This window comes from Octopus bimaculoides, chromosome 6, assembly GCF_046866305.1.
Source record: "Octopus bimaculoides isolate indiv1 chromosome 6, ASM4686630v1, whole genome shotgun sequence".
Classification (NCBI taxonomy): domain Eukaryota; kingdom Metazoa; phylum Mollusca; class Cephalopoda; order Octopoda; family Octopodidae; genus Octopus; species Octopus bimaculoides.
This window is the reverse complement of record NC_142933.1, coordinates 54,481,355-54,553,443: the sequence shown is the minus strand read 5'-3', so window position 1 is coordinate 54,553,443 and position 72,089 is coordinate 54,481,355. Positions and strand designations below refer to the sequence as shown.

The following is a 72,089-nucleotide window of genomic DNA, read 5'->3' as shown; positions in this document are numbered from 1 at the left end:
TCACAGAGTAAAAGATCTGTTCCTAAGAGCTAGCTTATGAACCAGTTAGAAATACCCGTCAGATCACACTATCTCAAACAGAAAAAGGAAGGATATATTAGATAATGTGATCATTGGTCTGGGAGAAATAATGGTATCGTCAGGAATGGAAGTGCTTAATCCAGTCAAACAATAATATTTTGCTCTGTAGGTGTAGTGAAAATAGCTTCAGCCGAGAGATCGAAACTGGGTCACTGCGTCATTATGTCAGTGGGTCACCGTGAAGCGTATTCACAATTGGCCTTGACACCTACCTGAAAAACTCTGATGACTGGATGTTAAAACTTGTTTCAAAGCATGAAAACGAGAAGACATCATACTCAGTAACATAAGTAGCAAAGGAATATCTAAGTGAATTCCAAATACTACAAATTCCAGAATTAGACGTACTGGAAACAAGCACAGAAAAAGCTAAGCGTACGAAAACCCGTGCTAAAACTGCTGCCTTAGATATTCTTACTGATAAATGGCAAGAAAAACCTCTCAATGGCAAATACTCAAAGCGAGCTAATAGTACCGATGTTGATAAAGCCCTTGTCCATCAATGGTTAGTGTCTTCTGGCTTAGAATCAAAAACAGAAGGGTTTATCATAGCAGCCCAAGATCTATGAGCCCAAGATCTACCAACAAGGAGCTACCAAGCCAACACATTTATGACTCGCAGTAGCCCAACATGTCGTGTATGCAAACAACAAAATGAACCCATTGATCATATTGTCTCCATGTGCAGTCTTCTTGTGCCTACAGAGTAACTCAACAGGCATGACAGAGCAACGCAATAAGTTCACTGGGTAATTTGCAAAAACCTGAACCTGCCTCATGATAAAAACTGGTGGAAACACAAACCACCTCCGGTGCTTGAAAATGATCACATCTCCCTCCTCTGGAACTTCAGCATTCAAACTGACAGAAATAGAGATGCAAATAGTCCAGACATTATACTGAAAGACTTCAGGCAAAAATCATGCCTCCTCATTGATATGACTGTCCCAATCGACATAAATATATCTGTCAAGACCTATTAAAAACTGAGCAAGTGTAAAGATCTTGAAATAGAAATTGGAAAAATGTGGAACCTGAAGATTAAAACAATACCTGTTGTCATAGGTGCCCTAGGAATGATAGCAAAAAGTGCTGATTGCTACCTAGCTCAGATACTAGGAAACCCCAAAATGGCGGAAATTCAAAAGATAATGCTCATGGGAACTGCCCATATCCTACGTAGAATACCAAACGAGATCCTGAGCAATTTAAATAGTCCGTCAGTCTAGCGTCCGACGACGCCGTCCGGCAGTATCGATCTGCCATTCCAGGTGCCCAGTCGCAATCCTACCGACTTGTCGGCATTGATTTTAGCCCCTGCAACCGACTCATATTCCTTAACAATGGAGACGACCGTCTCCCCTTCGGAGGCCTCCGACACCATGACAGTGACGTCGTCCGCCTATGCAGACCCTGCCCTTCCGAATCCAGTTTCGAAAGGGAGGCTTCTTAACTGTTCCAACTTCCACAGCAGTGGCTCGAGAGCCAGCACGTACTAAAGATGTGACAGCAGGCAGACCTGACGGACCGAACGTGCGATTCTAAATGGTTCCGATAGGTGGCCATTTACTTTGACCACCGAGCAGGTGCCGCTGTACATTACAGCAATCCAGCCTCTGAAAACGGGTCAGAAACCGGCCGCTTTAAGGACGGCTTCCAAGTAGCGATGGTCTACCCTATCAAAAGCTTTCGAGTGATTTAAATTGATTAGGGCTCCACCGAATCCAGCTTTAGTCCAGCCCTCTCTACGATGTATCGCATAAGGTGGAGGTTGTTGTAGATAGACCTGCTCGAGATTGCGCACGTTGGTGCCTCCCCAATCAGACTACCAACGACGAACGCCAACCTTTTCGCTAACACCATGGCCAAAATCTTAAACTCTGTGTTTACAAAGTTATGGGCCGAAAATTTCCTAGCACGTCCCCATTGTCGGCGTCCTTTCTCAGCAGTGTTACCACACCCCGGGTTAGGAATTCTCCCGTTCTGTTGCCAGTTACTAATTTGGCATTAGGGCAGACCATCCAAATGTAGCGTATTTCAGAATCTCGCGCCCGTCACCAAGAGCCGTAGTAGGCTGTCTAGGTACGAAGTAAAGTTCGCTAACGTCATCGCCCCATCACCCTCTCCAAACAGCCGCGCAAAGTGCTGCTGGAAAGCTGCACATATCTGCTCAGAATCGAGTAGCACGTGTCCGTCTTGATCTATCAAAACCTTGATCGTGGTTTTGTTTCCAGGTCGCCTCTCTACCGTTCGAGCCCATCGGACGGCTTTAGTTCCTTCGTGTTTTAGCGCACGGGCCTTAGGACAATGCACACTTCGTGTTTCGCCTCAAAGAAATAGTCAAAGGGCATTCTCGGCGCTAACACGTCGATCGCGATGCCTTTGCTAATAGCCTCTTCTAGTTTGCTAACTAGTTCTCCCTCTAATCTATTTCTTTCTATTGCTAAATATTTGCTAAATGCTATGGATTCTACTCTAATCTCTCTCTTCAGAGCGATCCACCACCGGTTGTTAACGACAGACCCGTCAATTGCCGCTTAACTAGTTCGTTAATCCGGTCCCTGTAGTCTTTGAGAGCCAGTAAGGACGCATTCAACTTCCAGTAGCCGGGTCCCTGTCTACGGGTCTTATCTAAATTGTCTGAGCATATCACAAATTTGTTATCTGTGTTGTCGACTAATTGAAATTGCGGACAACCTATGTTATCCCTATCTTCTAACCTAACAAGTACTCTAAGTACGATCTGGATGACCCGCTGTAGTTACTCCATATCCAAACTGGCACATCAGGGAAATCCAGTCGGTACCTGTCAGAAAGCTGGAAAGTTCTGAGTAGGGTTTCGAGGCTTTTATACCCCTTTCTACTATGTACTAAACCCACATAGTCCTTCTGTGCGTCTAAAATACTATTTCAGTCCCCCACTAGTACTAATGTGCGTGACGTTCCCAAGAATGTTTCTAGACGCCCGGAAAAATCTGGCCTTCCAGCCCCAGTTGGGGAATAAACTACCATCAGTCTAAAGGCGTCACCTTCGCTGCCGTTCACGTCCAGGACCACCACCCTACCATCCGGGTCCAGGAAGATAGCCCGTACTTGGATAGCAAAGGATTTCCAAAGTATCACTGCAATATCTTTACCCACTCCCGATAGACCACAAGATGAGAATACCTCGTAGTCCTCGAAAATGGATGCTAGGGCGTGTTTTCCGGAGATCCTTGTTTCACTAATGGCAACCACATTCAAATCAAGTGACCTGAGATCATTGAGCAGGTGACCTTTCTTCCAAGCTGATCCCAGGCCATTCACATTCACGCACCCATTCTCAGCACAGCCATGCTAGTCAGAGAAAAAGAAAATGAGGAGGTTACTCACCTTGATTTTCAAGAAGCCCGGAAGTTCCGAGCTTCCCTAGTGGCGAACATTTTTTAAAAGGCCCTTCCAACTGCCTTTTATCAAGAGATTTTTTTTTAATCCCCACACTACCAGGGAATATTTCTATTATAGTTTTATAAACGTCTGACAACATTTTAATTAAGAGTCTGTCCTTGGGGGTTTTGAGGATGAAATCCTCAAATTCCTTTCCCACTGTCCCTATTTTGTTTTTATTTTGACTTACAAAATCCATCAATTCACTGTTACATTTGTTCACAACAGTAAAATTGATGGATACAGTTTAATTTTTGAAGTTCTGTAATTAGTTGTTTCTGTGTTTCTGTGATTTCAAGCTGTTGTTGATGATGTTGCTGCTTTTGAAGTTGTTGACCTTGTTCTTGTTGTTTTTGTTGGAGTGGTTGTGAATTGTGTTGCAGTTGTGGCTTCAGAATAAGTTTTTGTTGATTTCTTGGAGTAGGACTATGCATTCTCCTCTTTCGCCTACCCTTTTTTGTCACTGTGATCCATCGATCGTTCAACTATTCCTTTTCCATGTCATTGCAGTTGATGCTGGTTTGGGAGGAAGAGCATTCAGGAGAGACTTGTTTTTCCGTGGCAACCGGGGGTAGACTCCATCTTTGTCTTGGTTTGGGAGTGGGTGTGGGTATAGGTGTAAGAGTCTTGAGCAGTTTTATTATGATTTTGTATTTGTGGTATTTGTAATGTCGGAAGCTGTGGGACTTCATTTTCCTTGTTTCAAGGCAGAAAGCCTTTAAGTGATTTACAGATCTACATTTGTGGCATCTTGGCTTCCTATCCTCCACGAACAGTGACCGGTGAGTACCATTCGGGAGATCGATTAGATCGGACAACTGGTCGATATGGTTCTGCTTGCATTGTTAAGTCAGCTCCATACCTATACTTAACCAGTTTTGCTTAGATAGTTTCTTGACCTTCAATATTGTGACTTCATCTTCTCCTAAACCTGCCAAGACTGCCGCCACTAACCAGGTAATTAATATTTCTGGTGGTACATTCAGCATCCTAATCTTGGCAAGGAAAAAGTTGGCAAGGAAAAAGTTGTCATTCCTCAAAGTGGTCGCGAAATTACATCTAGCTTCTTCTTCTGTCCCAAATCTCACCTCAATGGTTCCAAACTCCTTTCCTCGGGTGATGTGGATCCTTTGTTCCTACACACGCCCAAGGCATTCTTGTACTTCGCTCTCAAGAGCATTCCCCCCCCCCCCACCACCACCACCGAAACTCGACTCCGATGCAAGGATATGTGGCCGTGCATCTTGCGATATCTTCTGTCACGTTGGATGGGGGGAGGGTTTAGAAATACCCTTCTCCGACCTCTTTTTATAATTTTTCTTGCCAATTTTAATTCTTGTTAGAAGTGTAATAGTAACAATACAAATGAAAAGACAGGGCCTTAGAAGGCCGAAAAGATTACAAAACACTTTTTCAACTTACGCCGCACCAAATTTCCGTGACTCGACGGTGGATTTCAGTTCATCATTATCCACCTTTGTTTCTGGTCAATAAAGAAATAGATGTGTCAGCTTTCTAACAAAAAAAAAGTAAAGATTGTCAGAATATAATAATGGTGCAAAATGAGCAGCTGTCAAAGTTTACTATATACCTTACTACAAATTTCATACTTGACATCAGCGTGTGGGATAAGTACAATTATCCAGTCGTTTGAAAGTAGTTATTACCATGATATAGGTTCTAAGCCTTAACGGAGTCTGTGACCAAAGTTCCTTTTCGCGTTATTGATATATCACTTCTTTTACAAATACTTATAGTGATGGTATGAACGTCCAAAATTCCATTCCCCTAATCTCTTAATAAAGATAATAAACCACTGATGGATAACTCTGTTGTATTTCCCTCGGAAGACTCGCAGAGATAACACAACGAGTTGTACAATTTAATTATTACATTTATTATTCAATTACATACAAAGAACGCACTCACCCAATGTTCGTTATGAATAAACAAGAATCATGTCCGCCATATCTATCAATGACATTTTACTCCGACAGTCACACAAGACAACAACAATGAAACAATGAACTCAGACGAACCACATTGACACAGGACTTCAGACGAACACAAATCCAACAATCCATATAACACCTCCCCACTGAAATTGATGCTACACAAGAAGTATCAACAGCAAAGTCTCTCTTGGGTTTTACGGGTTCTCTTGGACCGTCTTGGGTTGTCTGGTCCATACTCTGGAACGGGTAACATGGTCTTGGGTTTGGTTTGTCTTTGAGTTAGTGGCACAGTTTCCGAGATCTCCATCGGGTGATCTGTTGCAAATTGAAATACAGTATTTTCTGCATCACCAGGTTCATTGTCTTCCTCAGTTGTGTACCGCGGTCGCAGCTGTTCCCAGTGTCGTCTCCACATCGGGCCATGAGGTATGACCTTCACGTTAAAGCAGCGAGTACCCAATTACTTCTTAATGATTGCTGGTACCCATCGAGGATCATTGTCTCGGCGAGGTCCATAGTATGGTGCATACACAGGATCTCCGACCTTGTACTGCCTGGTAACTTTAGCGACATCAGCCGAGCCAGGAGTCACCTGAGACTTATGTGCTTCCTTAGACTGTTTGCCTTGAGCAATGTGTGCTGGCGATGGCAGCAGAGAATCAATCCTTGTTCGTATCTGCCGGTGATTCAAAAGTTCACTTGGAGAGAATCCACAGGATATCGGTGTTCTCCGGTACTGCATCAAGAATTCTTGAAGTGCTCGTGTCGGCGGAAGAGAAGACTTCCTCAGAGCTTGTTTGAAGGTTTGCACCAAACGTTCCGCTGCTCCGTTGGTAGCTGGGTGGTAAGGTGCCCCTGTCAGGTGTGTGATCCCACGTTCTTTGCACCAGCTCTGGAACTCCTCAGACGTAAAAGTTGGTGCGTTATCGGTGACCAGTGTGTGCGCAAAGTCTTCCTCAAGCAGATTTAAAGTGGCTTTGGAAGACGTGGAGGAAGTAGGATGAATGCATGGGTACTTGGAATAAGCATCTGTGATCACCAGCCAATCTCTACCCATAAAATTTATTGCGTGGTCTAGGTGTAAGCGGCTCCACGGCTTTTCTGGTAACATCCATGGGTGAACTGGAGGCTTAGATAGCTGCCTTTGATGTTCGTTACACGAATCACATCGTCGACTGGCTATCTCTATAGCAGCATCAATACCAGGCCAATAAACAGCAGTTCTTGCTAGTTGTTTCATGCGTTCCATGCCAAAGTGTCCAAGATGCAGAAGATTGAGGATCTTTGACTGCAAGCTATGTGGAATCACAACTCTAGATCCATGTATAAGGCATCCATGGCAGATACTGAGTGAGTTTGATAACTTACGGAACTTGTTGACTTCGTCATTGATCTCCATGTTCTTTGGTGGCCAGCCTTCACGGACGTAGCGCATCACTGTTGATATCACTGGATCTTTCCCTGACTCTTGACGGAGGAGATTAGCATCCACAGGTTGGACTTGAATACTAAGAGCTTTGATGTCACACACCATGTCTATGTCTTCACCATTTTCCTTTCTGTCAAAGTCGCTATCATCACCGAATGGCAAGCGACTGAGGGCATCTGCATTGGCATGATCTGCTGATTTTCGATATTCAATGGTGTAGTCAAACTGGTTCAGCCACAGGGCCCATCGTGCTAGTCTGTTAGCAGCGAGAAATGGCGTCCCTTTCCTCGGACTGAATAGTGATGTCAGTGGCTTGTGGTCAGTCACGAGTACGAATTTACGACCGTACAAATACTGGTAAAACTTCTGCAAGCCAAATATGATAGCTAGGGCTTCCTTTTGAATTTGACTGTAGTTACGCTGTGCAGAAGTGAGAGTCTTGGACATACTAGATATTGTGCGCTCGCTTCCATCAGGATAGCGGTGAAACAGGACTGCTCCAATACCAACGTTTGATGCGTCGCAAGCCAGTCCCAAAGTTTTGTTTGGATCGAAGTGTATCAGAACTTGACTCGATGAAAGTACATTTTTCAAGTGATCAAAAACTGACTGTTCCTCATCTCCCCACTTCCAAATAGTTGACTTTTTTCGTAAGGCAATAGAGTGGCTCTGCTATACTGGCTAGGTTCGTTCGTTGGAGATGGCATCTTTAAGACTACTTCGACCTTGGATCCCTTCGTGATCCCTTCAGCCGACAAAATGTGTCTAAGGTATTCTACACTGGGTAGTGCAAACTGGCACTTTTCACGGCGACATCTGAGTCCATTGTCGCTTAGACGTGTGAGCAGACACTTTAGGTTGTTTAGGTGACTGTTTGCATCTTTCCCACTGACGAGCATGTCATCCTGGAAGACGGCCACTCCAGGTAGATCGTGGGTCAGGTTTTCCATGATCTCCTGAAAGTAACCAGGTGCTGACTTGATTCCGAAAGGGAGTCGTTGTTGCAGGAGTACTCCACGGTGAGTGCTGAGTGCGAGTCTGCGTTGACTCTCTGGAGCCAGCTTGATCTGATTATAGGCATCAGCAAGGTCTATCTTTGTATATCCGAATCCACCTCCGAGTTTCTGCATCAGTTCAGCAGGGAGTGGCATTGGATGACGGTGATCAGCAAGTTGGTCATTAATTCCCATAGAGTAGTCACCACAAATCCATAGTTTGGGCTTCAGGTTGCTTGAAGCGTGTGCTTTACGAATTGGTACCACCGGCGTTCCGTATTCGTTGAACTGAACTGGCTTCCAGATTCCCTTGGCGATGCCTTCTTCGTAACCTTTGGCTAGGTCATCACGAAGAGCAAACGGGACCGGACGTGCCTTGTGAAAGACTGGTGTTGCGTCCGATTTGAACTTCACTTCCAGTTCAAAGTTCTTGAGACATCCCAATTCTTGCTTGAAAGGATCTGGAAATTCATCACACATGTTGTGACAATCTTGCTGCAGGGAAACATAGGGCTCACTTGAGGTCTTTGGATATATTCCTTCTGCACCTTCCCTCTTGGCTTGGCTGTCTATGCTTTTCAAACCTAGAGCAGTGTCTACGGAAATTCCCAGAGTCTGGATAGTATTCCGACCCAGCAAATTAAGATCAGAGATCTTGGTGACTATGTAAGGTATAAGATCCTGCTTACCAGTTGTTGGATCCTTGGTTTGGCCTATGAAAGTTCCTAGAACAGGCAAGTTGTGCTTGCTGGCAGATTCATAGCGATGCTTGACATCTTGCAGCTTTGGTTTTCCAAGTTGTTTCCAGACTGACAAGGAAACAAAATTGCCTGTAGTAGCAGAGTCCAATTCCATTGTGAACAGTCTGTTCTGGATTGTTACTGGCACAATTAAACTGTGAGTATCTCGGGAAACTTCACCTAGGATCGCCTTGACTATCTCAACTTTTGTGATTCTTTTCACGGGAGTTTGTGAGTGACCATTGCGTTGCTGATGTTGTTTTTTCCTACACACCGCTTGCAAATGTCCCTTTTTGTCACAAAAATGACATTTGGTTTCCTTGAAAGGACAGTCTGTCGCTTTGTGGGCCTTTCCACATCGGTAGCATTTCTCCTGGTTTGTGGAATAAGACTGCTGATGGTTCTTCTGAGGACTCTTATTCTTGTTCTGTTGGACCTTGTAGACCTGCTTGGTTTTGGAACCGTATACAGTTTCTTTTGCAACCTTTGCTGCGTCTTCCATCTCGATGGCAACTTGGACAGCACGGGCAAAATCTAGTTCTGTGTTTTTTATCTTAAAAAGCGCCTTCAGAACCGCTTCATTGTTGACTGAACGTATGAATCTTTGTCTCAGAGCTTCATCCTGTGGGTTGGTGATCGCTGGAAAATCACAGGTAGCCGCATCCTGACGTATACATGCTGCCAGCTCCTGGAGAGTTTCACCTGGCTTCCGCTGCATATCACTCCAAAACTTGAAACGCTCTCTCACAATGAAAAGTTTAGGGTCGAACTGTTCTTTCATGAAGTCAACGATTTCGTCCATTGTCAAGTTGTTGATATCTTTAGGCGGATTTTGTTGTGTAACCAGATTAGCAAGTTGCTTGTAAACAGTAGCGGTCTGATTGGTCAGGAACACCTGTGCCATGCGTTGTTCAGGTACAGCATTAGCAGCCACAAACGTACGGAATCTTGACCAGTAATCAGGCCATAGTTCTGTCGCTGAATCAAATGCAGCAAATGGTGGAATCGACACCGTTGTCGAAGCAGCTGAAAAATAGCCACTAGGATCGCCTTCAACTTGTCGAGCACCAAACAGTTTTAACAGAGTATCCATATCTCTCTTATGTTGTTGCATTTGCTTGTCCATTTGTTCCCTAAACAATTCAATAAGTTCTACTGTCTGTTTTTCAGCCATTGTTATTACGATGAATAATTTTACGGTAAAGTAAGCATGTATCCTATCGGCGACGCCAATAAACTCTGTTGTATTTCCCTCGGAAGACTCGCAGAGATAACACAATGAGTTGTACAATTTAATTATTACATTTATTATTCAATTACATACAAAGAACGCACTCACCCAATGTTCGTTATGAATAAACAAGAATCATGTCCGCCATATCTATCAATGACATTTTACTCCGACAGTCACACAAGACAACAACGATGAAACAATGAACTCAGACGAACCACATTGACACAGGACTTCAGACGAACACAAATCCAACAGTCCATATAACAATTTCTCATTCTAAGTGTCTAACAATTAGTTCTATCGTTCATGTACATACTGTGTGCACTACACACACGCGTCCCTCACTTCACATTATCAAGTATGGTGACCGAAGATTTTAATTAGAACCTCAGTTTCCAGCATTTCATTTTCTGTACATATGAAATCCTTCAGTGGTATACAACCAGAACCACGCTAATAACTTAGGAGTGAAATTTAGGATTTCTCGGTTTTCTGCGAATCGATTTTGATAAAAGTTTTCCCTTCTGGTTTGCACTCTATGGCAACACCGTTGTTATGTTTTCATTGTTCTTTTTTTATTTCAGATTTTTCAGTTTTTGGGTGAACCACGCTAATAGAGTCTCTTCTCTCTAAGAACAATGGGACGTGGAAAAGGTCTGAACGGTGAAGAAACGTCTGACATAATGAAGGAAAGTGCTAAATACACCTCTCTTCATGTCATTGCGGAGACGTTAGGCCGTCATGTGGACACGGTTAGACGATTCCTGAAGGACCCTTCGTCAAGGAAGAAATGATCCGCTTGTAGGACCTCCAAGACTGTGACAGCTAGGGATTTAAGGAATATTGACCGCAAGTTACGTGGAAAACCTAGACAAACAAGCAGAGCCATTTTCACCGCTTCCGAACCAGAAATTGCATCCTCGGGACCATGGCTTCCGCGCGAGAACCCCTGAAACTGTCTCCTTTAACGCTCCCTCACAGGAGTTTGAGGCTTCAATGGGCCAAAAAGTTCATGACGTTAGACATGAGTTGTGTTCTGTTCACTGACGAAACCAGGGCGACTCTTGACGGACCTGATGGTTGGGCAAATGGTTGGGTCTATTTTGAAGATGAGCGTCACCAACGTTTATGATGTCGACAACAAGGTGGAGGAGTCATGTTGTGGGCTGGTATCATTGGGGACAGACTTACTGGCCCAGTCAGGATGCCTGAGGGGGTTAAAGTGACCGCAGCCGCCTACTGCAATCTCCTGATCCCTGGCTAGATGACATACTGCTGCCACTTCTAAGGAATCACGTATTCATGCATGACAACGCTCCCTTCTAGGACCACCCAAACATTACTAGGGTCTTACCGCACACAAGGTGAACAGTTGATAGTGTGGCCGCCTGCATCACCGGATTTCTATCGAAAATCTTTGGTCCATTATTTAGTAAGATGTTTATGCTGATGGATGCCAATTTATATTGAAAGATGTCTTATGGGCAACCATCAAAACTGCAGCAGAGGCAGTCCAACCTGCTACTATTAAGAAATTGATAGATTCCATGACTAATAGGGTTTTTGAAGTTATCTGTCGAAATGGTGCTTACGTGGCTAAATAATTCATTATGTCAATAAAGTTATAATGTTATTATGGTTTTCTGTTAAATATATACTCAAAGTATGCTTAATAAGTATCATTATCCTTCATTTTCTAAAAAAAAAAAAAAGTCTATATGGGCTGCTTTCATCCAAAAGCTATTAGCGTGATTCACCCCCAAATTGAAAAATCTGAAATAAAAAAGAAAGGACGTTACACAGAATAATGAAAACATAGCAGAAAACCGAGAAATCCTAAATTTCACTTCTAAATTATTAGCGTGGATCTGGGTATAGATGTTTTGCACCGATAAATACAGTTCATGGCTGTTTAACATCAAGTCAGTCGTCTATGACCAGACCTATAATCAAAGGTGTTACACCTGTGACAATTTCGCTAAGGTGTAATGTGAGGGGAATCGTAGCAGCTCCCTCAGTTCGTATTTGAATGAATCTGACTATGGATTAAAATCTCCAGTTACCATATATACAAATATTTTAGTTATACAGGTGATACACAAGCCTTTATAGTATTGACGCAAACCGGATAATAATAATAAGTCATTTGAACTTCTTAGTATACATATTATTTCGTCCTCTCACACCTCTCTACTACATATTTCATCCACCTCCCAATTATATTAATTGTACCTACGACTGAAGTTATCACGTTAACTGTTACGGTTCAGAGATTCCAGGATAGCTGGTCAGCTGCCATACACTCCTAACAACCCAAGTTAGTTGAACTAGAAGGACCCGAGCAAGTGAATAAGATTACCATATTTTGTTATGATTAGAACAATGAATATATCTGATTCATTATCCCTCTCAATTCCACAGGTGTCGACGGTCCTGTACAGAGCCATGGTGTACCTGAGGAAAACAAAACTGTTTTGCTCAGGCCGAGGTAAACGACTGTCTATCAGCATTCCAGACTAATTCGGAGCTTCCATTTCTTGAGATAATTCGATTTCAGGATTGAAAACCACATATCTACATCCTAGAGTAAGTGACTAAATTAAATTAACCAATCTGAGCAGCAAAATTGAACATCCAACACACATATTTCACAAGTAACGAAATTTGACAACGTAGGGGCAATAACTCTGGATGAGACATTTTAGAGTTATTTCCCTTGAATCGTTTAAATATTCCTTGTGAACCCGAAATATTTTCTTAGAGCCAAATGTATTTTCATTTCAACAAATATATATTTCCTTTCCTTTCTTCTATTTTTAGGAGTAATAGAGGAATTGTATGATGTGACGTATATGACGTTTCTAAGAGTATTAATTTTCTAAATGAACTAAAATGAAAATAGAAACTTGCGCAAGATCTCTGCTAGATAGAAGCTTACAACTTATATTTGTTAGTTTGTTATCTTGAAAATACAAACATCCTCTTATCTTCATAGCTTATTTGTTGGATGTACTCTAATAAAAAATAATCCTGTGCACCAACCACATATATATTTAGCAATAAAGAAACTACTGCAAAGCTATGTCATTACAACCAGTATTGGCTTTAATAATGGTTCTCAATCTTCTGTATATTTTTAGTCTTTTCAATACTAAATTGCCCACACGCAAGTTATCCAATCAAAATGAAGCTAAAATGGTACCATTGTTAGAATATGTCTTATTCCAATAGTCCACTGGTTCTCAACCACTTTTAATCTATGGACCCCTTTGATTACTGTTTTGTTCTGGAGTCCCCCACTAGCCATTCAATGTTTAAAAACTAGTTTCATAGATACATCTTGTAAAATTCCTGTTTTGTTTTTCACCCATTCACGTGTGTTGGTTTGCAGTAGAACTCTCCGAGAGAACATGTTTCAGTGGCTGGAAACCTGTTGAACTCTGTAAAGCATTAGAGAAAGAAACCTAGTTGTTTCTTACAATAAGTACATTTAAAACAAACTTTTTTCATGGATCCTTAAAATACTACTGTGGATCCACAATTTACCATTTTGATTGCTTGGATACCCAAAAATCTTATATGGATCCCAGTTGAGAATCACTGCTATAGTTCAATGAAGGTATCTTGATCTGTCAGAACAGTTAAAACACCACCTACAGTCTTAAAAACAGGACACAATTGTTCATGTAGTCTAAGATGTACAGAGAGATAAGAGAGTTATATCTGGAGTGTTTTTGGTCATAGCTCTACTTGATCAGAGCTGACCAGTAAGAATGTTGTTCCCACCTCGAAGTATTTTGATATGGTTCTTTTTAGAAAATCCTCACAAAATTTACGGAAAAGTAATGTATTAATGGTGGTCATGAAGATGATGATGACACAATGTATCCACCCTTACATTGTTTATGCCTTTCAGTTATGCAGCTTATGAAAATAATAATAAGAGTTCTTCTGATTTGTTTTTTTGCCAATGTTAACTTGGTTGGGATTTTAAACTATACATAAACTAAATTTAATTCATTTAATTATCCCCTAGGGGAGGAGGGTCAAAGGGTTATTAGGTATTATCCCTGCTCTTCTTCAGATGAATAGCATAAAAACAAAAGTAATGAATAAAACACTAAACATCAACCTTAGAATACTTTAAAGTTTCATATAACCAATTCTGATTTGCAGATCTTACCAAGGTTGAACTCACAGCTGTTGGCAAAACAAGAGCAAGGAGGGAATTCCAAAGGGATGATGCTCATGGGGCAAGGATTGGGGGTGGGATGGGGGAATGGTTAATGCAGGGTTCGAAATGACATGGGTGATGATAGGAAGAGAGATGAGAGTGCAGTGTTTCACAAACACCTAACTCTGACAGTTAGAGTTCATTTAAGATGGATTGAGGTAATTCTGTGGGATCATTTGAGTTTATTTGATCATTCTTACCCTATCTTCTAAATGTAAATAGCCATGTAGCTTCACTACAACAAGACCCTACTTTGCACCCCATCCTCCCATTTTTTAACCCCTCATCTCCCAGCATAAAGCTGCCCCTACCCAGGTGTTCATAGTTTTACAAGCTGTGTAGCAAATTTACTAGTGCTGGCGAGACAAAAAAGGACCCAGTACATGTTGTGAAGTGGCTGGCATTAAGAAGGACAGAAGCCATGCTAAAGCAGTTATTGAAGCACGATAGTCGTTGATCCTGTCACACCATCCAACCCATGCCAGCAAGGAACATGGACATTAAATGATGATGATGATGATGGCTTATTAATGCTTTAATTGTAAGTAATCATAACTATCAAGCAATAAGGAATCAACAGAGTTGATATCTAGACAATTACTTAATCAAGGGATAACATATGTGTAATTAGCAAACAATTAACACGTAGGAATATGTCAAGGTAAACAGACATAAATAAGATGAAATAAAACATAGATAGGAAAAATTAGGTTACTGGAGGAATTCAGCATTTACTACGGCAATTGTTCTCAACCAGGAAATATAAAGTTTGTCACAGATTTCCAAAGTAACAATAGTTATATTTCTAGTTGTGTAGTGTACAGGTTAACAGCAGGAAGGGCATTTACTAACAGAAACATTGTTTTGACACTACAAATTTGCAAAAAGCAATAAATGTAAAATATAAAATACAGCTAGAAACAATGTGCTTACAAAGTTCCTTAGAAGCCTCTAAACATGCCATTACTGCTCCTTAACTAATTTTGGAAATTAATGACTGTGTGGTTATGAAGCTTGCTTTGCAACCAGGTGATATACTTTAGCCTCAAACTGACCAATGCCTTGCAAATGAATTTGGTAGATGGAAACTGTGAGAAAGTCTGTTGTGTATGTGTGTGTGTTTCATGGTAGGACATTTTGACTTCTGTTTTTAGCATACAAGGAATCCACTTAGTGGTCTCTCCTCCTATTTATATATATATATATATATGGCAAATAAGAAAATGGAGAGGATACAAAACGACAAACTAGAATGTCTACCGGCTGATATATGTCATTTTTGTATCCTCACCATTTTCTTATTTGCCATATAAATTAAGGGTAAACCACTTTTTACCCCAGCCCATATATAATACTCAATTGCAAGATTGCCACACAATAACCAGCACTTAGGTATGAATAATTGGGCACGCTACCAGCGATATATTGGATAGATACTATCCCTTAGTTGGTTGGTTTCCCAACCTCTAACTCACACAGATACACACACACACGTGTCTCTTTATCCTCCCCCACCACTTGACAACTGTTAGTTCATTTCCGTCTCCATATGTAAAAGAGATAAAAGAAGAAAATGATTACTTTGATTTGACTAAACAGAAAGAAGGGGAGAAGAGCAGAAGGAAGAGTAGATTAGATGATAAAGCTTCTCTTTTGGTGTCCAACTGAGATGCATAGAAATAACTGCATGGAATTAAAAGAGCTGGTGCCTAATTTGAATTGATATCGATTCAAGTTCAAATCAACTGTTAATTTGGAACAATTAATTTCAAACTACAAATATATGAGAAGGAAAACAAGCGAGAAAGGAATCCCCAAATAAGTTATATTGAAGGAGGAAGAGTTGACACAAGGTATGACTATGAAGATGTTACAGATCAGCATCGTTTCAGTTTACAATTAAGTAGTATTAGGAACATCATCTATTTATAAGATCCTTTGTGGTTATTTTTCAGCCTCAGGTGAATGTAGCATGAACTACATTATCAAATATATCACTTAAGGTAAATGTAGCTGTTATTTCCAGCTGATTGAGTGACCATGTAGAAGCCCCTTCTTTGATCCAAAAGGAATTTCCCTTAACTGTAAAAAAAAAAAATTTGAAGATGCTGGAGCCATTCTAGCATAGAAATGAATCAGAATGAAGAATAAGATAATTGAGTTCAAATTTAAATAAATCCAAGATACAAACTCTATCAATAACCAGAATTTACATTTCCACAGATAAAAGCAAAAATAAAAATGTGGGGAGAATAAAACATGTAGACTTAAATGTTAGCTTAACAAAAGATTAACGCCATTACTTATGATAGCCATTATATCTTTTATTTTTTACTTGTTTCAGTCATTAGACTGTGGCCATGCAGGAGCATCACCTTGAAGAATTTTTAGTTGAATGAATCAACTCCAGTACTTATTTTTTGTTAAGGCTGGTATTTATTCTTCTGTTGAGCTGCTAAGTTATGGGGACATAAACATACCAACACTGGTTGTCAAGTGGTAATGGGGGACATACACACACACACCTATATATTGATATGTAATTATAAGATCCAAGGATCTAAGTGTAGGAAGTTTGTAAGCTTTGAGCAGTCTGTGGTAGGTATAAAAAACAACATTCAGGAACAATAATAATTTATTGGCATTGAAGGTTGTAGGCTTTTCCAATATTGAGGCTTGATAAGCTGAAAAATATTTTTCATAACTCATGATTAGCAACCTGAGCTACTATGAATGCAAATAAAAATCCAAAATAAGGGAGTGTAGCAGGTGAAATTCAGGCTACATGTTTCCTAGCAAGCAGATCCTTTGATGTAATTATTACTTATCCCTTCAGGTAGATGGCCATGCTCAATATGTAGAAAAGGCATAGGAAGAAACTCCATAAGATGTCCCTGCTGCAAGCCAATGGCACATAAGAGGTGCAGTAATATCAGAGGAACGTTAACAGGGAAAATAGTCTTTGTGTGTGACATATCTACAGAGATACAATAAACACTAGAAATGTACAGAAAATAGATTTTGTCAAATGCCAGAAGGGATATCTAGAAGTAGTTGATAGCTTCCGTTATCTAGGTGACCAAGTCAGCAGTGGAGGTGGATACTCCGAGAGTGTAGCTGCAAGAATAAGAATAGGCTGGGCAAAGTTCAGAGAGCTTCTACCTCTGTTGGTAACAAATGGTCTCTCTCTCTTAGAATGAAAGACAGACTGTATGATGCCTGTGTGTGAATAGCCATGCTCTATGGCAGTAAAACATGGGCTGTGACTGCAGAGGGCATGCAAAGGCTTGAAAGAAATGAAACCAGTATGCTTCACTGGATGTGCAATGTCAGTGTGCATGCATGACAGAATGTAAGTGTTTTGAGAGAAAAACTGGACATAAGAGGCATCAAATGTAGTGTGCAAGAGAGATGAAGAGATTAATGTGCTGGTGTGGTCATGTGATGTATATGGATGAGGACAGTTGTGTAAAGAAGTGCTGATCTCTGTGGATGGAGCCTGTAGAAGAGGTAGACATTGTCAGTAGCATAATCTTTGAATGTTGGGCCTCACAGAGGTGAGGGATGGGCCTCATAGAGGTGACAGCAAGTGACTGAGACCTTTGGCAATATGCTGTGCTTGACTTCTGAAATCATAGTCATGACTGTTACCGACACCCATGAAATTGTAGTCATGGCCACTGCTGGTGTCATGTAAAAACCACCCATGACACTCTTGGAGTAGTTGGCTTTAGGAAGGGCATCCAGCCATAGAAATCATGCCAAATGGTGCAGCTCTCTGGCTTACTAGTTCCAGTAAAACCATCTAACCCATGCCAGCATGGAAAGCAAACATTAAATGATGATGAAGGGGTACTCAGCTAGTTACTCAACAGGTTGAAAGTACTTTAATTATATGAAGGTTACAGTGTCCTTAAGGAATCCTAAGTTAACTCACCAAAAGGGATCTTTCGCCTGACAACCTGCTAGCTGAGTATGCCTCATATAATTATTACATCAGAGGATTTGCTAGCTAGGAAACATATGTAGCCTGGGTTTTACCTGCTCCACTCTCTCAATTTGTGTGTATATATATATATGTATGTATATATATGTGTGTATGTAATGGGATTCTTTCAGTTTCCACCTACTAAATCCACTCGCAAGGCTTTGGTTGGCCCAAGGTTATTGTAGAAGACGCTTGCCTAAGGTGCCATGGAGTGGGACTGAACCTGAACCATGTGGTTGGGAAGCAAGCTTCTTACCACACAGTCATGTCTGTGCCTGTGGTAAACTTTCTTCCCATTGTCTCTGAAATTTTATCTCTAGCCAGCAGCCTTTGACTTGCACACTATTCAAGAGAATACTAACCATGTCAATCTCACTAATCTTGGAGAGTCCTTCCTTCAGACCAACCCAATAAAAGATTAAAAAGAAGGGCCCATAGCCTTTGGATGCTTTCTCAGGCTGATGACAGTGATGAATTTGATGTTTAACTTGAACTTCAGTAGGTTGATGCCCTTATGGAAAGTATGGAGGAAGGCAGGAAGTTCCATAGATTTTGGGTCTGAAAAAGAAAGACTAAGCAAAAAGTATTTAATACTGAAGTTTCTGGAGTGAGATAAAGGAGTTGGAGGTAGGGGTGGGCTTAGGCAGGAGTGTCAGATTGCTAATTGAGAAGGGGAAGAACCATTGAAGAGTAAGCAAGTGAGTGGGAGAGAAAGAGAGAGAAAGAGAGAGAGAGAGAGAGAGAGAGAGAGAGAGAGAGAGAGAGAGAGTGAAGTTTTGCCAACAGTTCGATGGCTTTTTCTTTATATTTGATTCAGGCCTGCCCAAACTGAACTGCATTCATGATGCCTCATTTTTGTTTCAGATATGTCAATATTACATAATACTTGAAAGAAAGGTATTTAAGATGGTCGGGTATTATTTGAATTTAGCTGCTATTTTTGCTGTCACTTTAGCTTGTAGTCAAGAATTTTGTATCGTAGCTACTCTCTCTCAGATATGTGAAGAGTACTCAAATGTGGAACTCCTTTTAATCATCATCATCATCATTTAATGTCTGTTGTCCATGCTGGCATAGGTCACGTGGCTCGACCAGAGCTGCACCAGACTCCAGTCTGCCAACCACTTTACAAAGAGTACTGGGCGCTTTTAGGTGGCACTGCATGGGTGCTTTTACTCAACAAAATATTAACAAGCTATCAAGATGCAGATCTGGTTTTGCTATAAGTATGTATTCACAGATCATCTAGACTGTGAGGCTTTAGTATTTGCAAAGTTTGTTATGTTTTAGTTATGTGCTGCTAATTGCAGGACCTGCAAAGGCCCTGACACAGCCCCTTCCTCCAAACCAAACCATTAAGAACAATGTGATGGTACACGAGGGAAGTATTTCCTTGATATGTGTAGTGTATTTAGGTGGGCCTTCTGAGACAAATGAGATCAATGTTAATATTTACCCATAACAGTTGTTGGTTAACAACTGCAGGAATATATATATATGTTACACGTTCATATCTATGTGTATGCGTAGGTATACGTATATATGAATACATCCCCACTAGTAGTACTATTTTGTTAAGCGCATCTACTAAGCAGTATGAACTGTGTCTAAGGCAGATACGCACAGTGTGTATCACTCCGCTATATATATATATATATATATATATATATATATATATATACTGTTTGTAAACTTGCCAAGTAAATAAACATGTAGAATCATAATAATGCCTTCAGTGAGTTGTTTATTATCCCAACACGAACCAAAAGAATACATAACATGGTGGCAGTGATAAATACTTAATCGAAAACCATGCCTTTACAACAAAACAGGAACACAACAAACCTGAAATTTAATAAACTGAATATCGCTTCGTCTTCGGACACACACACAAAGATCCGAAATGGTGGCCCCTGTCGCCGTACTGATGAATCTACATCCGACCATGAACTGTGACGGAGATGATATCATGGAAGCGTTCAAGAAATTCAAACAGGAAACTCAACTGGCTTTCAAAAGCTTCCTGAAAGGAACAACTACCGATGAAATGGTAAGCTACATCCTTTTATGGACAGGAGAGAAGGGCCTAGACCTATTCAATAGTTGGGATACGTCAGAATCAGATTGCAATAATTCAGACACACTTTTAGAGAAATTTGAAAGGCACCTAGAGCCCAGATCAAACCATAGAATTCATAGGTATGAATTCCAGGGCCTGAAACAAGACCCACAAAAAACGATTGACAACTTCCTGTCCAGACAAAAGAATGTTGCCGAGAAATGCAGATTCAAAGACAAGGACGAAAGGATTGTTGATCAACTTATATGGAGGTGTGCTCATAAAGAAATCCAAAAATCCCTCATCGGTAAGGATGCTCTCCAATTGATAGAAGCAGTAGACACTGGAAGAGCATTCGAAGCCACTACCAAACAAATGGCCTCACTTTACAAACAAACACAATAGGCAGCAGTGTAGATATTTTATCTAGACATAGGACGAAACATACCCACAAATAGAGAACATGCCAGTACTGTGGTACAGAGTATGAGTTCAATGACCGGAACAAATGTCCTGCATTCGGTACACACTGCAAAGCATGTGGAAAGCCCAACCATTGGGAAAAAATGTGTAGACTAACAAAATCTCACAAATACAAGCCTCAATTTTCAAAGAGGAGCTGTAAGAGAAGACAAAGAGATATACATGCCAAACATCAGGAAGAAAACACCTCAGAGAAGGAATTCTTGGCAGTCGGCACAATAAATGTACATGAGATGGGAAATGACAACCAGAAAAAAAAAAGAGGCGTATACAACAATACAAATTCAAAAGAAGTCAGGCAAAAAACGAATAAACATTGACTTAAAGCTAAAGATTGACACTGGAGCCCAGAGTGATATCTTACCTGTCAACCTCTACAAAAAGATGTTCCCAGAACATGATACAAGAGGATAATGTCAAAGAAGGAATCCTCACACCAAGTGATGTAATCCTCACTGCATACGGAGGTACCAGGATTCCACAACTGGGCAAAACAACCATCACAGGGACACACAAAGGAAAAATAATCAAGTGTTCTTTTTATGTCACAAGAACAGAAGGACCTGCAATTCTTGGACTTGATACCTGTCAAAAGCTTAATATTGTGTCAATCAACGGTGAAGTGAAGGCAGCTCCAAGCAGGATTGACAGAGATATGCCTATCAAAAACACCAGCCAGACTACAAAGGCTACTGTTGAGGCTCCAAAAATACGACTACAATATCAGATACAAGCCAGGAAAGGACCTGATATTGGCAGATGCTCCTTCCAGACTATCCTCACATGATAAACAGGAGATGGAAGGACTAAGTGTTAAGGTCCACCACATTGTAAATGTGACAAACACAAAGCTGGAACAAATCAAAGAAGAGACCAGCAAAGATGAAGAACTCCAGCTTCTTACTCAGATGGTGATTCAGGGGTGGCCAGAGAAGAGGCATCAGGTGCAAACCCTCATTCATGAATATTGGGCCATCCATGATGACATATCAGTGGAGAATGGAATCCTGGTGGCTGGATAAATAGAAATTCTTGACAAGATCCACCAAGGGCATCTGAGAATGGAAAAATGCAAACTCCGAGTCAGCTGTATATTGGGTAGGTATGTACAAAGACATAGAAAAGATGGTTTTTACATGTCACATCTGTCAAAAGTACAGAAACTCACAACAAAATGAGGAAATGATATCCAGTGACATTCCAAGAAGGCCATGGCAAACTATTGGAATAGATCTGTTCACAGAGAACCAAGAATGATACTTGATTATGGTCTGTTACTACTCCAAATTCCCATTTGTGAGAAAAGTAAAAGATCTGAGAGCTAAAACAATAACTACAGTGGCTCGAGGACTTCTAGCAGAGCAAGGAATACCAGAGCAGATCATATGAGACAATGGAACCCAGTTCACATCTCAGGAATTCAAAAAGCTAGCTGATGAATATGGGTTCAACATTGTAACCTTAGCTCCACACTACCCCAAAGGTCATGGATCCATAGAAAGACAGGTGCAGACAGTCAAGAGAACACAAGTCAAATGCCGAGAAACTAAGGAAGACCCACACCTGACATTTTTGTCCCTACAAGCAACACTACTGAGAGCTGACATGAAATCTCCTGCAGAAATGCTGAATGGCAAGAAATACAAAACCATCTTGCCAACTAAGAACCAACCTCCTATTCACCAGGAAGAGACAAGAGCGAAGCTAGCAGCCACTCAAGAACAAGCACAGAAATATTACAACAAACATACACAATATTTACCTGAGATACTTGGAGGACTTCATGTGCATACTCAAGATCCTATAACTAAAACATGGATCCCAGCACAAGTTGTCAGTAGAGCTGAAACTCCAAGATCATACATTATAGAAACTGAATCTGGTAGGCAGCTGAGACGTAACAGGGCCCACATCCGCCCAAGGCTATCGAGGATAACATGCGCAACACCTGCAGCATCAGTGACAACACCAACAAGAACCACAACACCCACAGCAGATGACAGCACAAACAGAATCCGTGTTTCCACAGAATCATCACCCCAACGGGCACCAACCACCCATCAACAGCCCAACGACACACCTCAGACACCAGTGCAGAGCACAAGATCCACCAGATGGAGACTGAACATTTTACCACCGATTCGATACCGTTAAAAGAAGAAAAAAAAACCAAAAAACTATTTCTTCTAGATCAGGAAGCAGAAAACTATGTGTGTGGGCAGAATAATCTCACGGTTTCTGCTGCAGGATTGCCACCCTTGCGCTGACAAGCCATTAGTGTAAGGGAGATTACTTCTATTTTTTCATTGCCAAAATATCCTTTTTGTTTTTATCAAGAAGGGATGTTACACGTTCATATTTATGTGTATGCGTAGGTATACGTATATAGGAATACACCCCCACTAGAAGTACTATTTTGTTAAGCGCATCTACTAGGCAGTATGAACTGTGTCTAAGGCAGATACGCACAGTGTGTATCACTCCGCTATATATATACTGTTTGTAAACATGCCAAATAAATAAACAGGAAGAATCATAATGGTGCCTTCAGTGAGTTGTTTTATTATCCCAACACGAACCAAAAGAATACATAACAAATATATATAATATTGTTACAATATATATAAAAGAATACATAATATATATATATATATATATATATATATATATAAGCTTATGTATATATTTATATTATCTCAGTTTTAAAAAAACCATGACAATGTAAATATGTTAATAGTTACCATGGGTAGCAAAAATTACACAAAAAAAACAGGATATCACACCCGTTTTATAGGTAGAGATACCAAGTTAAAGTGATGCATTTTGAGTAGATATGAATAATAACAATAAATGGAGCAAAACGCATATAAATAAAAATTCCTTTAACTTTTATTTATATGCGTTCTGCTCCATTCATTGTTATTATTCCTGAGGTGAATAGTGTAAGGTTTACCAAATTCAGCTTTACTTCCAGGGTTGATAAAATAAAATATGTCCTATATCGGACTGAAATAGCCAGCTATACCCTCATCCAAATTTGAGGTAATGTGAAGAATCCACTGAAGTGGATATATAGCCAAACATATCCAACGCTATAAAAATTAAAATAAAAACGGTGGAATTTTGGTTTAAGCACTCCAAATAACCACTCATAACTTTATTTTTTGGAACTTTCAGAAAAAAAATATTTGCGAAATTGTGTTCTACACACGGGAATTCATATAAATATGCAAAAAAAAAAAAAAAATCGTGATTTAAGGGCGATTTAGCTGTTATTTTTAGCACATCTCACGACCACAAAATAAACACTATTGCTGCTGAATTATGTTCCTATAAAGGAAACATTAAGAATATTCCGTAAAATAGAGAACGATAAAATTTTTATTTTCAAAGGGAGATTAAGAAAAACAAAGCGATAGTAACTTTTACATAAAGAAAAAAAATTAAAATCACACAAAATTAAATCTTTAATATAAAGTTTGTGGAAATATCGCAATAATTTTGTTGAGAAATTTCAAATTAACAAAAAACATTTGAGATGAAAATGAATTAAAATAGGAATTGAAATTAAGTAGAAAACTAAAAACAAATGAGAAACGGACGGAAGTGTTTCCGAAAAAAGTTAATAAAACAGCTCTTTTTGTTTATTTGAAATAAAATTTTAAATAGCAGATTTTTTTCGATTCTAAAAAAATATTTTATTAGATTTAAATTTGAATGCAATATTGAAAAATAAAATCGATAATACCCAACAGGTTAATGCTCGCTTTATATAACGCAAACATCAACAAACCGTGGATTGTCTTGTCTTTCATCATGCACCGTGAAGCCTTGACCATTCCCTCCAGTTGTGTCTTTTTCTAACTGAGGGACACTAAGACACATTGGGCACAAATGATTCCTGATAGATGATGATCTCATCCACATAACCAAATTATGTCGGGTTCCAGATTCAATGGGAAGTGCTTCGTGCATCTGGCGACCTCGATGAAGGATTCCATATCTTGGTGTGTTAGGATAGTGAAAAGTTGACGTTTCATACATTTCTGTGTTAAGTCCGCGGAAGTTCAAGCCACCCGCACTAAATTCTTTACCAAGGCAAACATTCAGTGTTATTTCAGCATTGTCATAATGAGCACCAAGATTTCTATCTTGCCCGCAAGCATACTTCACAGTAAAAACTCTATGAGAATCAAGACTACCACCTCCAAAATCGGGAAACAAGTAGCGTGTAATCCATGATAAATAATTAATTCTTAAAGGCTCCAGCAACTCCTTATCGAAACCTAATTCATCGAGCAGGCAACCGTTATTGTTCATTGTATTTGGTCGGCCTTTCGGTAAATCACTTCTTTCAAAATTTTCCAGTTCTCGGATGAACATGTCGCAAAACTCTTGCGTAAAAACAGGAAATGCATAGAGACGAAACGATTTATGTATAGTGATAGATTTTTTAACATCATCATTCATTCCTGCGTTCTTGCATAAGTAAACCAAATGCAAGAATTTTGGATCCAAATATGATTCTTTCAGAAAATAAATGCTTGGATGCAATGGTCTGTATCTGGATGAGATCAGTTGACGTCGATGTAAAGCATTTTTACATATATCACGCCTTCTTTGTATTTCATCTTTTATCTCTTTAAATATTGATTCAAATTGTTCTTTAGAATTGCAACCCTTTTGTCGAAGTGTTTCACCGTAAAGAGTTTTAAACGAAGATTCATCTTTGAAAGTAACGTGCATCCCATATTTTCTTAGAAATATGTTACGGCTGTAGAAGCATGCACAATTGTAAAACATGATTAAATTCGAAATAACTGATCAATAGTTTTGTTTGGTATACATCATAAAAATAAAAACTGATTAAAGAAAAAAATATATACGCCTATAAAGCGCCAGGTTTGCAGGAATAATAAATAACAGATAACAAATCAGTGACGTCACTGTAGCATATTTATGACGTATGACAATAATAGTTGCGTGTGAAAAGTAAGGAATAAAACAATGTCAACTTGGAAGAGTATCAGAAAGTTCTAGGCATAAAATGTAGAGATAACTAAGGATTGAGTAGTAAGGTAGAAATTAAATTAAAAATGACTGATCTCCCCATAACACACCACGTGTTGCATGAGATTGGAAACTGTTAGTATTTTCAACTTTGTCAACAGTAACAAATAACGATATTACAGTGGTAGTAAAGTATAGGTTTACAGAGAAAAAACATATCGCTTTTATCCCATCCCCACCCGACAGGCTCAACTTGTCAATATTTCAAATGGAACAGAAGCTTCCAAAATAAAACAAAAAAACAAATATTGATTAAACTTGAAAAATACAATTTTATTATTGTGTATGAGTTAAAACATAAATAACCCATTTATAACTAACAATAATCGGTTGACTAAGAAACTAAAAGTACCTTAGTTAAAAACTATGAAATAAACAAACAAACGCCATCAATACATTCAAACGAGTTAAATGCCGAAGTATTAGCCAACTGTCATTTCTAACGCATGTTTCGATTTGTCAATTTGAATGCTAAGCTAGATTGAAAATTTCTCTTCGTAAATATTGTAGGAGGCAATTAAAACTATTACGATGATAAATATTATGCATTTATGCATTCTAATATTGTTAGAAGAATAAATTGTTTAGAGTGTGAGAGCTATGCTTTATTCAATTTAACTATAAATTATAAAAGATTTGACAAATAAGCCAGCAACAGCCATAAGAATATTGACCAATCAGTGCGCTGCTTTCTAAAAACAAAAATTAGCGCGAATTAAATAAGTCGTGTGTGAGTGAGAACTTGTTGTTGAATATCTTCACCAACAAGTTGAAATATACATATATAAATATATATCTTTCTCTTCGTTTATTTTGATTAACTACAGTTACTTAAATGGCATTTTCAAGTCCTAGACCGACACCAAAGTTCTTCACAGAAACTGCAACATTTAGTACAAAGAAAGTAAGTAAATTTTGTGTTAACAGTTGCCATGTGTATTTAAAGTTGGCTCCTTTCATTCTGTTTTTGCTTTATATTGTATTCGTTAGTTGTTCATACTTGTATTTTATTTTCACATGACGCGGGTCGGAGTGAGGTAATATTTCTGTTTCGTTATCTAAATTTATTGTAAATATTTTAAACGTGTTAATTGTTTTCGCCCCGTTGAAAGTCCTTAACAAACTCCGCCTTCATTTTAGTCAAGTCTGTCAGGCCCACCTTATTTATCATTTTTTGTTTATTTCTACTCAACGCTGTCAGTTTATATTAATTGCTTTTCTTAGTTCTTTTGATCTTAACGTTTGCTAACGGCATCCACCCACAAAAATGTTTATTCTACTTTATTCTCCTCATTCTCATCCTGTCTTATTTATTACAAAAAAAAAATGAACATTTTCAAATTCTATGTTATATAACAAAACTTATTTGGATGAAGATAAGAGTCTACACAATTAACTTTCCTCCAATTAGTTTTATCCATCGTGTATGTATTGGTTTGTGGCCCTTCTATAGTTGATAAACTGGGATTTCCGTATCTAATATTTGATTTTGATAATGTGCATATTGCAACTGTTGCTTTGTATATCCACATCAGCTTATATTTCTTCAGTTAAGTTGACATCCAGTTTGAGCTTTAATGAGGAGGCTGGTCATAATATATTTGTAGAAAAGAAAGGAGATTGATTAAATGCTTAAGAAACTCTTACTATTTACTATAGAGAAAAAGTGTTTTGATTAATGAAATTTCATGTCTAATTGTAAAGGAATGTTTCCGCCTTTTTTTTTTTTTTAAACCTTTAGAATAAATATTATGATGTTAGGTTCCTACATATTCTGTCATTCTCCGAACTCAGGCTCTTGGAAAGTAGTGTCTGCTAACGCTTAATTAGTCTCCACAAGTTTACGATTTAAATTTTTTGAATTTTGTTAAAAAGTTCTATAAAGTTATAAACAAACTTTAAAAGAGGTTATTTCTCCAAAATCTAACCAATATTGACCTTGGCCTTGCTCAGATATTAATTTCAGTTTCTGAAAGATTGACTGAATCGGATTAATGGGAAAGAAGGAAAAAAACTGCATTTGAGAATTAATCTTGGATTCTTGAAAAGTGTAGAGAAACTTTTTGACACTTCAAAGTAGGTGTGGTTCCCGCCTTCATAGAGTTGTACTGCTGGTGGAGTAACTTTTTTTTTTTTTTTTTTTTTTAGCTTTGTTAAATCTTAATTTGTGACACCCACAATTCTTCTTGCCACCATTTACCCCTTGTTTCATGACACCGATGAGTTTACATTAACTGCTTGTAACCAACGAGGGAACGTCTAGGCGGTCACTTGACCTGGTAGAAATAGCAACCAAATCTGCTTTGAATCGCATCAAAATATGAAAGTGTAGATTGTAAAAATGTGTGAATAGTGCATATGAAAAAGATGGGACAGTCGTGGTTGGAATGCCTCAGTAGTTTACTCGATTAGAGTTGAGCATTAAGTCTGCAGACGACATTTGGAAGATGCGGATTACCAGTCATTGTATTACAGTTAAAGAGGATCAAAAGAAATATTTCTGTAAACTATAAAAATTAAGTTGCGTATCTTTTTCCATTTACCTCAATAGTGAGGTGGAAATTTTCTTCAGCGTCCACAACAATGCTAATTTCGTTGTGAATACAACGCAACAGCGTTTAACCTTCCTCCTTAAGATGCTGAATTCCCTTCCGATACTAGTTGAAACATTTGAGTTTCATTTTCCTAATTCCTACAAGAAAAACAAAACCCCCGACTCTTGATTAGTGATTAATGACATGATTTGTTTACCCAAGTACATCATGTTCGTGGTTTCTACAGTACTACTCTTGATTTTTACAATGGCACAAGACAAAATTTGTAAAGAAGAGTAAAGTCGATCCAGCCTGTCTTTATCGTCCACAAAGGAAAAGACGAATTCGGAGGGTTAATATATAGATCCGCACCCGGTAGAAAAATTGAAAAAAAAATAGTGTAGTAGTTGAAGTGCACCGTATATTGAACAAATATGAAGGAAAAAATGCGCGCTGCGAAAGGGGGTGGGGTGGGGAGAGGGCTCGGAAAATTCACACAACCCGAGCACTAAATCTCAACGTCCGGTCACAGGAGTGAAACAAAAATCATGTAATACTTCTAATGCAATGTATATTGAACAAATATGAAGGAAAAAATGCGCGCTGGCAAACGGTGGGTGGGTGGGGAGAGGGCTCGGAAAATTCACACGGTCAGCCCTGCACAACCCGAGCGCTGAATCTCAACGTCCGGTCACAGGAGTGAAACAAAAATCATGTAATCTGTTATTTGATCTGATTATTGGCACAAGCATCAATTCCTTTTAATTAGCACTAAATCAGGATGGTATCTTGCACTGGCTGTACTTTAACTTTATTTGGTTGCGTGGAGTTCGTTGGAACATATCATTTTTGGTTTTGTTTGTGATAGAAAATATACAAGAGATGTCATCATGACAAACGTTAGCCAATTCAATGCAAGCTGTTTTCTTAATCCTATTTGGATTCAGATTCGCACTTGTTTTCGTACATTTGTTACTGTAACGCTGTTTACTCGACTTCAAATGAGCTCTGGCCGAGTGGACCTATTCTTTTTTATATTTTGTCTCATTCCAAGTACAGTTTACACTCATACCACATTTTTCATAGTGTTCCACTTATCTAAGATGGTAAGATGTGATTTGAAAGAAACCCAGCTGGCACTTCTAGCAGGTAGTAAAATTGCTATGTGAAGGCAGTCAGCGATGAAGCTTTTATATTGTCCCTTGATTTGCTTGAAACAATAGCTAAATCTCAATAGCTCAATCTCTCTAAAAATAGATTGCTGTTTTTAGATTTTCATTTTGGTTAAGATCCAAATTTATTGATGAAAATATTTTTGGATAAAAATCTAAAACAAAATTAAACATGAAACCCTGACCGTGATTCACTTATTTACATGCGTTAAAGATCAAAATAATTATTTCTCGTTTATTTGACGGGCGTGGCTGTATGGTAAGAAGTTTGCTTCCCAGCCACTTCGTTCAAGGTTCTGTTTCACTGCTTGGCGCTTTGGCAAGTGTCTTCTATGGGGCCGAGCCGACCAAAACCTTGTGAGTGAATTTAGTAGATAGAAACTGAAAGAAGCCTGGTGTGTGTGTTCATGTCTCCTTGCCTTGACTTCAAGTGGTAACTGTAAACAAGTGTCACCATCAAGCAACTGGTGTCCTTTGTTTCCAATCTTCTGTGAAAACACGTCTGGTCAGGAGCAGATGTTACCTTACTTGGAAACAAGGTGAGGGTTGGCAATGAGAAGGCCATCTGACTGTAGAAAATCTTCACTATAAATTCTGTCCAACCAAGCATGGAAAAGTGGACGTTGAACTTATTATGATGGCATAAATCTGAAAATGTTATTACTTGTTGAAAACTCTTTGGATACTCTATATTTTCCCCCTCTGTATTGTACAATTAGATACCATCATGATGTTTTTCAGTTTTAATATTGTAGTATGTTTACATTAAGTGGTCTAGAGCAGTGGTGGTCCGCAGACAGGTGCCAGTCCACGAGCCATCAGCTACTGGTATGCGGCGAATTTCCAGAAAAGACAAACCTTATAAAATACTTATGTAATATTGTATTATTTGTTTACAAAATAAATATAAGATTAAAAAATTGTCAGCTTTTATGTTCATTATATATATTTGTTTCCAGTATAAATTAATATTACTAAGAAATATTAGCAGTCCCTGGAACATTGGGAAAAAAAAAAATTGCTGGTATGCCACATCAGATAGTTTGAGAAGCACTGGTCTAGAGGATATTTTGAATTAGTTTTCTATAAATGTAATTTTTTTTTTTTTTTAAGGACAGTTGATTCAAAATCTTTTAGAATTCATTGTCATTAATACGAATTTTTTTCATGATTATGTGTAATTATTTTACTGACTTTGGTGTGGTTAAATGGAAAGTTAATTCTTATGGGATGCTGAGAAAATTCTAACTAACAGTATTAATTTCCCATTTGGTTCTAAATGAGAGCTAGTTCATTAGATTTTTTGGTTAGCCTGTTAGCAGAAGATAATTAACTCTCAAAAGCTCAATCACTTGTGTTAGCAGTGTGGACACTAATTGTTTACCATTTAAATTACCTTATCCAAAGAAGTCCATATCAATTTGTTTAACTTCCTTTAATATAAACAATTCTATAGAAATCGAGCCAATGGAGGAACCTCTGTGCAGTTGTTTGACTGGCTAGAAATAAAAACCACTTCTTCAAATCACTCTCTCCCTTAACGGTTACATTCAACAATAATATGCAATAAGATTGGCTGGTTGCAGCTAAAATTCTTTTTAGCATGAGGATGATGAGACGAAGCAACAACAATCTTTATGAATTTTTTTGTGTCAGAATTAACATTTAAGTAAACCTACAATTAATTCAAGTTTCTGCTGTTAGTATCTCTGTGTAACTATTTATTGCAATGCTTGTTGCAGGCTAGGGGTACACCTCGTGATTCATTGCCACCAAAACCTCCTGTGAAGAGTGCACCTCCATTCAGCCGAATATTTGCCCTTCGTTTGCAACAGAAAGCATTACCTGTATCATTCCATAAAACAAACAACAGTATCCTTTTGATGTTTGCAGAAATTGTAGTTTTGTATGTGAGAACGTTTCAAAAGTCATTTTTCAACATCTGTAATACTAATGTAATAATATTACATACAATGTTTAGTTGTGCAAAGCTGTTTAGCATCTATAATCTAGAAATGTATATTGTGGCTAGTTGTACACATGTTAACTGTTTAGTAGCTATAATACTGTTATTTCATATATTTTAGTTGTATGAATATTATATTTCTTTCGTATGTTCTGCTCTGTTTTTTATAAACTTTATCCTTTAAATTGAATACCTACAATTCTAACTTCAATTGTCATGTGTCAAATTAATCCTTGCATGAAGAACTAGTTTCTGTCTACAAATAAACAGTGACCAGTTCTATTATTAGCATACATGTGAAATTCGTCAGTGGATATTAAGACTATATACTAATAGGTCATGAGTTTGAATCTGTATCTATGGATAGAACAGCTTGTTCCAATTCTCAGCCAAAGGGACTGGATCATCTGGCAGTGTTGCTTGTAAATGATAGATTTGTAAACTTTCCGGGGGGAAGTGTTTTTCATCTGCTTCATGCTGTGAAATTGGAGTTAAGCACTTGATCCATAAAAACCCCTTTGGTCTCTCGAGATATTTTTGTTTTAGGAGAGCAGTGCAGTTGTAGTGTACAAGTAGAAGACTGAGCTGATGCACATGATCCAAGTAGGAGAAACCTGCAAAAGAAATAGGAAGTAGTAGTGAAAAGGGATCTCAGGAGGCCAATGCAGCTTGTAGGGATACTGTGTTGGAGAAGAGCCATGTACACATAGAAAAACATGTGAAACATGGATAATAACAATAAATATTACGACACAGACAATCATGATTCCTGGGATACAGCATCGTCATTTTTATTCCTTTCTCCCCTTTTTTTTTGGTACTTACAGGCACTCAAGCAGTCCCTGAAAATATACCAATTCATTTTCGTTTATTTTTTGCTTATTTACTAGTTTGTTGAGAAAAATGCAGCTCTTACTACATATGGCTGTTTGTATCTTTCACATAATGTTTCAAGAACTGATTCCTTATCTTGTCTATCTTTACTAAATCCAAACTATGATGAACATAACAAGGAACCTTACTTCAATCAGTGCTTTGAGGTGGTCTCAAAGATTGGAGCTGGTTCATTTGGAGAGGTTAGTATTTTTACTTTACAGTAAAGCAAGAAAATTTGGGCATAAGAGGCATCAGATGTAGTGTGCACAAGAGAAGCCTGCCTTCGTATGGTCATGTGTATGGATGAAAACAGGTGCATATCATCATCATCATCCATCATTTTGAATTTGGGTTTTGTCCCTGTTAATGGGGGTGGCTGGATCTACCTCAATGCCATAGCAACCGCCCTTACACCACCTTGTCTGGTTTTGGGTGTCTTCCCTTCTTAAGCCAGTCCTCCCAATCTCCTCCTCCACCTGTTCCCTCCACATTTTCCTCGGTCTATCTTGCTTTTGCTGTCCATTTACCTCATACTCTAGCATCCTCTTCAGAACATGCTCCTCATCCCTCCTCAACACATACCCATACCACTGCACTCCGTTCCACTGATTCCTCCAACCCCAGCATCCCCATCAAGTCCTCAGTCCTCCTCTTATCAAACAGCCTCATGCCACACATTTCTCTCACCATTGCTCTGTCCTCAAAATTGCCATCTCTCTCTCTCTCTCTCTCTCTCCCTCAAACACCATGTCTCACTCCCATACAACATTACAGCTCTCACACCACTCCTACAGACCTTTCCTTTCGTCTTCAATGAGAACCAGTTCCCATATGACTATGCTCAACATTCCCTGAACTTCATCCAGCCAAGTCTTGCTCTTGCTGTCACAGCTGCTTTATATCCACCACTTAAATCCACCCTATTTCCCAAATAACAAAACCCTCTCACCATCTCCACCTCATTGCATAGTGTTTCCCGCTCCTTTCTCACGTCTTCCACAAATAAACTCTCTTGCCAGTCTTGGGGTCACCGTCTTCATTTTCGTACATCTACCATGAATCCATTTCTCATCTCGTACACAACGCATTTACCATTACCCTTCTCCCACATACACCACAATGATCCACCTTACTTACACTTCTCCTTCCAATCCACTCACCATCACCTTTGTCTTCCTGGGGTTTACCTTCAAACCCTTGCTTTCAAACACCTCCTTTCATTTCCAAAACTTCTTCCTCAATCCCTCCATCATCTCACTCATCAAAACAAGGTCATCTGCATACAGTATTTCCATTAGCAATCCCTCTCTTGCACTCTCTGTCACCATGTCAACCACTATTGCAAACAATAATGGTTACAACACAGATCCCTGATGCACACCAACTTTCACCACCAACTCTTCCAACAGCTCTGATCCAATTCTCACTCTTGTCTTTACCTCCTCAAACAAACTCGTCACTGCTCTCACTGTTACCTCTAGTACACCTCTCTTCCTCAGTGCCCACTCAGTTGCCTTCCTTGGAACCCTAATCTGTACAATGAATACTGCATCTATTGTCCCCCTTCCTAGCATAAAACCAAATTGCATCTCATCCACATCCACCCCTTTCCGAATTTTCCTCTCCAACACCCTTTCCAATTACCTTCATTGCATGATCCAATAACTTCAGTCCTCTATACACCTCACAACTCATCGCATCCCCCTTCCCCTTGAAGATCAGTACCACCACACTTAGTGCCTTATCATCTGGCATTCTTCTTCCATCCAGCATCCCCTGGCAGAGCTCCATCATCACAATAATCCCTGTCAGTTATCATTTCCACACTTACTTCTGATGGACCAGCTGCCTTTCCTATTTTCATTTCCTTCATTGCTTCCACTACTTCTTCCCAACTAACCCTCTTCACTGGCCCCTTCACCACAGTAACTTCTACCCTCTGATCCCATTCATTCTCCTCATTCATAATTCCCTCCATATGCTCCTTCCAAACTCTTTCCCTGTCCTTCTCACTAAAATTCAACCTTCCATCACCCCACCTCATGCATCTTCCTCCCTCAACATCTCTTCCATCATTTTTCATTGATTTAATAAACCTAAACGCTATCTGTGTTCTCATCCAGCCTGCTCAACCTCTCCTCAGCCTACTTCCTCATAGATATCACAACCACCCTCTTTGCATGATTCTTTATGTCATTATACCTGGCTTTCATTTGCTCAGTCCTATTATTACATAAAGCTTTGTGCACCTCCTCCTTCCTCACTATCGCATCCTTCACCTCCTTGTTCTACCACCATGTATCTCTTCGATCTCTCCTACCCTTCGTCCATCCACACACTTTGTCACATGCCTTTAGTACCCTTTCTTTAAAAGACTTCCACAAATCCAGTGCATCAGTGCTTACCAACTCCCCAACTCTCTCCTCAAACCTTGCTCTTGTTTCTTCCTTCAATTTCCACACCTTTCTCATCTCAATCGTACCCTTTCTTTTAACGCTTTTTAACTTTCCTTTTATCTGAGTCAGCAACGACCAACCTGTACTGCAACTCTCCTGGTATTGCCTTCACATTTCTTAGATATTTTCTGTTTTTCCTACCAACCAACACGAAATCACTCTCTATCTTATCTCCTTCACAGAAAGCCACCTTTTCTCTGTGTTCATAAACTGCGTATTGGCCACACACAACTCTTTCTCATTACAAAACTCCAACAGCATTCTCCCTTCCAAACTTCTCTCCTCAATTCCATTTCCCAACATGTCCATTTTTTTTTGGGGGGGGGGGCAGTTGATTAGATCGACCCAGTACACAACTGATACTTAATTTATTGACCCTAAAAGGACAAAAGGCAGAGTCGACCTCGGCAGAATTTGAACTCAGAATGTAAAAACAGACGGTCATAATATACAAACATTTCTCATGGCACCAGTACACTGTTTACAGATGCTTACAATTTTTTATGTTTTCCGTGAATTTTTCACAGGTCCAGCTACTGTAAATGATGATGATGATGATGAAATTCTCTTACTGCTCTACTTCTCAGGTGTACAAAGTTCGGAGCAAAGCAGATGGTCAATACTATGCTGTTAAAAAGTCTAGAGAAGCATTTCGTGGAGAATCAGATCGGTAAGTTGCTCTTCATTACTGGAAGAACTTGCTCACCATTGTTTCTTCTCTCCATCTCTCTCAGTTGTTACTAACAACAGTCTCTGTTTCTCTGAATTTGCTTCTTATAAAATACACATGTAATTAATCGTATTTGATGAATCTTCATTCTCCTGCCATTACATTGTCTCACTGCTTAGATTCCTATAGTAAATGAATGTTGCAGTCTTTTTTTTACCCCAAACACCTTCATCTGGAACTGCTTTTAGTTCATATTCTCCACCCCATTCAGCTTATTCTCTCTACAAATAATAAGTTATGGTTATCACCCCAATGTCCTGAAACTGATCAGTAATAACATCTAGGTTTCAGAGGGATAACTTACATCTTAAGGCTTGGAGATTAAAACCTAGCTGTAGATTTTATTACACTATGTATTGTTAGGATAATAAATTTCATTGTTGTTGTGCTTCCGAATGCCAACTAATTTAATATGATGTAGAACTAGTTATTGTTCAATCAGGCAATTCAAGCATATGTGACCCAGGATCACATTCTAGTGGAAGTAGTAAAATTTGGACATGGTCACACGTCAAAAACATTAATCATACATGAATAATGTTTAATGCTTACTTTCTAAATGTTTTACAACATAGAGGTTGGCCTTAACAGTTTCTGCTTGGTTAATGTTATTGTTTGATACTATCTAGCTTTAATTATCTTAATTTATAATACAGACTGGTTTATCCAAATCTTTCGATTAATCTTATCCATAATACAATTCAAGAATGGTTTTTTTAAAAAGTTTTCTATGTTCCCTCCCTTCAGGAAAAGAAAACTAGAAGAAGTGGCCAAACATGAGAAGCTACGCCACCATCCAAACTGTGTGAAGTTTTGTCAAGCCTGGGAAGAAATGGGCAGGCTGTACATGCAGATCGAACTATGCAAAACAAGGTATGCTTGCATCATATTTCTTTTTTCTAATTCTGCTATTCTATATTGAAAGAGTTCTAATAAATGTAGAACAAGTGACTAACCACCTATGCTGTTTAAACTCCTGGAAAAGGCATGAAAACCACCACATTCTAGTTGATTCTTTTCCAAAAAATATAAGGCCTTTGTACTTAATCAGGAAGGAAGCAGCATGTCAATAAAATTAATGCTAGAGTTAAAAAGCTATATCGGGTTACATAGTCAGTATCTTCTAAGTTTATGTCTGGCTATGATTGGATTCAGCTGTGACCATCAGTCATGCTATATGCATGTTTAGGTGTTTTGGGAATATGGAATAAAATGCACTGAAGCTGCTTAGATTGTCATAATAACTGAACAGTACTAAATAGTGTATGCTGTATATTATCTCAGGAAGTGTTAATTGTTGTTTAACTGCAAGTAATTTCAGTTCTGATCAAGTACATTGATAGTCAAAGGCATTCCAACCATAACCATCCTCTTTGTTTACAATGTCCAGTGTATCTTATTTAAGACAGTAGGGTTTGATTTGAGGTGAATTTGACTAATTTCAGCATGTTGATTGTCTCCCGTATTAGGTTGAGTAACTGGATTTATGTGTTGTGCCTAACTACTTGGTTATTTACTTCCATAACTATGTATGAAGAGCAACTGGTAGCACTGTGTTACTATGATAAAGAATCAAATTTAATATTCTTTGAAATACATATTAACATAGAAAAGTAGATATAAAATGACATTAATTGGGTTTCATTGATCATTGTGTAATTATTATCTGTGATTTCTGATAATTCTTAGTGTATGCAGACAAAAGAATATGGATTTCTTACCTTGGCACAAAGCCATAAAATGAGTCAACTGATCTGATCTCAATACATCACTGGTACTTATCAACTCTAAAATGAATCAATGGAGATGACTTGTGGTGACTCAACCTACTAGAAATAACAGCCAGATATCTCTCAAATCACTGATTCCTGAGAAAGAGCATGTTTGATATGGATGTATAGAAAATAGACAGGATTGACAAATCTGGAGCACCTTTAATTATAAGTTTGCTTGTTTGGGGCCAACTTGGGATTGAACAGTATCAACTGCCTCAAAGTGATAAAACACAAAATTGACCATGTCAAGATTTGAACTTGGAATGCAGAGCTTGTAAAATGTTGCTTAAATTTAGGTGAAATTAAAGTTGTTGATTGTAATAACATTTTATTTCTTTGTAGCCTCTATGATTTTGCTGAGAAAAATCACAATATTTCTGAAACATTGATATGGAAATTCCTTGTAGATTTATTAATGGTAAGGGACAAGTTGCTTTTTAACTGCTTTTGATTTTAAATCCTCTCTATCTACCTCTATCTCACTAACCTTTCATCATCTGCTACTGGATCATATCCTCCAATGTCCCCTCCGATATAACAAGACACCTGTTTCTGCCTCCCTGTCCCTTTGTCACACTCTAGCCTTTCATCCTCTGACACAAGTTCCCCTCCTCAAATACCCCTGCCCCTCTCATAATTCCATGTCTTGTGAGTCACTTGGTGGTCCTGCCTGTACTGGAGCCATGTTAAAAGCATCCACTTCATACTGTAAAGTTGTTGGCATTTGGAAGGGCATACATCTGTAAAAATCATGTCAAAATTAACCTTGCCTGTGCTAGTGCCATATAAAAAGCACTGAGTCCACTATGCAGAGTGGTTGGTGTTAGGAAGAGTATCCAGCCATAAAAACCCTGCCAAAACAGACAGTAGCCTAGGGTAGTTTTTTTACCTGGTCACTTCCTGTCAACTGTCCTACCCATGCATGCATGGAAGATGGATGTTAAATGATGTGTGTAAAAAACACATACTTCGATTTTTACATGCCAAAACCTTCCATTATCCTTTGAACCTTTCTGTTTATTTAGGCTTTGAAGCATCTTCATGTTCATAACTTGGTCCACATGGATATAAAATCAGAAAACATTTTCTTATCGTTTGATGACATCTGTAAACTTGGTGATTTTGGTCTTGTTCTTGACGTTAGCAAGGTAGGTCTTCTTTTTAGTAAACATTTCTATTGCCTCCCTTCTTTCAATGATGATTTAAATTTACTTGTTTGACCTAATTGATGCTCACCCTCTTTTCATTCTCAGATTCTCACTTTTTCTGGTATCACTAAAAGGTAGAAAAGGTGGCTGGGTGACATCAGAAGTTGGGGGAATGTATGATGATGATGATAATCCCATGTTGTGTTCTATTTGAATAGGGTTATGACATATCTGATGCTCAAGAAGGTGACCCTCAATATTTAGCCCCTGAGTTGCTTGAAGGAAAGTTTGGTAAGCCTGCAGATATATTTAGGTGAATATTTTTTAGTGTCTTATTTTTCTTTTTTGTTTGTATTTCTGTTAATATTATTCTGTGGATGACTTTGAGTCTGTGATTGGAAAGGGAGAACTTTAAGGAATGTAAATAGAATTTTTGTGAGAATAAAAATGGTCTTGTGATTGAATTTTTTTCTTCCACTCAGGAATGGATCAAGTCCATGGGACCCTTCACTTTGTTTTCCTAGCTAATGAAATAATCATCAGTTTTGTATTACTGCTGCATATTTTAGCTGTGAACCATTCCAACTTTTGTAACTCTTATGTTGATGTAGCATGAATTTGCTAGAAGTAGTTCTAGCAAATATCTCTTAAGTGACAGCCTGCTCTCCTAAAAAGGAATGGGCACATTAGATAATGTATTCCTAGATGTTCAGGAAAAAGCCCCCCAAAAAGCAGTGTGGTTATGGCTATAATGCCATTGATTATAAGGCTGACTAAACAGCTTATGATTTGGTAACCATGTATTTCCTTCACAGCAACACACCTGTTTCTGTCCTCATTCTTCTCTCTCTCTCTCTCTCTCTCTAGCTGGGTAACCCTGTACCTCTCCTACATCAAAACACCTGTTTCTGTCTCTGTCTCACTATAACCTTTCATCATCTGACACAAGATCACCTCCACCAATGCCCCTCCCCTCCCCAAAATTCTTTGTCTTGCTTGCAAGTTACTTGGTAACCCTTCAGTACTGGTGTCACATAAAATGCATCTAGTCCACACTGTAAAGTGGTTGGCATTTGGAAGGGTATCCAGCTGTAAAAACCATGTCAAAACTGACCACATGAAAGGCACTCAGTCCACTCTACAGGGTGCTTGATGTTAGGAACGGCATCCAGCTGTAAAAACCCTGCAGGCTCCTGCTTGGCTGGCTACTGGCATTTAACATGGATGTTAGTCAAATACACATGCCACTAATATTCAAAGGAAAAGCATTGTTGTCACAGCTTCTCAATTCCTTTTCCTTGAAGTAGACACTAGGATCTTGTGTTTGATTGAAACATTATTGCATAAAATTTACTCTAAAGGTCCTGTTAAGTGAGCCACATAATGGTTCATTCTCCCATTGAAACAGTTTCTTTACATTGCTAAAACCTTTGGTCAGGTCTTGAATATCACACAATGCTCTTTCCTCTACATATGTAAGAAATCCAGATTCTACCAAACTGTGTGCAAGCACTACAGCTGACTAACTGAATGTGTTTTAACTTTCTTTTAGAAATCACATAACTGTTACAGAAGCTTTTCTTATTCAATCTGAAGCCAGCTATCTCTTTCAGGGGTAAGAAATGTAATATGGTATAGATAGATAAATAGATTGTTGTTGTTTAGCCATGGTTGAGTATTTTTCTTTTTTTTGTCAGCAAACTGTGCATGCAAGGTTACATTATTAGATAACTTAATCTTGCTCACTACATCTTTTTTTAAAAACAGTGGCATGTATTATGAAAATTTCACTACTATTTCTAGGTAGTCAGTCACCCACCAAGGCTCCTTTATAGCTACTGATGTGGATATTTTATTGCATTAAGTTTGGCACCTTCTTGTTTTTAGTTCTAATGTTGTAGGTATCACTGAAATATATACCAGTAATATATTGAATTTAATCAAATTGTTCTCAGTTTAGTTTAAAAAAAAAAAAAAAAAACAACAACAACCCAGTTGATTGAAAGTGTTTATGTTTACTTGTTTTATTTTTTTCGAAGTCTTGGTATGACCATTCTAGAACTATCTAGTGATCTAGATCTACCCAGAGGTGGTGAGGGTTGGCACATGCTGAGACATGGTCAAATTCCTGAAGAATTTCTTCAAGGTAAGCTCTGTGTGTGTGTGTGTGTGTGTGTGTGTGTACTGATATTGTATATGGAGGAAATTTAGGTTAGAAAGTGCTCTCCTTCATTAAATTCCTTAACAGTTAAGGGACAACCATGAAAATGGCATTTATGGATGATTTAAGAGATGGTATTTATCTTTGGTAGCTGGAAGTGATCTTGGATCTGTGGGAGTTCATCCACTCTGAGGACTATATCTCATATTTGTATGTTGTAAATATTTTTAGTCTTATCTAATTTCCTTGTAAACTCTTCATATTTTTTTGTAATGTTCCCTCTACTGTTACCTTATTGGCAAATGAAATTGTAAAGTTGAAGATAGTGAGCTAGCAGAATCATTACTGCACTTGACAGAATGCTTAACATTTTATGTGTCTTTACATTCTGAGTTCAAATTCTGCTGAGGTTGACTTTGCCTTTCATCCTTTTGGAGTTGATAAAAATAAGTACAAGTTGTGCATTGGGATCAATGTATTCTATCACCTTCCTCAAAATTTCAGGCCTTGTGCCTATAATAGAATTATTATTTTAGGGTTAATAAAATAGCAGATAGAAATCAGTACTCTAGTCATTACTTGACTGCTTCCTGCTCCAAGATTTCAGGCATTGTGGCTATGTAAGAAATTATTATTATACTTAGCACCATGAAAATGATTCCTTGACACTTCCTAGAAGAATCAAATTACTTTGTAATTTTTAAAATATTTTTTATGCTTTCATTTTTGTTTCTTTACCTTGTAGGTCGGTCCTTTGATCTGAAGTATGTGATTCGACAAATGCTGGATCCTGACCCAACTAGTCGACCAATAGTTGAACAACTTTTAGCTTTCCCTTGTGTCAGAAAAGTATGTATTGTATGTTTGCATTTGATTTTGTTGATAGCTAAATTTTTGTGTGGGAAAGATATTGTCAGTTGATTTCACCCGAGTTATTTTCTTACTGGTATTTAATTGATCTTTCATAAAAAAAAAGAATAAAACCTTAGCAGGTTATTAGTCAAAGAAATTGACCTGTACTTATTCTATTGGCCTCTTTTGCCAAACTGCTAAGTTACAAGGACATAAACACACCAACACCGGTTGTCAAGTGGTGAAGGGGAACAGACATTGACACACACACACACACATATATTTGGACAGGTGTCTTTTACTTTGATCTCCGGTCAACCATAGCCTTCTAAGTGGATGTGATAGACAGAAACTGAAAGAAGCTTGTATGTATATATATATATATATATATATATATAACTTATACTATTTTATATAGAGATTGTTAACAATTAACAATACTCGTAAACAGGCAAGAATCGAAGTGCTCAAATTGAGCTAAGTTCCAATTTATAATTTGAGTAGAGGCAATACGAGTGGAAAACTAGAGGAATATGACCTATTATCCAGCAGAATATCCAATATATATGCGTACTTTCTTCGACATTAATAGTGCAATATAAAGTTCGAATTAATAGAAATATTAAATGTCGAAGAAAGTACGAATATATATTGAATATTCTGCTGGATGGTCCTCTAGTGTTCCGCTTGTATTGCCTCCACTCAAATTTATCTATATATATATATATATATATAGCTGTAGAAACTCTGCCAAATCAGATTGGAGCCTGGTGTAGCCATCTGGTTTCACCAGTCCTCAGTCAAATCGTCCAACCCTTGCTAGCATGGGAAGCGGACGTTAAACTATGATGATGATGATGATGATGTATGATGAGCTTCTTTCAGTTGCTGTCTACCACATCCACTTAGAAGGCTATTGTTGACCGGTGATCAAAGTAGAAGACACTTGTCCAAAGTGCCACACAGTATGCTCCGATGGATGTGTAATGTCAGTGTGCATACTAGACAGAGTGTAAGTACCTTGAGAGAAAAGTTGAACTTACGAAGCATCAGTTGTGGTGTGCAAGAGAGACGATTGCACTGGTATGGTCATGTAGGGAGAATGGATGAGGATAGCTGTGTGAAAACGTGTCACACCCTAGCAGTTGAGGGAACCTGTGGAAGAAGTAGGCCCAGGAAGACCTGGGATGAGGTGGCGAGGTACGACCTTCGAACATTGGGCCTCACCGAGGCGATGACTTCTGACCGAGACCTTTGGAAATATGCTGTGCATGAGAAGACCCGGCAAGCCAAGTGAGACCTAAATCCAAGGCCTCTGCCAGGGGTGTAGTCAGCCCACTTATGCGTACCTTCCTCATTGGACACTAAACTCTGCTTGCAAAGACATGTTGAGGCAAGTGAAATTCAAATTGAACTAAATTCGATGACTGGCACCCATGCCAACTTCGTCTCTCATTGGAGACTAAACTCGGCTTGCGAAGATCTATTGGGGCAAGCGAAATCATAACGGCACCTGTGCTCAGCGTCGCCTTCCTGACACTTGTGCTGGTGGCACATGTAAAGACATTTGAGCGAGATCGTTGCCAGTGCTGCTGGACTGGCTCCTGTGCATGGTGGCACATAAAATACACCATTTTGAGCGTGGCTGTTGCCAGTACCGACTGACTGGCCACGTAAAAGCACCCACTACACTCTCGGAGTGGTTGGCGTTAGGAAGGGCATCCAGCTGTAGAAACTCTGCCAAATCAGGTTGGAGCCTGGTGTAGCCATCTGGTTCACCAATCCTCAGTCAAATCGTCCAACCCATGCTAACATGGAAAGCGGACGTTAAACGATGATGATATATATGTGTATATATATGTATATATATAGGTATGTATATATATATATATATATATGTGTATATATATATGTATATATGTGTATATATATATGTATATATGTGTATATATATGTATATATATATATGTATATATGTGTATGTATATATGTGTATGTATATATATATATATGTATGTATATGTGTATGTATATGTATGTATATATGTGTATGTACATGTATATATATATGTGTATGTATATATATGTGTATGTATATATATATATATATATATATATATTTGTATATATATGCGTATGTATATGTATGTGTATGTATATTTGTATATATATATATATATATGCGTATCTATATGTATGTGTATGTATCTTTGTATATATATATGTGTGTATGTATATACATATATATATGTTATATATATACACACAGGCACACACACACACACACACATATATATTTAGAATGGGCTTCTTTCAGTTTCTCTCTACCAAATCCACTCACAAGGCTTTGATTGGTGCAAGGCTATAGTAGAATATACTTGCCCAAGATACCACACAGTGTGACTGAACCCAGAACGATGTGGTAGAGAAGCAAGCTTCTTACCACAAAGACATACATTACATTTGATTAGATATATGTAAGATAATTTGTTACACTATATGCCTGTGGGCATGATTTGTTGTTGTTCATAGCCCCAGACTAACTCTGATCTCTAGATATGAGTTCTTTAAATCTCTGATCTAAGATATTCCAGCTGTGATTCTTCTGTGCTCTTTGAGGCATTTAGGACTACATTGTCTAACATTTGCTTTATTTGTTTTGTTTTTTTTCCCTAAAACAGGTGTGGTTTGATGGAGATTTGGTTGCTATATCGAAGCCACAATTTATTACTCTTTTTTTTCTTTAAAAATTAGTTTCTCATAGGTAGGTGTAAGGTCTCAAATTTACTGAGACTGAGGAAATCATCATTATTTAATTTTTCATGTTTGCCATGTTAGAAAGTTTGATGGACTGGCATGGTCAAGAGCTGCACCAGGTTCCATTGTCAGTTTTGGCATGGTTTCTACTACTGTCAGCTGGATGCCCTTCTTAATGCCAACACTTCAGAGTTCACTAGGTGCTTTTTACATGGTGCCAGCACTGATATGGTCATCAAGTATCTTTCATGACAAAAATCTCTCAATTGGCAGGTGGGGGAGTGATTTTGAGTGGGTGTAGATTTGTAACAGTTGAGAGTTTAAGGGATAGAAGGGACAGATACAGGTGTCTTATTTTAGAGTATATACATGGATACCCCAGTTGGAAAACAAGGGAGAGTGAGTTGAAGAGTAAGATAAAGGGAGTGATAGTGAGAGAGATGATGGTGAAGATGTGTTGGGACATGCCCTTCAGGATTATTGGGGGTGATGAGAATAGGTGAGAGAATATAGAGGCTTGATCTGGGTGAGAGGGCAGGATGAGGTGACTAAGAAATGGAGGGAAATATAGGAAAGGCTTGGCAGTGGGCGATGCAGTAGATATGTGAGGGCATTGCAGTTAAGTGAGGAGTTGGTGTTGAGAGCTGCAGATGGAGGGGAGAAAAGGTAAATGACAAAAAAAACGAGGGATATAATATGTGTGTATTTTGCTCTCACTTGATAGAGGAAGTGATGGGTGTTAGGGGATGAAATTGTGGCGGGGGGGGGGACAAAGAGGAGGGAGGTTAGCATTACCAGGGTGGGTTTAGGACACCAATTCTGTGGTGGACAGGTCTTCTTTAGTACAAGCAAGGTGACAAATATCTCTGTCCTTTGTCGTTTTCGTAAGGCACATCATCTTCAGATCAACCTTCAATACTTTGTCCCATGTCTTCCTGAGTCCTCCCCTTCTACAAGTTCCATCCATTTTAAGAGATATGTTTCTTCTTTATACAGCTGTACATATTTATATGCATCACATGATCATATCAGCACAGTCTTCTCTTGCACACTGCATCTAATTCCTCTTAAGCCTAACAGTAGCGATCTGTCACATATACACTGATATTGCACATCCAACAGAGCATACCAGCTTTGCTTTTCTCTAATCTTCGTCAACATTGCTCTTTGTACACATGCATCATATAATCTTCGTTTCATTTGGGGAGAGAGAGAGAACCTTTGGTTGCCAACAAAAGTAAAAGGTCTCTGAGCATTCTGCTTCCTATTATTGCTTTTCTCATCGGTATTTGTAATGTTGTCAAGTGAAGTTTCTCAACCTAGAATGGAAATGCAATTGTATCTTAAAGTAGCAAAAGCTTACTTGAACTTTTAAAGCTCAGCACTGAACTCTGCATGTATTCTTACTTTTAGGTTTACAAGAAACGGATCAGAGAATATATGATAAGTAACATTGTAAGTATAATTGTTAATTTTTGCATTTCCCTAATGACTAAAAACATTTCTTGTCAAGAATTAAACTATTTGAAATTAATTTCTTTTTTTGTTCAGATTGTAATATAATGTTTCATAAGAGTATTGCAGTTTACCTCCTATTATGTGCACTGTTTTATAACTAATAACTGATGAAACTGAAACGTTAAATTATTCTAAATGTTGTTTAGTTTGTTCCTGTCAACTTTGATTTAGTAAATCTGTAATCTAGAATACATGGTTACAGAAATGTAGAATTTTTGATTTTTACCTCTTGATCCTTCAAGTCTGTTATTTTGGAGTAGGGTGTGTTTCCTTTTGGAAACAATATTTTACCACCATCATCATCATCTGTTTATTTTTGGTATGAGTTAGATGGATCTGTTGAAGGAAGCTGGTTAGTGTTCTGTGTCACAAATTAGATATGCTATAGTGTAATTTCATCTTACATCAGATTAGAGAAACATTTATATCTTGCTTTCTGTAAACAATAGTGTGGTTTGGATACAGGCTTCCAATCACTGGTTTACTGCATTTTCAATATTGAGAATGTCTCTGCAGCTTGGGTTGAATAAATACCACAAGGTTCTTTTTTTGCCCAGTGCATTGATTTCTTCACAGTTTATCACTAATGCATATATTTTTCATCAATACATATATGCACATTCTATGGTCTTCTGCATAGTTTCCATCTTCTAAATTTTGCTCACAATAGACTACCCTAAGGTTATCCTTAAGGGTGGACAGTGGGAACTAAACCTGATCCATGTGGTTGCAAAGAAAACTTAAATACACAACCATACCTGCACTCAGTTTCTATTAAACACAATCATGTCTGCTCTAATTGTCTATTTTTAGTTCAGGATTGGAAAGATAGTAAATAAAGCTATGATGATTGCAGTGTCTATTGTAGTATCTTTTATTAAGATATCTTTTCTTATTCATCTTGTTTGTTAGGGAGAGAGAGAAGGGATGATCAAATTTGCTTGGTGATATGATTCTGAATTTGATCCCATTGCATGGGACCTTAAGCAAATGTCTTTTATCAAGGCTTCTAGTTGATCCAATCCCCTTGTGAAATTGGGTAGGCAGAAACCCTGTAGAAACTTGACAGACTACATAGTCTTTAGTCATAGAGCTAATTTGTATCAAATTAATATCACCCCTGAACTTGGATCAGCTTTCTAGTCTATAGGTAACTTGATATTTTCCTACTATGACATTCTATAGGCTTGTTTCTTCCACTTGTTGTGGAGGCTTTGGAAATGTCATGGGTGTTGCTCTTTCTCTCTGCTTTAGGGCTGAATCAGGACATGAAAATATTGTCAGTTGATAGCTATTTTCACCTCAATCAGGTATTGAACTACTAACATATTGAGAGTGTTTGAATTTGCTGGAGGTATCTTTTGATGTTGAAAACTTGTTAACTCTGCACACCTTAGTTCACTTTTGGCAAAGATATCTTCAATAATACATATTTTACTATGAAGAAGCAATCATTTCATTAGCTTAAGGTTACTAAGCTTTTTTGATACCAATCGACCTCTGATTCTGTCAAACAAAACTTAGTTCATTTAAAATGATCATGCTTAATTTAAATCTTTTTATCCTAACCTTAACACTAATAACCTGTCATTATGTTCCAGCTTTATAATGAGAAAAAGTTATTAAATCTGTCCTTATATTTTTTATTGTTTTCAAATTTAATAGGCACTCATAGGAAATGCTTTTCATTAGAGATATAATGAAAGGGTTAAACCAGGCCTAAACATTTACCATTCTAGGGTTTACAGTGTTTCTAAATCTCACTTTTATTGTTCTTCATTTACCTGTTAATTTCTTATTACTTGAATTTTACTCTTGGTTTTTAAAAACCCTTTGACTCCATTCTTGTCTGGGCCTGTACAAGTGGGCTGTATGTAGAGAGGTGATAATCTTCCATTCTCTATAAGTTTTTCATTTTCTCACCTGTAGGTATCCAATGCTGTACATATAATGAATTCCATTATGGCTTTTCTGTTCATGTTGCTCACCTTAATATTTACTTATCCATTCTCAAAACTGCTTTACAAGGTGGTTTGCCCAGTAACATCACCTATGAATGCCACTAATCCAGAACTCAGCCTTGTAGACTATACTGTGTCAGATGGTAAGTTTATTGCTGATTTCATTATTTTATAATTATGCAACAATGTCCATTTTCTTTTGTTGGTTTGTCTTTGGTTGTGATTTTTAAGTTTTCTCTTGAATAGTTGTTAGTTAATAATTGCAATCAGGAAGGAGAATTCCAAAGGGCTAATATTCTGGGAAGAAAATACTGCGTGTAAATGGTTAGTGCTTCACTTACAAGAGTGAATATAGTGGAAGGTAAGAGGAGGAGAGATGAGTAAGTCAGGAGTGTTGGGGTAGACAAGGTGTGAAACCAATTAAGTCTGAGCAGTAGAGGCCATTTTAGCAGCTGTAGTAAAAGCAGAAATTCTTGATAGTACATCAGTGGACCAGAGGTTATGGTATGTTAGCTAGCTACTTCCTGTTAATCAGTTGGTTGGGGGATGCAGCTTCTGGATATGCAGTTTAGGATGTCTATATGTACAGCAATTGCAGCACTACTTCAGATGTAAGAGTAGTGCTATATTGACATAAAAGGATGCAACTTAGAATTAAATATTACAAGGTACTTTTGTTCAGCCAACCCTTGCTCACACAGATTATGTGCTGTTTCTGTTTACTAAAATCTCACTTGCAAAGTATTGTTGAAGTAAAACTACACTAAAGGGTACTCTCCCAAAATGCTGCACAATGGGATTCAACCTGGATCACAATAGTTGCAAAGTGAACTTAGCCACACAGTTGATATTTAAATGTCTTAGTATAGCAAGTCATTAGTATTATAGTATTTAAGAAGCTGGCAGAATCGTTTGCATGCCAGACAAAATGCTTAGTAGTGTTGTCTGTCTCTGTTCTGAGTTTAAATTCTGCTGAGGTTGACTTTGTCTTTCATCCTTCTGGAGTCAATAAAGTATGTACCAGTTGAGCACTGTGGTCAATGAAATCGACTAACCCCCACCCCGAAATTGCTGGCCTTGTGCCAAAACTTGAAACCAATATTATAGTATTTGACACTAATGAACTCTCAACAACCCAATGTGCATGTGAGTTGGATATTGTTGGCCGTTAAACTACAGGAGCATTGTAATATTGATAAATATTTCACTAAGTTGTAGTTTAAGTCAGTCTGTGAAGAAGGATGAATTCTGTCAGAACCAGATTGAAGACTTTAGTATGTGATGAATTACAGGAATCACTGTCATCAATTTTACAATAAAACTTTCTTCTTTCAAGCCAAGAAGTGAATCTGTAGATCAAGGTTTAGCAAGAAATGGACTTTATATATTTTTAAAAAATATTTCAAATCCAGTGCATTTTCGTGCCATTCAGCAGTCAGTCAGCTAGTATTTTGTTACGATTTAATTTTTGCCTATATAAGCATTGTCAGTGATGTAAATGGTGGTGGGGATATTCTTATATGTAAGATTTGATATGATTTACTTTTAAGACAGTGACAAATGTAAAAAGAAATATCAAATCTGGATCACTATGAAAAATTACTGATCCTTGTTCAAGACAATAATTCATCTTGTAACCAGAAGTGCTGCAGCTGTGACTATCCTCTCCCCTTTTTTTTATATCTGAGACTGATATACAAAAAGATGTGTTAATCATGGGCCTGCTCAATCAGGAACAAACTGGGATTAAACAACAACATCTTTGTTTACCATGTTAATATTCCCTTTTTATCTGTGGTTAATGTAGGGGATGATTTATTCATTTGTGGAAATATTGCTGGTGCTTTGTAGTTTTATAGTTGGACGAATGGAGTGAAAGTAGATTATATTTGTCAGCCAGGCAGACTGATTTAGAATATTATGTTCTTTTCTAGGAAGTACAGGATGATACGTTACAGCACTTATAATAACATGTGATGCCCTAATTGTGTAATTGTCTCTGATTGTATATTATTTCCAAACTATTACTATCATCTAGTAGCTGGGTGGAATCATTAGTGTCGGGGGGGAAAAAATGTCCCCAATATCTGAGTATTTTGAGTGGTACTTAGTAATGAATTCTAATTTTGGCATATGACCGCAATTATTAGAGACTGTAGAATCTATTGTAAAAATCATTTTACTGCCTGTCTTTGACTGGACACGACAAGTATTGTTTATCTGTCTGGTGGCCTTAGTGAAATGGGTTGTGAAGCAGATAAGATTGTAAGGGTTGATAAAGTTTCATTTATAAAGGAAATTGAGGCTAAAGAAAGAAGTGCTGCATTCCAGCAAATTTGTTGAAAGGTGAGTGAGAGTGGCAAGGATGGTACAAGTGAACTGACTTGCTCTGAGCATGCACGTTTAGATTGAGCAAAAAGAATGGGCGGGGAGGGCACTTACTTTAATGGTTAGAGTGACCATGGTTTTGTGGGGTTTCCATGAACACACCTCCTTGGAGAATTATTCATTGTTAAAATAATCTTGCTTCCTCATTGTTTTTGTTGTACATGTATAAACCCTCTGTATTTTTCCCATTATTTTATTAGTCTCTCTTGTATTGTTTTTATGTAGGTCCTTGTAGCAAAAAAAAAAAATTATTTACGTTTGACGGATATTTGTCCTCATCTTGTTTGTTGTTAACACAACATTTCGGCTGATATACCTTCCAGCCTTCATCAGGTGTCCTGGGGGAAATTTCAAACCTGGGTTCTCATTCCTAACGTATTTTTCTAATGTAATTATTATTAATCAGGTCACTGCCTGGAATCGGACTCGGAATCTTGAGGTTAGTAGCCTTAACCACTACACCGTATGCCCGTGGTGTAGTGGTTAAGAGCACAGGCTACTAACCCCAAGATTCCAAGTCCGATTCCATGCAGTGATCTGAATAATAATAAAAATACCTTAGGAATGAATGAGAACCCAGGTTCGAAATTTCCCCAGGGCACCTGATGAAGGCTGGAGAGTATATCAGCTGAAATGTTTACAACAAACAAGATGAGGACAAATATCCATCAAACGTAAATAATGTACATAATTCCTCATCTCTCAAATATAGAACTAAGATTATTATTATTAATTATTCTTTGTATTCATTACCTGTGGTATGTTGTTTATAATTTCAGATGAAACCCTTGATGCTGATGTTTCAAGTGATTCTTATGGAGTTCCACTGGATAACTCTAATTCTGCAGAAAGCTGTTTTGAAGGTGATACTAGTGGTTGTGGTGCTTTTGATGAACCCGTTGATAACCAGTGTTTTGGGTAATTTTCAAACCTTATCTGCATTGAATTTATGTTGACACTGCTTAATCACAGGTCAGCTCCTACTGAGCAAACCTTTGATCAAAAGTATATCAAAAGCCATGTCCATCCAATTTCTTTTTTCCAGATAGTGGACTTCATTATCCAATATGTCCCACCGCTTCTAAGAATATAAGCTGCAATCTGAGTGAGATCTAGCTGCTGTTTTTAGTGACTATATAAAGACCTCCTTGTTGCGTTGGCTTGCTGCTGCTGTTGTTATCAAACGGCTTTGTATAATAAATATGAATCACAGGATGGCTGTATTGTGAAGAAGCTTGCTTCCTAACCATGTGGTTTTGGTTATATACATATATATATATATGTACGAACAGCCATGCTACATGGCAGGGAAACATGGGCTGTGACTGCTGGGGACATGCGTAAGCTCGCAAGGAATGAAGCCAGTATGCTCCGCTGGATGTGTAATGTAAATGTGCATACCCGTCAGAGTGTAAGTATCTTGAGAGAAAAGCTGAACATAAGAAGCGTCAGTAGTGGTGTGCAAGAGAGACGATTGCGCTGGTTTGGACATGTGGTGAGAATGAATGAGGATAGCTGCGTGAAAAAGTGCCACTCCCTAACAGTTGAGGGAACCCGTGGAAGAGGTAGGCCCAGGAAGACCTGGGCTGAGGTGGTGAGGCAAGACCTTCGAACATTGGGCCTCACCGAGGCGATGACTACTGACCGAGACCTTTGGAAATGTGCTGTGCGTGAGAAGACCCGGCAAACCAAGTGAGATGGTTGCCAGTGCCCCTAGACTGGCTCTTGTGCGGGTGGCACATAAGATGTACCATCCTGAGTGTGACCGTTGCCAGTACCGCCTGACTGGCCTTGTAGGGTTTTCGAGCGAGATCGTTGCCAGTGCCCCTGGACTGGCTCTTGTGCGGGTGGCACATAAAAGACACCATTTCGAGCGTGGCCGTTTTCGTGCGGGTGACACGTAAAAGCACCCTCTACACTCTCTGAGTGGTTGGCGTTAGGAAGGGCATCCAGCTGTAGAAACTCTGCCAAATTAGATTGGAGCCTGGTGTAGCCATCCGGTTGCACCAGTCCTCAGTCAAATCGTCCAACCCATGCTAGCATGGAAAGCGGACGTTAAACGATGATGATGATATATATATATATATAATATACGTATGTGCAGGCATGGCTGTGTGATAAGAAGCTTGCTTCCCACTCACATAATCCCAAGTTTAGTCCCACTGTGTTATTTCTTTACTACCCACAAGGGGCTACACACAGAGGAGACAGACAAACGGATTAAGTCGATTACATCGACCCCAGTGCGTAACTGGTACTTATTTAATCGACCCTGAAAGGATGAAAGGCAAAGTCGACCTCGGCGGAATTTGAACTCGGAACGTAGCGGCAGATGAAATACTGCTAAGCATTTCGCCCGGCTTGCTAATGTTTCTGCCAGCTCGCCGCCTGTGTGGCACCTTAGGCAAGTGTCTTCTACTATAGATTTGGGTCAGCCAAAACCTTGTGAGTAGATTGAGTAGACAGAAACTGAAAGAAATTCGTTTATATATTTGTATATTTGGTATTTGTGTGTGTCTGTTTTCCCCCTCCCCCATCACTCACAAACGGTGTTGGTGTGTTTACATACCCGTAACTTAGCATTTCGGCAAAAGAAACAGATAGAATAACGGGGTTGATTTGTCCAATTAAAGCCCCTTCAAGATGGTGCTCCAGCATGATCGCAGTCAGATGATTGAAACTAAAGAATATATGTGTGTGTGTGTCTGTGTTTGAGAGTACACTTGTCTTTACCTCGTATTATGATTGTAAATGAGAATCATCATCATAGAAGCAATGTTATTTGTTTCCAGTCTTCCATGAAAAACATGTCTGACTGTGGGAAAATATTTCTTTACCTGGAAACAGGTGAGGGTTGGTAGCCGAAAGGGCATCTGGGCATAGAAAATTTGCCTCAATGAAATCCATCTGAACCATGTGAGTAAACTTCTTAATGACATGAACTTGACAGAAGAACGTATTGCATTAAATTCAACAGACAAGTGAATCAATGGCTAGCAGTAGCCATAAACTTAGTGTTGTATGTAACAGTGTTATACCTAATATTAGTTGTTGTATTTCACCTATTTAGTTGCTGTGTTATCGTTTGTAATTGTAGTATTATACCTAACTATATAGTTGTGGTGCTTTACCTAATTATACAGTTGAAATTTTACAGTGTCGTATCTATTCTACAGTTGCAGTGTTGTACCTTACCATATAGTTGCAGTTGGGTCAAATATATTTTACCACATTGGATTTTACAGGTACAGAGAAGTGTGTGACATCTCATATATGTAGAATCAAGTGTCTTATAGTGATATCATTATCTGACACTTATCAGACATAGCTATAAGGTTGAGCTGTTGATATCTTCATATACTTTGCTCTATAGATATCCATAAGTATCTTTAACTATACTGTAGTTAGTTCACATTGGCTATCAGTTGTAAGTGTATTACAATGTATTTTTATGTTACTAATTATGTTTTTGTTTCATGATTCATGTTGCTCTTCTTGTTTCAATGTTGTTAATCTTTGTATTTCATGTTTTTAAGCTCTTGTTTTTTGTGTGTTTAAACTCTTGTTTAAGCTATGTGCTGTTAATTCCTATTTCATGTTCTATATTGCTATTTCCCACTCACCACTTTGATAAATCCTATACTCTACATTGCTAGATCTGTGTTCCCTGTTGCTGGTCTCTGAAACCAATGTTTCTATTCCTTGCTAACGTCTACGTTTTACATTTGTTATTTCTTGTGTGCGATAATTCAGACTCCTGGATTTAGCTTTGTTAATCTCCATTTCATATTGCTAATCCCAGTGTTTTGATCTCTTATTTGGTTTGTTACTTTTCCAGGCAGAATCATAAGCAAAAAGCATACACAACTCCAATACTTCACCGAAAGAGGATGTTATTTCACAATTCCTCAAAGTCAGCATCTCCAGGTTTCCCACGGAAGTTGGATCTTGTGTAAGTCTAATTCCTACACATTTTTGTAAATGTTGCATTTGCTGAATGGAAAAGTTGTCTTTGGTGAACAGCTGTATACCTATTGCAGTAACATGATGCTACATTGTTTAGTTATATCAGTGACTGTTATATAAAGATTATTGTTATTGAGGTGTTTGAATGCAAAGTGGTTATAAGTTTCTTGAATAATGATAATTCCTTTCCTTTGCTCAGTGGGGCGTAGCTGAGGTCTTTAGATCTGAGTTGTTTTTCAGAGCCAAACATAATGAATGAGAGAAGTTGGGTGAAATGGGTTATTAAAGTTATATTTCTGACCTAAATATTATTTAATTCAAAGCTGTACCATTGTACTATAGTCTTCGGACAAAAGTTTTCTTAGTTCAATCTAAATGAGCTGCTAAATAAGATGTTCTTTACTGGTAGTTAGTTATTTTTGTGAAAAGGAGTCTGGTTGACATTCACATAGATTACTTGTATATTTTTCAGGCTTGTTTAAACCTATGATAAAACTAAAATCTGAATTTAGACGTTTTAAAAGGAAGTGATGCCTGAGTCATGGTTGGGTAAATGTTTGTTAGCTTCTTGACTGAATGCCTGACAGTTCGTATCCTGTGGCCATCATTGTAATTTGTTCTTAAACAAATTCATCTAGCTGTTGATAAGATTTTTTTTTTCTCTTTCTGTAAGTGGTGCTCACCTTGTAGCAAGCATACATAGTGTATCATTGGTTTGCAGCATTGAGTGTAAATGCTCTCATGGCCTCAGGGTAGGATAAGAAATTTGTGCACGTGTATTCTCCTTTGAGTCACTACACAATAGATTTGGGCAGATTTTTGCTTTTGTGATATTTATTTATTTTTTTTTTTTCTCATCCTTATTTTTAGGTCTTCTTCATCACCAAAACCTGTTAATACTGTAATGGAGGGTGACGGCAAGGAAAACCGACCAGCCACACCAGTTATGCTACTTGATGAAGTACGGCCAATTGAGCCAAGAAACTTACTTGGGGCAAGTGTTTTATCATACCATTTGATAATATTGATAGCTTGGGTTATTGACAAGTTAAGTGTTTTGGTTTGTATTGTTGCTGTTATAAGGAAATATATATTTATAGACTAGTGCTATATGGCAGATTATAGGTTGCTGGTGATAGAAGTTCACCAGCCATGTTTGATTAACCATAGCTAGAATGTGACATGTCTCAGTTCCTTAAGCTAAATGCCTACTTGAAGAAGGCATCAGGTAATCACTCCTGTGATTCTGGTCCTTCCTAATAGCCATAAATGCTATCAAATTAACATAGTTGACAGAACTTTGGATAGAATTCCTTGCAGTATTTGTTCTGGCTAACTGAGCTCTAAGTTCAAATCTTGCTGTGGTCAACTTTACCTTTCGTTCTTTCAGGGATAAATAGCAGGTGGTGGATTTGTAGAATTGTTATATTATTTTGTTCATTCCGTTATGACTCACTTGGTATGAAAGATCTGCATAGAAGAGCTTTTTGGCTTTACTGTGATAAGAGGTTGTAAAATTCGTTTTTGGAGTATTCTCAGAAGCTATTGATGGTGAAAGTGTTTAATTTCCTCTTGTTTCACAGCTGAGTTTCAGTAGATATAATGATACCTTTAAATTGACAAATTTTAATGGTGTAATGGTTTGTGCTTGTTAGACCTATTCAATTCATTAACTGGCAAACTGCCGCTGCAAGGCACATCAAGTAATTTACATCTGCCTGCTAGGCATTAGACTGTTACTCTATATCTTGAGCAGGCATATTTAAATGCACTACCATTGCTCATGCTTGAATACATTCATGTGACACATGGGTGTTTAATTTTTAAATCTTAGTCTATAAAAAATAGCTTTGTTGGTTAGAGGTTTCCAATGAATATCTGCGTCTCTGATGGTGAATGTGACGAAGGAGCGTCAGTAACTGAATGGACATTGTTCAGAGAGTGTTAGATTTAGATAAATATATCTATCCTGTTAGAAACTAGAGATATTGACAAAATGGAGTTAATCCTCTATATATAAGTTATAAGAATATAACTATTGCATGAATTTGGAGGAAATCCTCTATATATGTTATATTGATTGTTGTACATTGTGAATATATTTTTAATCTGAAGCGTGTCCTTTCAGCTGCCAAGGTAGATTGTAAATATATTGTTTTCACATATATTTACAAGATATGGATTTCTGGGTGCCATTTTCCAAATTAAATAAATATAAAAGTAATAAACAAATCATTAATGAGTAGTATCAACCAAATTCTAACTCCATTCAGCTTTGAAATGAAGTGGAAAATGTCTGGAGATATTTACTTCATAAAACACAAAAAATAAACACACATTGCAAACAGTTTTTTGACCAGAAGTTTTTTCTAAAATGATGGTAAACTTTTGTTTCTTGCACAAAAGAGTCTCTGGTTTCAGGTTTTGATCCTCAAATCATCGTTACTTGAACTGTGATTTCATGTGTTTCAGGATTTGGTAACATTTATAGATATCTTTGGTACAGGACTGTAACTCTTTAGCATTCAAATTATTCTGTCAAAAGTGACATTTATTACCTCCGCCAAGGAAGGGGTTATGTTTCCATCGGCGCTGGTTTGTCCGCTGTCTGTCTGTGCAAAATAACTCAAAAAGTTGTAAACAGTATTTGATGAAACTAGTAGGAAAAGTTGGTAATGACACAAGGAACAGATGATGAAATTTTGGTAGTGATCCGGGAATTTTTATGGATTCTTGAAGGATTTTTCATTTGTTATATCTACTTTACATGAAGTATTACAATGTTACGTTCTTTGATTATCTCCCTTCAAAACATGTTCATCGTTTCTCTATTAGTAATTTTATTCGCGTATCTATCTTAAAATGAACTGCTTGGCGGAGGTCTGCAGAGGATGACATGGCAAGCCTTGACTATTGGGATCGACTCAAAAAGCTCAGGTTTTGCTCCCTCCACCGCCGCTGTGAGCTCTATATCATCTGTATGATGTAGAAAATATTCCATCAACATTGCCCATCTTTAAAATTCGTCCGAGGCCCCCCCCCCCCGTGTCATATCACAACACTATGACAGAACTATTTCACCTCAATTAGCCCTGCTCTCTTCAACATTGTGCCAGACACAAATAAAGGAAGAAAGTGACTTCACGGCATTCAGACGATCCCCAGATCATTGCCCCCCAATAAATACCAGATAAACCACCTCCACCCAGATATGTCTCTGAAAACAATATAACCCTCTGCTTGAATGGGCTACGGTTCCCCAAAGCTGACTGTGTATCTCTTCTAGGTGGTGCTATTAAACTAGACATGGCCTGAGTCACCTTCAGTCGAAACTTACCTAAATAATCTAATCTATGCTGTAACCTATTAATCAAAGCATGACAATGTGGGTAGAGGCTGATATCATAACATTTCTGATGGTCTTAAGTATAAAACAATTATTAAAGAGTTATATAGAACTACATTCACAGTAAGTCTATAAGTTATTGTGTTTAGACCTGGTTTCTATCCTCGAACTATTCCGTTTTGTAGATGCAGTTTTTTTGTTTTTTTTAATAAAGCACTCTGAAGTTAGAAAAATCAAAAATATGCAACAATCTCAGTCCCTTGAGTATCGGATAATGGATTTTCAACTGTGTAAAGAAACTGATTGTGGTGATCGTAGTTTTAACGGTGATTGTGGTGAAAGCAGATACAGTACTGATGATGACGATGGTCAAGTTAAGTATGGGAGGAGGATAAAATAGGTGGTTATAATGGCGACAGAAGCGGTGTGATGCTGAGGTGATGGTGGTAATAGCAGTGTTGATAGTGTTTGTTGTATGATGGTGGTATTGTAGTGGTTATACTGGTTGTGGGGAAAGTGACTGTGTTATTTTTTTTTACCCCTGTATTTGCTGGTATTGGTTTGGGAAATTGGGCGATTTTCAGCATGCGTGTGTATGGGTGGAAATGAGCTGCTTGGCGGAGGTCTGCGCTCTCCATTCTTTTCTAAGGCAGAGTTCTTAAGTGAGTTGTCTTTCTCCATTGCCTTCTAAATCTCTTAATCCACAAAAGGAATAGAGTTCAATAGTGTAAATTAACTAAGCATTCAGCTGCTTCTTACATCACTAAGTCTATAGTACTTATTGTCATGGAACTTAACTGAACTAGTTCACATTTAATTGTTTTTGTTATAAACATAAAGCAGATTGCTTACAAGTTCTGTGACGGATGTCTGAATGCTATCTTCCTGGCTAGCCATCTTCCTTTATTCTGGTAATAACCAATTGCTATAATATTTATTTAACGTATAACTTTGAGAGTTATTCTTGCTTGTTTGTTAAAATCTGTATTTAACAATATTTTTGATTTTCACATTTTCCAGATGTTTGATGCTGCCTGTGAAGAAGAACTCTAAAATATATATATATACACACACACACACTCACTCACATTTTTTTCCTCATGAAAGACTTTATTTCATCTCAATCTGCCACACTTCATCATTATTTCTCTCGAGTCTTCCATATATATCAAATCACCTTTTCAGATTTCTCTCATCCCTCCTACTGTACAATAATCTACCAACTTACAAATCTGTGTAAATAAAGCAAGAGATAAAAAAAAAAGTTGAATTTTAATACTTCTGATACACATTCACTTATATTTCCACATGCACATGTTAAATTTTTTTTCTGTACTTTCTAATGTTTCTGTCATTCAAAGCTCTTTCATGTTTACTTTTTTTTTTAATGATTATTCTGTTTTGCTTCCATACAGAAAAATAATTTGTAGCATCTATGTTTAAAAGAGATAAGACAAATCTACAAAAAAAATCTGTGATATTCTCTCAGTTCCTGCCATATTGACTTTTTCTACAATATCATTCCATTTCTTGTAGGTTTTTGTTGATACAATCTACTCCCACTTCCTCATAATGTCTTACTAAAAGGCAGGGGATAAAGGTTATAGTTCATCTTCATAATTTTTAACTGGACTATGTCTTTAGTATGTGTATGTTTTACAGTTCAGCAGTTGTAAATTTTTAAATTATGAACTTTGTGTTTATTATTATGAAGGCTTCCTCATATAAATTTAATATCTGCATTTACATGTGTACACACACACAGAAACACACAAACGCGCACACACACACACACACACACACAGATAAAATAGGTTGCTGTAAATGGTTAGGTCTATAACTTCTTTTGGCTAAGGGTCACTTTGAAAACTGGTGAAGAATGGTTAGAAGCAAAGCAGACCACACTGGTTCTCTATGACTCATACTAATCAGACAACTTAATGACTCACCAGTCTTAGTTTATGTTGCTATATGTTGTCTTCTATTATGTGACTGCAGTGGAAGCAAGAAACGATTTAAGAATTGCTAAAGGCATCAACTAGCAAGTTAAAACTGTCAGATTTACTGGTCACAAGCACAATTTATATTAGTTTGAAGAATTAGTAAGCCCTATAGAGTGAAGCTAAGCTGTTGAGGAATTGAGGCTGCAGAAGTTCTGATTCCCAGCTGTAGTCATTTTCACTCCCAATCTTAATTCCTAGAGTCGCTAACCACTGGGTATAGCTTCACTGTTATCAGTTTATGATGTAATCGAAACCTTCTAAAGGGAAGTAATTGCAGCTTACTGACTAGGTAGTTACCCCCCCTAACTGTCTACGTTTTCCACCAGCAATGTTTTTAATTCACTGAGATAAATTATTTTCGTTTTGTATATTTTTCTTGTTCTGGTTTTTGTTGATCCCTTTGTTTTTTGCCCTTTTCTCGTTTAAGAGTAAGTAAAATCATTTGCTGCGATTTTGTAGAAATATTTCACACATGTGAATTTATGAAAGAATCTTTATTGTTTTTTTTACAAAAAAAAAAAAGAAAAAATTTTGCAGCCAACAGTTTTACTTTAAGAACCACATGGTAGCTTCCTAGTTTTACTTTATGTAATTGTTATATTGAAGGAAATGCTTCAACTCGGATTATTCATTTAAAAGAAAATTCTTTGTAGAAATAAGGATTTTGGTAAGTCATTCACATTGTGACTAACTGAGCTAAAGCTTTTGTTTCATCAGCATCATGAAGTAAGGTGCATTGTTTTCCAAGAACTTTGGAAATTTAGTGATGTAATAAATTAGTATCTAATTTGATCTCAGTTCACTGGGGGAGTGCAAAATCATTGCACTTACATTGGATTCTTGATTGAGTTGAAAATCTAATTGTTCAAGGGAAGAAGAACACTCAGCTCTTTAAGGTCCAATATGTTTCTTATTTTATTGATGCCTATTAAGATCCAATTGGTCTTAGACTTCTTTAACTGTAGATAGACTAAACCCAAATTCTGTACAGCATATTGTTTCACCATCTTCATAACAGTCAATATTGAAATATTTACTGGCTGCAAAAAGAAATGATTGTGACACATTTGACAGTTTTATATTTCATCCTTCTACATTTTAAGTTCAAATCCTGCTAGAGCAATTTGACCAGTGTCATGAAAACCATCAGTAATATACTGGAGTTCATTCATCTTGTTTGAAATCTATGTACATATTAAACAGAACTTAATATTAAGTAGTCAGTGAGATATTCAGTAATATGTCTTGCAATATGTAATGTAATATGTAATGTATATCATATGATGTATATACATACATATATGTGTATCATATGATATATGTATGAGATATAAAATGTATATGAAATGTGTATACTTGTAAGATATTTTCATATTTTTTGCATGCTGCACTGCTTGAAATAATACCTTTAAGACCATATTGTAAATAAACTATCTTTTAAACTAATTTTTTTTTTTTTGTATATAACCAATGATTTTAATCTCCATAATATGGAGAACTCTGTGCCTCAGTCTGATTTTCTTCTGTTTTTTTTTGTACACTGACCTTAATTTTGCACATGGAAAAGAAAAATAAATTTTATTCATCCCTTGACAACTAGTGCATTAATTTTTTTCCTTTTAAACTTACTGCTGTCTTTTAGTATCCTGTCATTGGTGGGTGAGTAGATCTATGATCAAAAATATTCCATCTCTTACCATCTGTATCTTTTTTTTACTTTCAGAATTAGTATGTCTAGGATGACATTATCAAATTTCTTTCCTTTATTATGTAACTCACTTCACCCAGTTGCCAGGAATGCATAGCTACAAGATCTGAGAATGTTATCTGCTAGAAATAGCAGCCAAATCACAGAAAGAACATATTTTGGGTAGCATGTTCCTAGATCTACAATGAACACAACTGGCCCTTTTTTTTTTAATCATACACTTGCCCAGTCAAGACTGATCTAGAGTTGAGCAGTAACATGTTCTCTCAAATTCCACATAGCTTTGACAATTTAGTAAAGTGATTCACTAGGTTCAAGTTAGTGTTATATCTAAATACAATTAGAAATGTGAGATAAATCTAGGACTGAATCAAGGACCTTTTAATCTTACAACTGTTTATGCTTTGCAATATCTATATCACTTTCTTCTCTATCCTTCTCGTATTCGTATAGATACTGATCGATGACTTCAATGGCATATCCATAAATATTCATAGTTAGCATTCACTGGATTAAAATAAAAGTGTATATGGTGTATTGTATAATGTTTAGTTGATAATGTCAACTTAAGGAGTAAGAGTTCATATCCCTTCATAGATATTTTGTGTTGGTTTTAAAAGCATTTAACTCTCAGCAATCCAGCTCAGTCTAGCTCTATGATCATATGTAGGGGTTTTAGTTCATAATTAAGCTGTCTTACATATATGCTGTGAGAAAGCAAAATTTCAGAATGTAATTGAGCTGACAAAAATTTCAAATACTACAGGGTGTATAAAGTTAAAAACAAAATGTACCAAGCGTACTTAATTCTTCGTTTCCCGTGTTCAAACCCTAACAATATTGGGTATTTAGTATGAGGAATGGCATTCATATATGTTACTCCTCCTGCATTAATTTCTGTCATCATCAACATTATTCCTGTTATTGTTATTTATTTTTTTTCTTCTGATGTCATTTGTTAAGATAAGTTTGCAGTGCAGTGTTTCTCTAATTCTCTCAATCCTGAAAATCTGAGATTGAAGCATGTCATTTTCATTTTTGTTGTTTTATTGTCTCTGCAGCTACCTTCCACATTTCTCATTTCCCCATGTTCCATGACATCACGTCAATGTATAGAAAAAGAAAATCATCATAGGCGCAAGTGTGGCTGTGTGGTAAGAAGCTTGCTTCCCAACTTCATGGTTCTGGGTTCAGTCCCACTGTGACACCCTGGGCTTCTTCTGCTACAGCCTTGGGTCAACCAAAGCCTTGTGAGTGGATTTGGTAGAGAGAAACTGAAAAGAAGCCCGTCGTGTATATATGTGTGTGCATGTTAACCTCACCATCGCTTGACAACTGATGTTGGTGTGTTTACGTTCCTGTAACTTAGCAGTTCGGCAAAGGAGACTGGTAGAATAAGTACCATGCTTACAACGAATAAGTCCTGGGGTTGATCTCTTTGACTAAAAGGCAGTACTCCAGCATGGCTACAGTCAAATGACTGAAACCAGAATGCCCATCCAGTTAAAAAAAAAATACAAAACTGGTTGTATTAAAATGTTTCACTTTTAGTGCTCTTTCTCTCTCTCTCTCTCTTTGATATATTGTATAAATATATTATCAGTTGGTTAAAAACAAATAACACAAATCTATATATTGTAATAATTTTATATATTGTGCATAGCATGTATCAAAGTTCAAGAGAGGTAAGCTATTGGCAAACCAAAACGGCTAATACTATCCAATTTCAATCTAGTTGAAAGTAATTTCATTTCCAAACTGTGCTAATGTTCGGGTTAAGACAACACCACTACAATCCCCTTTTATAATCGATATAAGGTAATATCTTTATCTCTGTTGATATATAATTCAAGGTGGTTTGAATAGTCGGATAGAAATTGATATTTTATATACTAAATGGTGTGTTCCAAATGGCAAAAGAGAAATTCTTGTCATTTCCTCACTGGAATTTTTTTCATTTTGCTTACTTTGTTAAGAGAAGGGCATTGAAACATCTTAATCTGTCATTATTAATATTGATGGACTCAGAGTATATAATTATTTTGTGTCACTGTCCTACTGTCCCAAATGGGGTCGAATTTATATTTCATCTATTATGAGATCAATATCCCCAGGTCAGATCTGAGTCCAATGATGAAGGCAAGTTAGATGCAACTATCTACATCTCCCCCAGCCCTAGGAAGTGTATCTAGAGCTATATTAGGACAATTTGGTAAGGATTGAACAAGATTAAGCTGCTAATTTTTGCACTTCGCTCGACCACAGAGCTAATTCGATGGTAAATTGGTATTGCAAATGTTCTGTTATAAAAATTGAACTGTGTGTCTTGTCAAGAAGTTTAATCTGTAAATATTTATCCCATTGGGAAATACGTGGTTATCACAACTCACCAGTTTCTATGCTGTCTTGACCTCTATTGCCCAAAGTCTACTTAAATATTGATCCTGTAATATAATATAATTAACTTTCTTTCAAACCTTTCCATTTCTGTTATATATTATCAAATTTTGTACATTGTTTCCTCGTGAGTTAGAAATAAACTATAAAAAAAAAATGAAAAGACAAAAACGTCTTGTGTTATTTTATAAATGTAAGTAAAATAGTGGTGACTCACTACAATGCATTGCAGTGGTTTTCATCAGTCTCTTAAAATGAAATTAAATGATGCAAGTTTTTACTAATAAATAATTTATGAAAATGATGAATGTGAGCTCTCCAAAAGTGGAGATCATTTCAATCCCAGTTTCAGTTCAGGATTAATGGTAGATCGGTAGAAACAGTTGACCAGTGAACAAAATCGTTTGCAGTCTTTAGCTACATTCTCCGAGTTCAATTTCTACCAAGGTCAATTTTGTTTTACATCTTCCCAGATTCAGGGGTGTGTGGAAAAAAACAAAAATCAAACAATGTGCCAGTCAAGTACCTGGGGTCGATTCAAAAGATTATTGAAAGATTTTTTTTTTACCATTTATATCATTTATTTATATTATATCTTACAAGCACAGAAAGTAAACATTTGTATAACTGAAGGGGGGAAATATTTGAAAATTCTAGCCTGTGATGAAATTACTATTTATCGTGAGGCACTTAATTTTCTAAAACCTCCCGTAGCACACGTATGCGTGTATATATGCATATATAGATGTGAATGAATATATATGCATGTATAATCTCATTAAATATAAGTAAAAATGCTGGAATGTAGACGTCATAATATTCTTCAGTTAAGAGCTGGATATTCCTTCAATTTTCCTTTTTTTTTACTTCTACAAAAACAATTTTATTCTTTGATGGCTTGCCATAATGTCTTTCAATCCATCTTTTTTGTTGATTGCTAAATCAGAATGGTGATAAATCTTGCTCTTATTCTGTTTGAATTGTGATTCAAGTGTTCCTGTCAGTTTTTATATTAGATTTTGTTTTTTAAATTTTGTTTCTACCTTTATGTAGTTAAACTAGTCAAACATTTATGTATTTGTGTTAGTATGTTTTTGTTTGAAATGTCTAAATCTAATGATTTATTGAAAATTTAGATGATTTAATAATTACATTTATAATACATGATACATATATAATACAAAACCAAAGAAAGCACAAACCTGAATGAAGAAAGAAAGAAGAAAAAAGAAACTAATATCAATTGCATGTATGTACGTATGTATACATACCTGTATAAATATATCGCTTAATTGCTATTGGTATGTTTACGTGTATATATTTATTATGTCAACTAAAGCAACTACCATTTGTTGAATAATATATTTATAAACGAAGGGATGTCACTCTAAGTTTATTAGGTATTTTTTTCTTCCTGAAACACTTATAAAATATAGGTGAGAATATTCAACGGAAGCAGAAATTATGTGAAAGTTAATGTAGACAAAAAAATTATATTCACTAGCAATTTCTACGTCTTCTTTTATTTTTTTATATATCTACGTTGTTTCCCTGTATGTACACAATTTATGAACAGAGTAATGTCCTCCTAATTCCAATGTATAATTTATTTTGTTGCTGGATTCGGAGAAAAGGGTTGGATCTTTGAAGGCGCTCCGAGTGCAATCAGATTGATGCTGTTAATACTGCATTTAAATTGCGACAAGTCGACATCTTCAGGAAAGATATGAGCAGGAGTGTGGAGGGGCATGTCATTGAGAGAAAGGAGTTAGTTTGGTGGTTTACGATAAGGAAGTCTCTTCTCGTCTAGAAGCATAACTTCTTTTTACATTTTACTTGTTTTAGTCAATTGGCTGCGGCCATGCTGGGGTACCGCCATGATGGGTTTTTAATCGAACAAATCGACCCTAAGGCTTTTTTTTTTAAGCTTAGTATTTATTCTATCAGTTTTTTTTTTTTTTGTCAAACCGCTAACTTACAGTGACACAAACACACCAACACCGGTTGTCAAGTGGTGGTAGGGGAACACACGCACACACACACGCACACGCACACGCACACACATGACAGGCTTTCAATTTCTGTCTCCCAAATTCACCCACAGGGCTTTGGGCGGCTCGAGGCTCTAGTAGAAGACACTTGCCCAAGGTCACACGCAGTGAGACTGAACCCGGAACCGTGCCTGTAGAAATAATATAAATTGAAACATATCCAGCTATTAACTTCAAAGGAAAATAGAATATAGTAAATAAAAATAAAACCGAATTTAAATAAATGTAAAAATGGGTTATAAGGTGAATAGGAAGAATATGTGATCGAGAACGTGAAATTCGAATGCCTTAATTTGAGGTACCAGGTGCAATAACCATTCATAACTGCCGGCCTGCGGCATTGAGGACTGTTTTGAACTTGTCACTTGTTCCCATGTACACTATAGAGACCTACATATACTCATCTGTATACATGCAATATTGATATTTCGTGTGCATTTTAGCAAGTACCTTCGCCTGTGAAGGTAGAAAGAAATTGATTTTGTGTGACAATTTAATAAATTTTCAAGATCAATAGCTTTTCCACAGTGCAAAGATTACTAAAACATTTGATTTATCACTTAATAATAAAACTTATATTATTAGTTACAATGACCGTAATTGAGTTACATGTTTTGTTTCCATTGTATTTCAGAATATTGTAAAGTCGGCCCTGAAATTGGTTTGTGACCACACTCATATAATCAGTATCATTTCGGTTAATATTTCTTGACAGTAACTGCGTGCGCGCGTGCAGATACACACACACACACGCACAGAGTTGAGTAGTATAATTTTTGTTATGACCAGTCAGAAAGTTGTCATTGGTCTCATTTCGACTGTTGCACTAGGCAATATAGGTTGCACATAACCTCTTTACTTATGGACAACTGACTGATTATATATATATACATATATATGTAGGTGTATATAAGTATATACACGCACATATATATGTATACAAATACACTACACACACACACATATAGTAAAATAAGGATTCAGATAGGTATTTGAAAATATATGCACCAGGTAGGGTTGGATAAACCTGTGGTTCCAGCCTACGGTTGGTAAATATCAAATAGGATATTCCAGGTATATACACAGAGAAAACCAAACCTGTGAGTATTTAGCACCTAAGGGTGTCTGAGACAAGTCGTAAATCCCCTTGGTGTATTATAATCAAATGATGGATAATTGTCAGCTCATTACTGCTGTTTCTTACGCATCTTTTTAATAGAAGAATGAGAACATTACTCCATTACAAAAAAACCGTGATCATCAGATGAAACGTATTTTACAAACAAAAGAATATCCCAAGAATACAGCAGGGATGTGGCTGAAATCTGTCAAGGCCGACTATGAAATGGAAAAATGACCAACAAAGTGGGCCGTTGAGAAGTTAAGAATATAGTTCTTGAAAGTGTGTAATATAATATCTACGGTCAGTGACCTGGGTGAGATAGGAGTCTGCTAGACTGGTTCTTAGGTAGGCTGGAGTGGGGTGTAGGTGATATTTTACTATTGTAGGCTTAGAGCAGTGGGAAGCAAGGAGAGGTTCTAATATAAATGAAGGATAAAAAAAAAGAAAGAATAAATAAAGCAAAAGTAAGGCTGAAGAAAAATAAAAGCATACAATTCAATTAGTATAGGGTCGGGGTTTAGGATTCGCTAGCTAAGGCTAAAAGACAAAGGGTGGGAGGCAGAGATACACAGAATTTAGGGATATTCTGTGGATATTAGTTGAAAGTTGGGGAGGGTACGAAGGCAATAGAATAATAAGATCTAACTTTTATGGAGTTGTAGAGTTAGTAATAGTAGAGTACTACTTATCATTAAGGAGTTTAAAGAAGAATGAGATTATATAATAAACTACACCTAGTACGGAGTTAGTGGAAATACCAGATCGGAAAGCCGGGAGTAGTCTAATGATTAACAATATGGAATGTTATGCAGGTCGCGTTGAAATTATTTAATTAGATAGTATAATCACCTTTGTTTGAATCAGGTAAAGCAACTCCAGACAATAGTCACGGATAAGAGGTTTGGATAGTGTGTTCTATCTATTATTTAACAAGCACAGCACAAATAACTATCTTGGTGTAAGGGTTACTTACCTAGTAGAATTCGGAAAGAACCGCTTAGGGTGTGCAGGCTACTAATTCTAGGTTAGATATCTTTGCTATCGCTATTGCATGATACCGGGTACCCCACAGAATGATTACTTCTTACAATATAGCATACCATAACATGCAGGTGTATTAAAAGTGGTTAGAAGGTAATGGTAAAGGAAAACGTGACTAAAAAGACTCAGAAACAAATAGGTAGCTCGATCGACTATTGGGTCAGCAATAGAGGGAGTAAATTAGATTGGCCCTAGGTTAGGAGCTATTATAGAGGTTATTTAATGTCTTTAAAATATTCAAATGTGCGGGTAGTCTTATGTATACAGGAAAGACGAAGGTCTAGTTTATTATTTAGTAGATTTTCACTTAAAAATTTCAAACAGCTTCATGCAGCAAATCTGCTGTATAAGTACGAGGATCTAGTGTTTCTCATTCGCAAAATGAGCCCCACTTAATTTTGCTCAGATTGCTTTCAGTTTTGGTGTATCGATGCAACTCTGAATTTTGATTACGATCAACTTTATCTCGTAAATTAAAGAATCTGATGTTATTTGGAATTTGAGTTGGGAAATTTGGGTAATTTTAGCCAATCAACAGACAACGTGGCATTAGCAGCTTGTTATCATGACAACCGCACGCTGTGTCATGGTTCGCTGTTGTCTATGTTGATTTTTCACGATTATTATTATTATTATTATTATTATTATTATTATTACTACTACTACTACTGTAATAATTATTATTATTGAGTGAGAGAGCAGTGCATGTCATCAAAGTGATACTGGGGTAAAATATACGAAGTCCATTATACCCATCATGACTACCCATCTGATAACAGTACACCAGGCACATGCATCACAGCCATATGTGCATGACATGGTGATCTCATATCAAGATAAATAGCACATGACCTTGCAGGTGGGGCCCAGTTAGAATTTTCTTCAGGTCGAGTAGCCGATCCCGCTCAAATGGTCCTCGAATAAGGGTTGTTTAAGGATGTTGAACGAAACACCCATGTTTCCAGAAGTGAATTATTCAAACCCCAAAGAATTCCTCTCAACACATGCTATGATGCTCACCCACTACTTCTGCTCGTGATCAGTGATGCGTATATCGCCAGCGACCGAAGGACATGCTCAACTGATTAAGGCCAAACAACTGTCAAGCAAATCTGTGGTATCGAACAGAATGTTTGCTGTAGCCCATCTTTCATACCAATGTACATGCTAACACTTCCAGTCGGTTAAGATGAGAAGCCATGAGAGTCACTGCCTGGTACTGCATCGGGACATCTTGTTATTATTATTATTATTATTATTATTATTATTATTATTATTATTATTATTATTATTATTATTATTATTATTGTTATTGTTGTTGTTGTTGTTGTTGTTTTCATATACTATTTCCTGTTCATATCTTGCGTTAGAAAGAGTTGAATTGTAAAAGTGAGAGTACGAATTGTAAATATCTTCATTCGCCAAAAGCTGAGTAATTCTACGTGAAATACCTTTAGCTAAAGAATTAATTAATTAACGTTATTAATTAACGGGTTAGGGTGATTGAAAAATCTGCAAACATATTTAGTGATTTCATCTGGTTTTCTGTAGGGATTGTATAATCCAGATTTTATATTTAACGGACGTCTAAGAAATTAACTATTTTAGTAGCTAGTTTGAAAGTTAAGTCCAGGTTAAAGTTGCGGAAGAATTTCCTATATTCTTTTTTCTTTTTTTTTTTACGAGTTCATTCAAGTGAGTATGACAAAGAGAGTGTCGTCCCTATATAGACCACCATGAAGATCTGGAAACTCGTTCGCTAGGCAATACAAAAGGTAGATTCCTACAATGTCGGTTATCTGGGCCGAGTCGCTCGACCCCATGGCTACATTAAAATTGTCAGGGGTGTCGCTTCTCGTCCACAGTCTACCTTCAAATTCAATTATAGTTCTTCAAGCTAATAGAATAATTTCAATCGTATCTTTAGTAATGGGTACATAAATTAGGGCCTTATTTAGGAGTATGGGGGATATACTTGAATAGTATGCACTTATATCACAATTGGAGGAACGAGTAGTTACATCTATTCTGTAATGATGTAAACTAGGTTATGACTTTCTCAGTGTTTAATTTTTGAAGTAAGTTTAGGTATGAGCTTTGATATCCGATTTGGTATTTCCACTAACTCCATACTAGGTGTAGCATATTATATAATCTCTAGAACTCTACTATTACTAACTCAACAATTCCATAACAGTTAGATCTTATTATTCGATTGCCTTCGTACCCTCCTCAACTTTCATCCAATATCCACAGAATATCCCTAAATTCTGTGTATCTCTGCCTCCCACCCTTTGTCTTTTAGCCTTAGCTAGCGAATCCTAAACCCCGACCCTATACTAATTGAATTGTATGCTTTTATTTTTCTTCAGCCTTACTTTTGCTTTATTTATTCTTTCTTTTTTTTTTATCCTTCATTTATATTAGAACCTCTCCTTGCTTCCCACTGCTCTAAGCCTACAATAGTAAAATATCACCTACACCCCACTCCAGCCTACCTAAGAACCAGTCTAGCAGACTCCTATCTCACCCAGGTCACTGACCGTAGATATTATATTACACACTTTCAAGAACTATATTCTTAACTTCTCAACGGCCCACTTTGTTGGTCATTTTTCCATTTCATAGTCGGCCTTGACAGATTTCAGCCACATCCCTGCTGTATTCTTGGGATATTCTTTTGTTTGTAAAATACGTTTCATCTGATGATCACGGTTTTTTTGTAATGGAGTAATGTTCTCATTCTTCTATTAAAAAGATGCGTAAGAAACAGCAGTAATGAGCTGACAATTATCCATCGTATGATGTTACTCATTTGTATATACACACAAACACGCACCTCCCACCACAAATATATATATATATATATATATATATATATATATATATATATATATATATATATATATATATATATATATATATTTACACACACACACACACACGCACGCACACACACACACACGCACACACACACACACGACGAGCTTCTTCCGGTTTCCGTCTACCAAATTCACTCACAAGGCTTTGGTTGGCCCGAGGCTATTTTAGAAGACACTTGCCCAAGATGCCACGCAGTGGGACTGAACCTGGAACCATGTCGTTGAAAGGCAAGCTTTTTACCACACAGCCACGCCTGTACCTATACATACACACACACACACACACACACACACACACACACACACACACACACACACACAGATATACACACACATACATGTGTGTGTGTGTGCGTGTGTGCGTGTGTGTGTATGTAGATGTAGCTTCTGTTGGTTGGACATACATTTTGAGAGTCATAATTGCATTTCTGTGGTCTAAGGATTTAAATTCTAATTATTTTATTATTGTTTATGTGTTTATCTGTGTTGACGGAGCCTGTTTACTCAAAGTAAATTTTGACGAAGCAGTTTACTATAGGTAAATTTGGCTTTCAGAATTTTTACTGTACTTATGTCCTGTTGGAAAATGTTATATTGCATGATCTTTGTAGTTCTCTATACCCCTACCCCGCTGTCAATTATTTTAAATGTTTTTTTTTTATATGCCAACATACTGTTTTATATGTTCGCTATTGTTTTGAATAATGCCTCATCAAACAAGATTGTCGTTATTCAAGTGTAGACTAGTTATTAGAGTTTTAAATGTTTTCATTGGACTGTTTGAATTGTTATCGATATATAATATTAAATCATTTGGTTTAATGAACGCTTGCAGTTTTCTGTTGTTAATGTTTGAAGCTAAGAACAAGCATGTTTTAAGTTTTGTACTTGTAACTTTTAAGCTAAAGTAACTGAAAAGTTTATATACACTTCCTAAACGAGCCTGCTTGCTGCTCATTAATATTTCTGGTGATCAATAGACCATCATCTTTATAAATTCTTTAATTAATTGTGGTGAAAGCATTGTGAATTAGATTGGACATCTTCACAGAATACTAGGCATCCATCCTCATATCAAAGAGATTTCGATTATAAATTTCCATCCATATGCTGCTGTTAGAAAGTTGATCAGTTTTCTGGTATCAATTATTATCATTTGTCTGTTTTCATCAATCGAGTTTTACGCAACCACCATCCTCAGTGATGGGTAGTAATGAACTATATTGAATCAAGTAAATGTATATTGTTGCTTATCTCAGATGTATGTAAACTAACTTATAAATCATACGCTATTATTTTAAAGTGTCAATCTAGGTTTTTTTTTTTGGATACTATTACTGATTCTTTCTAATTGAGTTTTGATTATTTTTTCCTAATTTGACTTTTATTTGGTCAATAAATCTACTTTGTGGGATTATAAAGTTTAGTTTAAGATCTTTATCTCGATGTAAAAGATTTCCAGCTCATGTCTTCTTTACACCTTAGGTCCTTCTGGTTATATCTCTCGAGTATTTTGATGTAATGATGCAAGCATTATAGATGCAAAGCTTAATCGTCAGTTTCAAATCCCTTGTTTCTTCAGAC

The 72,089-nt window shown here is 37.3% G+C and overlaps 2 protein-coding genes across 7 annotated transcripts; one reads left to right on the top strand and one right to left on the bottom strand.

The window, feature by feature from the left end:
* The first annotated feature begins 23,155 nt into the window (after nt 1-23,155).
* LOC106875680 (membrane-associated tyrosine- and threonine-specific cdc2-inhibitory kinase) lies at nt 23,156-60,899 on the top strand. Of its 6 annotated transcripts, none has more exons than XM_014923925.2 (17): nt 23,156-23,174; nt 26,522-26,598; nt 31,143-31,272; nt 32,345-32,442; nt 35,286-35,368; nt 36,176-36,301; nt 37,546-37,621; nt 38,229-38,351; nt 38,570-38,664; nt 40,391-40,497; nt 41,258-41,361; nt 45,535-45,576; nt 47,569-47,743; nt 50,768-50,906; nt 53,827-53,940; nt 54,825-54,948; nt 58,321-60,899. In XM_014923925.2, exons 2-17 carry the CDS (start codon nt 26,530-26,532, stop codon nt 58,351-58,353), a joined length of 1,638 nt encoding a protein of 545 aa, XP_014779411.1. In that variant the 5' UTR covers nt 23,156-23,174; nt 26,522-26,529; the 3' UTR covers nt 58,354-60,899. The 6 variants fall into 6 exon arrangements, with proteins under 6 accessions (XP_014779411.1, XP_014779410.1, XP_014779409.1 ...); XM_014923924.3 differs by lacking the exon at nt 23,156-23,174 and adding an exon at nt 25,603-25,702; XM_014923923.3 differs by lacking the exon at nt 23,156-23,174 and adding an exon at nt 25,634-25,769.
* Nucleotides 24,298-25,427, bottom strand: LOC106875679 (2-oxoglutarate and iron-dependent oxygenase domain-containing protein 2). Its single transcript, XM_014923921.3, has one exon. It carries the CDS (start codon nt 25,425-25,427, stop codon nt 24,393-24,395), a length of 1,035 nt encoding a protein of 344 aa, XP_014779407.2. The 3' UTR covers nt 24,298-24,392.
* Nucleotides 60,900-72,089: the final 11,190 nt, after the last annotated feature.

Coding starts and splice junctions, on each gene's coding strand:
- LOC106875679 (XM_014923921.3), bottom strand. CDS start 25,427: ATGTTTTACAATTGTGCATGCTTCTACAGCCGTAACATATTTCTAAGA.
- LOC106875680 (XM_014923925.2), top strand. CDS start 26,530: ATGGCATTTTCAAGTCCTAGACCGACACCAAAGTTCTTCACAGAAACT. Junction 38,352..38,569: donor TTGTTCTTGACGTTAGCAAG/GTAGGTCTTCTT, acceptor CTATTTGAATAG/GGTTATGACATATCTGATGC. Junction 38,665..40,390: donor AAGCCTGCAGATATATTTAG/GTGAATATTTTT, acceptor TTTTTTTCGAAG/TCTTGGTATGACCATTCTAG.